The sequence below is a fragment of the Camelus dromedarius genome, chromosome 2 (assembly GCF_036321535.1).
Source record: "Camelus dromedarius isolate mCamDro1 chromosome 2, mCamDro1.pat, whole genome shotgun sequence".
Taxonomy (NCBI): Eukaryota; Metazoa; Chordata; class Mammalia; order Artiodactyla; family Camelidae; genus Camelus; species Camelus dromedarius.
The window spans coordinates 97,704,794-97,776,882 of record NC_087437.1 but is presented as its reverse complement, the minus strand read 5'-3'; the positions used below and the strand labels follow the sequence as shown (position 1 = coordinate 97,776,882).

The 72,089-nt window shown below is 33.6% G+C and overlaps 2 protein-coding genes across 2 annotated transcripts in view; one reads left to right on the top strand and one right to left on the bottom strand.

Moving 5' to 3' along the window:
* Window positions 1–4,979, bottom strand: part of RBM11 (RNA binding motif protein 11) — a 10,313-nt gene extending 5,334 nt beyond the window's left edge. Inside the window, exons 1-3 of the mRNA XM_010977413.3 lie at window positions 4,842–4,979; window positions 2,211–2,373; window positions 782–854 (exon numbers count right to left, since the gene is read on the bottom strand). Coding sequence (XP_010975715.1) covers window positions 782–854; window positions 2,211–2,373; window positions 4,842–4,937 — 332 coding nt within the window. The 5' untranslated portion in view covers window positions 4,938–4,979. The remainder of the gene's footprint in view (window positions 1–781; window positions 855–2,210; window positions 2,374–4,841) is intronic.
* Window positions 4,980–20,418: 15,439 nt separating this feature from the next.
* Window positions 20,419–56,109, top strand: LIPI (lipase I; the record flags this gene model as incomplete). Its single annotated transcript, XM_064477104.1, has 9 exons — window positions 20,419–20,817; window positions 23,049–23,157; window positions 24,669–24,770; window positions 31,293–31,382; window positions 32,430–32,492; window positions 34,148–34,252; window positions 35,658–35,769; window positions 41,350–41,526; window positions 55,971–56,109. Coding segments are annotated over 9 exons (1,296 nt in total), but the record flags the coding sequence as incomplete, so codon positions are not given.
* Window positions 56,110–72,089: the final 15,980 nt, after the last annotated feature.

Below are 72,089 nucleotides of genomic sequence, written 5' to 3'. Positions count from 1 at the left end.
GACCTCAACTCTAGTCCTTGTAACCACACTATCAGTGCAGAAGGTTGATGCAGCAGAGAAACAGGGCATATGAATATTAGCATAATCAGAACTTGCCTAGTATGGTCCTTCTGCCCACTTGTATTCTAACCTACATATGCAAACCTATCCAGTGACTTTCTTTTTGCTTTTCATTGTATCTTTTAAATTGGCTTAATAAATGGTGTGGTTTGAGCATCTTAATTTGGTTTGGGAGACTGTCTGTTCCATGACCTCTGGGATTGCTGAACTGGAGGCTACCTTTGCATTAAGAAATCAGATGACACAATATTTGAGAACATTCTGAAAATTACCATAGAGAAGTTATTAAAATAGTGAAATAAATAGTAGAGTGGTTAAATATCAAAAGGCTTAATTTTAAGCCTAGCAACTATCAGTTTGTCATCTTTGTGCCCTTGGAAATTAGTTAACTTTGCATCTCTATATTTATTCAAGTATAAAACATGGATAATAGTATCTCTATGATCCATCGCAATGAGACTTTGGATGCTTAAGTGATTTAACAGCTATGAAAAGTACATGGCAAACTATAAAGAATACTACAAAAATAAATCTCTCCCACCTATTGCTGAAAATATTGACTGCACTTTAAATGAAAGTATTTTCTGTCACTTTTCATGGTTTCAGAGAAAATATCCTATGTCTAAATAGTAGAGTTTTACAATAGTCCAAAATAAAGAAAAACCCTTCCTGGAATAAGACCATATTTATATGCTTTTCTTTATGAAAAAATTTTAATTACCTGTAATTGTGTGAATTTATCTTAACACAGCTTTCAAAACTTTGGTTAGCTGGTTCACAAGAGCGAGAACTCCCTTTAAAAAAAAACCAGAATAACAGATTGCTTCACGGTACATATTTTGAAGCTCTAACATTCAACCACTTAAAAAAACTCCATGTAAAATACATGAATATGTCTTTGATCTCTCAAGTAATATTTACAGGTTGTTTACATCAGTATAAATGACTGCATTACAACCAGGCTTTGTCCAAAGCAATGGCTGTAGAGAACTGTACTGACAGAGGGTTCCATATAAGATACACGATGCTGTTTAATTCTACACACTTATAAACTATGGCAAGTAATCACTGCTATTTGCCTCCTGTGTAGAGGCATGAGTTTGCTAAACTGCACTGACAAAAGTGAAGGCAACCTGACAGAGGAGGCTGAGCAGTTGGCTAGGGATGTGCCAGGACATGATATAGCCTGGCCTGTTTTGCCAGCCTGGAGGAGTTAACTGGCTAGTACTTGAGAGCATGATGCAGCCAATTACCTTTGCAAAGACAAAAGAAAGCAAAATAAAATGCAGAATTGCACTTTTCCTTTGCAACAAGACATTGCCTTCTTATTCATACACACACACACACACACACACACACACACACACACACACACACACACACACATATATACTTTTTCTTTTTGTACAGCAAGAGGGATAAAAATCAAACAAAGGCTACATCAATAAGCCTGAATCATTAGGGGAGGGAGGCAACATAAGCGTTGCAAGCATTGCAACATAAGCATAAGCAATGCTTCTGTCAGTCCCTTAAACTATGAAAGGGCTTGAGTAACAGTACAGTGTTCTCTGGGTATCTAATCAAAGATGATCAGCTTCTGGTATGTGTACAGGAGAAGGCGTTTGAGGCCATTCATGTCAGGAAGCTTTGCTCCATGGCTATTAGAGTCAGCCTTCGGCCAGCTGCTTTTGCAGGGGCTCAGATTCAGGGTGATATGTATAGCTCAAGGAGACAGACTAAGGCAACTGCCCTATCTTCCAAATAGTAGATATGTGATACCACACATTAGCATTGACAAGAAGATCAGCAGATAGCCTTGCTGTAAAAAAAGCTCGAGTTGTACATCCCAGTTCATTTAGATTTGTTTAATTTACAACAGCCAAGAGCAATTGTCATAGTTATTTGCTGGCTGATATTAAAGGAGAACATTTAAAATTTTAATGTAGAAAAGATGCTATAGAGTTGGCAGTGTAATTGATAATATTAATTAATTATATAACATTATGAATGTCTATGTGTGTTCTCAGAAAATTTAAGAGACCACAGGGGCATTTTTTTGGTCTTAGGCTAGATAGAAAACAAAATGTTTACACCTCTGGGAACACCACCACCAACAAAGCACACTTGGATTCATCACTGACAGGACTTACCAAATCGATACTGCACATTAATTGGTCTTCCATATAAACGAATTCCATTCAGCAAAGCTATGGCATAAGACACCGATTCTGGGTGCTTAAAGCAGACAAATCCAAAAGACTTTGGCTTTCCTTCTCTGTCCTTGCATATAGTTACTTTGGTTAATGGCCCAGCCTATAAGAAACTTAAAAATTATTTTCTTATAAATCTAAAGATTTTTTTATACTCAGAAAGTCAAGTATATTCAAACTTTAGACTAAAAAAAATCTGTTAGCAATAACAGCTTTATGTAGCTTCATTAATAATGTATTTTCCTAAAAATAAATATCACACCTCATAACACTTTCTTGGTATTTTCTGGCTCATCAATAAACATTCATGGTGTTAAGAATGGGAAATTTTAGGTAATAGTTCCAAATCTTAAAAGGAAAGATATGTTACTCTTATGTTAGGCTTAACAAAACAACTTAGAGAACATTTAAATCTAAGGTTAAAATACTACTTTGTCTCCATATTAACAGTGTATAACTCAAAAACAAATTGAAATTACAAACTCAATGCTGGTTGAGTTATCATAAAGAAACTGCTAACATTATATCAAAGACTATTTTTTTCTAATAAGATTAAACACTTTTACAAGAGAAACTAAATTTTTGATCTATACAGAAACTGTATTTTAATCTGGTAATCCCATTTGGTAAATATTCCCAAAGTAGAAAGTGTTTTAATATGTTTAAGACTTTTAAGTAAGTGCGTCATTTATAAGAATGAAAAATTAGGAAGGCCTAAATCCAACAACAAGAGAATATTATTCATGGTGTATTATTAAAATAGAATAAAATAAAATGAATTGAAAATATTCAGATTTTATTGATAGTAAAACCTACAATTAGCAATACAGAGTCAAATATTGTAAAAAATGTTAATTACAACTAAAAAAGTTACATTTCTACCATGATCATGATTAGAAGTACTCACCAAGACTTATAAATAGCTAAGATTTGATGGTGAATGGCTAATGCTTTTTCATTGTACTTTAATGATTGATTATTTTTCTCTGTTGTGTTGGATAAATATATTAAGAAATTGCTTTTAATCTAAATAAAACTGTTGATTATCATCTTTAAAATGATGCTGTATTTTAAGATTTAGTCTCTCTTTTTTCATTCTTTACTTTCCCAGGGAATAGCTCATGTTCTCTTCTGGCTTCAAGGATCACCTCTTCAATAAATTGCTTTCTCCCACCTATGGCTCTTTCATGGAGACAGTTTCCTAGAGAGTGTCATGTGATTGTACTTCAAACTGAATGTATTTGAAACTGAATTCACTATTTTCCCCCTTGAAATCTGTACTTCAGTATTTACTGGTTAAAATACAGACAGTAAACGTGATTTTCACTCTTCAAAGGATAATCAGGAATATGGAAGAAATTAGTAAAAGGATACTCAATAATAAAATAAACCAATTTTATACAGTACTTTTCTACTACTGATATTAAATATATGATATCACAAATGCACAGAATATGCTTACATGCTTTGAATTTCACAAATTCAAAGATATTCCTAAGCATTTTTAACGATATAGTTCAATAAGACTTGCTTGTAGCAACAATCACATCATTTTTCAATTGTCACACTACATCACATTGTAGATTTATTTTATTCAATCTTCACACCACATCATATTGTATATATTATTACTCTCATTGACATTTGAGGAAACTGAGGCACTGAGCTATTCATTTACTTGCCCAAAGTCACACTGCTGACATCAGAGTTCACACTCTAAACAACTTTGCTATACTCTGTGTCTCTCTCTTCTGCAGATTATCTAAAAATATGGTGTTTAATTTTAAATTTCGTCTTTTAGAAAGACCGAGGGCTGTCTCTTAAATTTGTATGCCCAGCACCCTTCTTAGTGTTTGCCATGTGATTCTGGATCATTAAACGGTTAAATGAATAGCTGAATGAGGATATTTCTTTAGCAAGTGAAACCTGTGTATACAGTAGGTGAGTGCTTACAGGAGACAGGTTTAATCCTGTAAGTATCAAGTCTAGAAAAGTTTCCAGAAGGTCTTCTTGGTGTGAAATAAAGGGAACTGGCCAGGGAGTCAATCGGTCACAGCCATGATTTGGCTGCTCAAATCATCTCAAATCTCATTTATCATTAAATCAGTAAAAACACCCGCCACATAAAAGGGTTGGGGGAATAAGTAATGTATATGCAAACATGGTAAAATCTACTCCTCCCATTTTGCAAGATGTGAGGGTGCTTATCACCTGAAGGAAGATAGTGACAGGGCTGTTTCTGTTTGGCTTGACCGCACCAAAGGCCCATGCAGCCTGCACGAAGCCCTTACTCAGGGCTGGGGGTTGGGGGAAGCCCAATCACTGCTTATCCCAGGACTCTGCAGTGCGGAGGGGAAGGGGATGGGAATGGGGCGCACATTATGTCACTTCACCTCCTAGATGCTCACCTGGAGGCAGGTGCGCCAAAGCGGAACGAAATTAAAACCCAAGCGTAGGATGGGGACGGAAGGGGGCCGGGCTCCGGACGGTTCAGGTGCGGCCCGCCCCTCCAGCTGGGCTTCCGGCTCAACGCGCCCTGCCCCTCCGCCACCCCTTCCCCGCCGACGGTACCTGAAGGAACAGCTCGTACAGAATCTCTTCCCGCACTCGGGCCTCTAAGTTTCCTACAAACACCGTCCTGTCTGCTTCCTCCTGAGCAGGGAACATCCCTCCGTCTCGGCCCGAGGTTGTCAGAGGCCCCGAGACCACGCCCCCTCTCCTCGCTTCACTGCGCGGCCCGGGAGAGGGGGCGGGGCCGGCGACGAGAGTCAGCGCGCCCGGCGGAGCCAGGCTGCGAGCCCCCGCCCCCAGCGCCCCGCGTAACCGCCCACCTCGCGTTCGCCACGCCCGGACCCGGCTTCGGCGAGTGAGTGAGAATAAGTAAGGTTGGCGTGCGAGATCTTGCTTGTGGAGTGTCCTTCATTCTCCAAGGCACGACCTTATTAATTGATTTTTAATTTTTCAGCCAACATTTTAAATAAAATGACTGTAAAGATGACTTAAGACATATTAACTGCGTCCCTAGGCTAAGAGGGGAAGACTTAATGTCTTTGTTTCCAAAGAGTAAATGAATAAATCATTAGGATTTACAATTTATATTCTTCATAATATACTTTTTGAAAGGATGAATACATGCATGCATGGATGTGGATACAGTAGAGTACTCGAATTAAGTTTATTTACCTAGAAAGTGCTGCCTAATGAATTCTGTGAAAATGTAGGCAGATTTTAGGTGGACTCCAGAAGGCATATGAACTTGAGAAAACAGTCTATACCAAGGAATACTAGAAAGACTATAGTACGTTTTGTTACTGAAGCCAGAATTCTTGAGGATAGCTGCTGGCTTCTTGTAATAGGATCCAATGTTTTTACTTTGTATCAGGGCCATACTTTGTATACTGTACCAAGGTGAAGAATTAATTCTTGCTGGAGGAAAATTTTTTTAAAAGATCCTAAAAACAACAAAGAAAATTAAAACAAAAGAGGAAGAAAACTTACTCAGAATTTCAATATTTTGATAAAATAACTGTCAACTGTTAATTTGGTTTCCTTTCTGATACCATATATCTACATAGGACCTTTAAATCATCCTGTAAATACCATTTAAGTAAAAGGACAATGTTTGGCCTTACTGTGTTTGGCCTTAAGTGTGATGATAATTCATTTTGAATTGAAAAGGTATGCTTTTACATGGTTACTGGACCAAAGAAATCATCTTTTTTAATGAAAAGGGACACATATTTGGAATCCTGATTTCTAACTGAACTCTGACATTACTTAATTTTATGACTTTAAATAAGTAATTCCACTTTTTGGAATTCAAGGTTTATTTGTTGAGTAATGGATTGGACTAATATAATTACTTCACTTAATAGATGTTTTCTGAGTGCTTACTATGTGCCAGGCACTGTTTCTAATCCTTGGGAGACAAAGGTAAGTATAAGAGTAAGATATGCCCTCTTGAACCTTACAGCATAATGGGAGAAACAGACTTTTTGAACATCTAAGTTCAAAATTATGTGTCAGTAACTTCTGTAGTCACCTTCAGTTGGTATATCATGAGTCTACAAGTCTTGTCTCCATTTATTCTTTCTTTCCTCTCTCATTAACATTGTTGTAATAGGTAGGAGGGGGTTGAGAAAATTTGCACATTGTAGGCATAAAACAAATATATCTTGATCAAATGTATAGGTCCTTGAAGGTTTGTATTATGTTTAGATCTATTTTAGAGTTCATTTTCCCCATAAATCTTCCCATAAATCTTATGCAAACCAAAATATTTTCTCTTTAACTTTCCCACAGATACTGCTTATCTGGGAGCTATAACTTCAGATTTCATTGTAAAATGTGCAGTGCACATATACGCCATGATAATATTTTCTTGTTGTTTTGAATTTTGCATCATTCTTTGTCTATAGTGTGTATGATTTTGGTATTCTTACCACATCCTCTTTTCTTTTGGCAGTATGTAAGTTTATGGTACATGTACTTCTAGAGTAATTATTTGATGTTATAAGCTCTGAAAGTCAGCTCATGCTGTTAGCTGTTTGTTCAGAATTTGACCTCAATCTGTATAGTTTTTCTGCTGTAAGCTTACTGTATTTCCTAATTCAAACTGAGTGAATGCATGGTGATAAACCTAGTGATCCCTTAAAAAGAATTCATTTTATTCTCAGCATTTCCTGGACCATTAATCACATATAAGATTAAATGGGTTAAATGCATGGAACACTATAAAGAATTAACTTTTCTTCACTCTTATCAGCAGGTTATACCTCGAACTGCATGAAGACATCAAATAGGAAAATGTTTACATCTCTCTCTCTCTCTCTCTATCTCTATATCTAGAGTTCCCTTCTCCCCTTCTCTGCTCAGGTGACATTCCCTTTCATAGTTCAGCCCAGACAGCATCTCCTGCAAGGCTTCCCTGAACTCTGCACTGTAGATTAGCTGGCTTCCCTATATGTGTGATTATACATTTTCCAAGATAGGCCTTTTCCAAGCCCTTCTCACTGTGAAATACTACAGGGTAAATAATATTTCAGTGTCTAGAGCAATCTCTGACACCTCTTTAGAGATATCATAAGTCGTTGTTGAAATAATACAGTTTAACTAAATGAATGTCTCTCATTTGTGTGTCCAGCAACTAAGTTATGTCTGGAAATCAGTAGATGCTTAATAAAAGTTGCATAAGTGAATGAATACATGATGAATGAATGGAGAAACTTGGGAAATAAACATTAAGGGAGTGTAGTGGATGCTATTTAAAAATTGACCTCACTTTTGTCTTCATTTTTTCTCTTACCCTAATTTTGTCTTTATTCTGATTTTCCTAACTATATTTGTCTTAAGTAAATAGAACTTTTTGTGTTGTTTTACTTATATTAGATATTTATTGGAAAGAAATATTTGTAATATTTAAAAAGACAACTAAGAAAGTGAAAATGATAAATGAGTCTACCAAGCAGAGATAACATTTTGGAGGAAAACCTTTCTAACTTTGATCTATGCTTAAACATAAAATATATTTTAGGAAAATAACCTTACTTACATATTGTTTTTTAGCTTGCCGTTTATTGCTTAAAGCCATGTAATGGAGGCTTTCTATACCAGGAAATATTGATTTATCTACATCATTAATTTTAATTCACAGTATATATATATAATTAGACTAATCCCCCACTATTATTTACAATGTTTCCATTTTTTGACTATTATAAAAATGCTGAGATGAACGTCCTTGCTCATATATCTTTGTGCACATGTGTTAGTATTTCTGTAGGAAAGTTTCTTGGATGTTTAAATGCAGAACCAAAGGGTAAGATCATTAAACATTTTAACACAGTTTGCTAAATCATATGAAAAGATTGTGCCAAAATACATTCTGACAAAAAATGACTCCCCCTTCTCAATAAACACTATTCAGCTACCTACTATAATTACCTGTAAAGTGCTTAGAAGCATGCTTGGTGCATAGGATCCCACCAATTTTATTTCATCATCATCGTCATCCTCATTTTCACTTTTATAGTATGATTTATACTGTGTGCATGACTGTAAGATTCTTAAAATCATTTTTTTATATCCAAGGAGACTAAATTATACATAAATATTGTCTTACTAAACTACAGGTACTCTCATAATATTTCATGATTCCTCAATATTTTCCCATTTAATAATGGATATTAACAATCCCAACTTTCTTACTATTGGCAGTAAGTAAAAAAAAAAAAAAAAAGAAAGAAAATGAAATATAATTTTATATTTTGAAACTCTGCCATGTATTGTACTATCTTAAATGCCAAGTTGGTATTTTCAATATGAGCTCTTTAGAATGGTTAAGATGAAAATAATATGCATGGTTCATATTACAGTGTCACATTAAAAACACAAAGCGAAAGGCAATTTACATTACATGGGAAAGGCTTACCTTTTAACTTGAGCATAAACTTGTTAAGAAGAATTTCTCTTAGCATATATGACAATTACATTCTCTTTCTTTCCACATTCTGAAATGATGTGCTTTCCTTGTACCTTTGTTAGAGAAGTACAGTTATTACAGCTAAATGATGAGGAAGGACCTTGGTTATTTGTTGGTCTCCAGTCAAATCAAAGTGGTGGTACCCCTTTAAAAATGAAGTCTCACATAAGTTCCCAGAGAGCAGACAGGTCCAAATGATGATGAGATTTCATCAGCATTTAAATTTTTCATGATTTTTAAATGAATATCTCATTTAGTTTGTGAATCCTCTGAAACACTTCCCCAGACCTCAGGATAGTTTCTACTGATTGATGCTGTAAATTAAACACCTCTGTTCTTAAAATATCTTTGGAAATCTACAAATACTTGAATTTCCAAAAGATAAATTTAATTTTTGAACTGTCAATGCACGTACATAGAGAAGAACAATTTCCTATTTTCCTTGCCTATTAAAGTCCATGGCTGGGAGGAAAATAAGGGAAAAAATAAGTAAGTGTGTGAAAAGAGAAACTGTAATAATTTTAAAATGGTATTTTAAAAACAAAAACATTTTTATTTTCAAATTGTAAATTTCAAGAGACAGGCTAGCATTTTGAATTTTAAAATAGCCACTGAGTTTGGGTTGCAAAATGACATAAATATAAAAAGGCCATATTTTATACTTGGCAGCTTTATGGATATGGATTTTATTATTGATTTTATGGTGTATAAAGACAACTCAGTTTGTAATCAAAATGAACATAAACCACAACTTTTCTGACTCTTTTCATTACTAGCATTTTCTAACATTGCATTTGCTTTAGGTTTTCAACAAACATATTCTTCCTGACCACTTCTGAAATCCTGAGGTTAAGAGGAATAAAGAAAGATATAATTAGACTTTTCTTTCCCTTAAATTCAGCTTGTATAGCTGAATGTTTGTGACTTATTACAGAGTCTGTAACTTAAAAATCCTTCTTATGACCACAAGCCAAATGGGAGAAGGCAAACTACCTCACCTTTTCAACAAACAGGGAGGAGCGAAAGGCCAGAAATATTCTACATTAAAACCTACCCGTCTGTGACAGTCCTGCCAAAGAGAAACTTTAATGAATTTCAGAATTTCTTTTTTTGGTTAATCTGAGTGCTTCTTTTACTTTTATCAGATTCCAAATGAGAGTATACATTTTTCTCTGTTTGATGTGCTGGGCAAGATCTGGTAAGAACTAATACTTTAAGTATTTATATTAAAAAATTGTATTTAATATAATCAATATGGTCTGTATTCTGAGATAAAGAATGCTATGACACTATGGTATAAAAAATTACTATGATTATGGGTACCTACTATATCAAACATTATTATGAAGAAAGTTTGTATGTGTGTTTAGTAAATTGTATGTCCTGTATTTTATTTTACTTTCCAGATAATTAGTATCTAGAAAATCTTCTACAAGGAGTTGTAAATAGAGAACAAATACAAATATTCAAGACTAAAAAGCCAGAATAATTCAGTAATAGAGAAATTAATTCAGTATTTGAAATCATGCCTTAATAAACACCTTATTTCAATTTCATTTGTTCAAATAACCCTGCTTTTGAGGAAAGTTTTTACATAGGTAAATTGTCAATTGCAAAACAAACAATGTAAGCATATACTGCAACTTTCTTTTTCTTTTGTCCCGTTACGGTAAAGCAAAACAAAAATTAAAACAAATTTGTGATAATAAAGCTGAACTTTATTGTCCTGGTTTACTACTTTATGGTAATAAAGTAAGACTATTTGTTCTACTTTATGGCAATAAGAAAAGCAGGAACTTTAAAGTTCACAAGGAATAGTTTCCTGTAGAGATTTTGCAAAAGCAGGTCATTTTCTTTGGTTTAAATTTCTTTTAAAAATTACTGAATGCATACATACTCGAACAATCTTAAAAAATCAGCTAGAAATTCAAATTATTTCTTTTCAATTGGATATGTGAGCTAACAATGAATCCTGGAAATGCTTGAGTTTTCATTCAAATACAGTTGAAATGGTACTAATATACAATTTATCATTTAGAACTTACTCAGTTGGAATTCTCTTGATAGGCATTTTATGTTTCTGTAATGTAGTGGTACCTTAATTTGAAAATCAAAGAAATCTGAAGTCTAGGCCCCTAAATTTTGTGTCATATCATAGTTGACATCATTGTACATCATTTTAGTATAGTTTAGATTATATATAAACTTGTGTGGTAGACTTTCCTAGATTATTGTTTTGATTAGTAGTTAGAAAGTTGCCTACATTTTCAATTGGGAAAACTCAGATATAATTACTAAGTATGCTTCTGACATACTTAATTGACAAAAATAAAATATCAGACCTTTTAGATATTAATAACAGTAAATAGAAAATAAGAAAATTAAAGATCTGATGAGTCTTAAAAATCATCCTTAACTATACAAATTCGTATGCTTTCTCTCATTTTGCATGAATTCCTACCTGCCTAGGATATTTTATTGAAATTTCAGTAATTTATTTCATATAAGTATCTTTTATTTAGATTTTACATACTCCTCCTTCCCCCACTAGAGGTTCTGAAATGTACCTTTTGGGGGGCATATCTCACACTCCTCAATATAAAAATCATTGTGATTACATCTGCCTTTGAAAAGGAAAAACACTCTGAAAAACTGGGATTAATCAGATGGTTTCAAAATTTTTAAGTAGAATCAAATGGAAGTACAGAGATAGCTGAACAAACTACCGTATATAAAAGTATGTATCTATATGCATATATATTCAAATTATATGCATATGTGTTCTTAGTACACTTTCTGATTCATAGTAACAGCTTAAATGGTTGTTGTGGTTGTTACTATTATTATTTTAGCAAGTGTCCGCAAATATTTTTGTAAAGGGCCAGATATGAGATGGACGCACTACCTCCTGAGCTAATGAGGCACCTTGTAAAGGGCCAGATACTACATATCTTAGGCTTTGAGGGCCGTACAGTCTCTGTTGCATCCATTCAACTCTGTTACCATATAGCATGAAAACAGCCACAGACAATTAATACACCAATGAGTGTATCTGTGTTCTAATTAAAATTTATTAATGGGCACTAAAATTTGAATTTGTTGTAATTTTTAGATGTCACAAAATACTATTATTCTTTTCATCCATTTGAAATGTAAAAACCATTTTTAGCTTGCTGGTCAGATTTAGCCCACAAGCCAGTTTGCCAACGCCTGTGCTCCCTCGAGTGGCCTATAGAAGAGATGTTAAGATAGATTAATTCATCTTTCTCATTTCGCAAGTGAAGAAAGTGAAATTCAGAAAAATGGAGTCATTTTTCTAAGATGATAGAACTTACAATATGTGATACAGGACACCTGGGAATGGTGTTTAAAAATGCAGATTCTTTTCCATAGGTTGGAGGTGAAACCCAAGATTCTAAAATTCTAATAACCCCCCAGGTGATGCCTATGGGTATATGTACCACACTTCGAGTAGTAAGAGTACAGAAATTTGTAGAACCTTACTTAGTAGGCTGTTTTTAGGGTAATGATCTTTCCCAAACCCATGGAATCGTGAGCCTTACTGCTTCAATAAATTCATCATTATTTTTTCCCTAAATTGTTTAAAAATCTTTCTGATCTAACTAGTAATTTATTTCTACTTATTTACTAACATCATATGCCCACAAGCAACTTTATAATTCATTGTACCAAAGTTATTTTAAAATAAGTGTAACATGAAAGAACATGGGATTTGCTATTGAAAGACCCAGAGTCTAGTCCTGGTGCCTTGTTATCCCACGCCAAGTCACTTAACCTCCCTGAACATCAGTTTCCTGAGTTTTAGATGGAAGTAAAAATTTTAATACCTTCTAACTGCATCGTGAAGCTCAAAGAAGATAGCGTAAATGAGCAATTTGGGCAATTATAAAGCAATACAATTTAGGTTATAATAATCCATTGTGTTTTCTTCCATATGCACTTTCTCTGTAATTCTCTCTGATGGATTTCCAAGTGGAGGGCCGTATCTACCTGTGTACACTTATGGTAGACCTGTTCAGGACTACTTATATTGGAATCCTCTGGGTTATGCATTTAAAAATGCAGTTGTACAAACTAAAACAGGATCTCTGGGGATGGCTCGAGAAACTACTTTTTGAGCAAACTTTCCCAGTCATTTTTGACACCTATATTTAAAGCCATGCTTGGAAATTTCTGGTCTAAAGACTTATCAGTCACCTACTTTAGTTTGGTTGTGTAGTCAGCTTCATTTTCAGCAGCTTTCCAAACATTTTTACAGTTGAAAAGTTACTGATTGAGCATCTTGATTTCTTATGAAATGTTAAATAAATGTCTATTTTCTAAATGTGCTTTGATTGCTTCAGAATCAGAAAATTAAAGATACGGTATTGCTTTCTACCACCAGCCTTCAGGGATTTTAAAGTTTTGCCTACACTTTTGTGTCTCAGCTGGCTCTATGGCCATGCAAACTTCTGTCTTCAATTTAGTCCATCGTTTTGTATCTGGAATTCTGCTGGCCCCAGGTTTTCATTCTTCTTATTACATGTAATAAATAATTGAGCTGGGGAACTTCTGATAGAGTCTCATTTATGTTGCTCAACTGTTTACATAATAACTTGTGCCATAAAGAATCTCATACTTTTAAGATCTCACCCAGAAATATTCTGTTGCTTCTAGTTGTGTGACCTTTGATAGATCATTTAATCTCTTCATACATAAAATGAAAGGAAAGATAGCAAATGCAGAACACTATAGTGCCTGCATGGAGTGACTGGTAAATAACCATAAATCATCATTCCTCAACCTGGGATCATGTACATATTAACTATATTCCTCTTCTAGTTCATATAATTATACTTTTACATGGAACGTTTTTTAAATATAACTAGAATCAAATAATTATCATAATCATTATTTAAAAATCTGTTACTTTTGACTACTCTGAACTGCCTTAGGTATCATGGATAATAGAGTATATTTCTGGGTGTTCCCATTCTGTCTCATTAATCTGTCTATCACTTCTTGACTCAGTTCACAGGCCTCTTTTTACTCAACTTATAAATATAATTTAAATCATGCCCCCTTATTATCTTTAAAATTTCATTCATTATTCTTGTGCACTTTTCACCTTCCCCAAGACATCTCATCAATCAAGATACAAGACAGTTCTTGCATCAAAAAATTTAGATTATAGCAATTAGTACCCCCCCCCCCCCCACTTCTGGCTCCATACAACTCTGATCTGCTTTCTGACACTCTAGATTAGATACCCCTTTTCTAGAATTTCATATACATGGAATTCAACAATATATACTTTTTTTTTGTTTCTGGAGTCTTTTACTCAGTATGATGTTTTGAGATTCATCAAAGTTGTTGCGTGTGTAATCAGCTTATTCCCTTTTACATTTTCTTGATGACTAATGATGCTGAACATCTTTTTGAGCCTCGTGATCATTAGACCATCTCTTGTGAAGTGTCTTCCAATTCTGTGAATTTTTAAATTGACTTTTCTTATTTTACATATATATGTAGTTAGACACACACGTACAACACACACACACACACACACACATATATGCTGGATACAGGTACTTTTTCAGATGTACGTTTTGTAAGACTGCATATTCACATTCTTAACCATGTCCTTTTAGGAGCAAACATCCTTCATTATGACAGTTTCCAATGTATCACTTTTATGTTTTATGCTTACTGTGTATTATCCAAAAAAATCTTTGCTCACTCAAGATTGCAAATATTTCCTCTCAATATTTCACACACATAGCCTGTAGCCTGCAAGAGAATGAAGCCAAATCAAAGCAAGCAGAGTTGAGAGAATGAAAGGGAGAAAGAATGGGTCTAAATTCTTTTACTCTAGAACTAGTGTAACCGCATTACAACCAAGTCTAACTCTTCTAGGATCTCTACAAAATGTCCCTGATGTTCATTAAGGTTTTTCTACACTGGCTAGTCAGAACTTCAGTGTCTCCTAACCAGCTGTGACCTTTGGAATTGTTGCATTTACAACTCTTTGTAGAGTTTCACCCTAGGCTGGCATAGGTTTGTCTCCAGCAACAGATTCCAGGGGACCTCTCTGCAGAATTTGGGGCTCTGCCTCTGCATAGCTCCTTCCTTTATGACACTCTGTGATACAAATTCTAGTTGCTTCTGCTTCCTCCAACTCCAGTCTTTCTCCCCAACTCAGCAAAATCACCATTCTTTGTTGTACTCAACCTTCCTGCACTGAAGTCTGGAAACTGCCTCCAGACAGAAAGATATTAGGTGTAGGGTTCAAATCATGTGTTTCCCTTCCTCAGATATCATAGTCCTGTGCTTCTTGTTGTCCAATGTCTAAACTTTTTTTTTTCATATATTTTATCCAGTGTTCTCATTGTTTACAGAAGTAGAGCAAGTCTGGAATCAGATCTCCATAATAAAAGGAATTGGATTCTGTAAGGTTTTTGTTTGTTTTGTTTTAATTGTGGTAAAACGTATATTAAAAATTTCCATTTTAAACATTTTTAAGTGTACAGTTCAGTGGCATTAAGTACATTCATACTGTTGTGCAATCATCACCACCATCCATCTCCAGAACATTTTCATCTTTGCAAACTGAACGTCTAAACCCCTTAAATTCCCCGTTTTCTACTTCTTCCCAGAACTTGGCAACCACTGTTCAACTTTATGTCTCTATACATTTGACTTGTTTAGGTACCTCATATAAGTGGAATAATATAGCATTTGTATTTTTGTGACTGGTTTATTCCACTTAATATAGTGTTTTCAAAGTTCTTTCATATTGTAGCATGTGTAAGAATTTCCTTCCTTTTAAAGGCTGAATAATATTCCACCATATGTATATACCAGATTTTGTTCATCCATTCATCTTTTGATGGATATTTGGGTTCCTTCCACTTTTTGAGTAATTTAAAGGCTTTGAACATGTGTGTATAAGAATCTCTTTTTGTCTCTACTTTAATTTTTTGGGGGGTATATACTCAGAAGTGGGATTTCTGGAATATATGGTAATTCTACTTATAATTTTTTGAGGCCTCACCATACGATTTTTCATAGCAGTTGCACCATTTTACATCCCTATCAGCAATGCACAAGAGTCCCAATTTCTCCACATTCTTGCCAACAGTTGCCTTTTTTTTTTAATGGTAGCCATCCTAATGGATTTGAAGCATCTCATTTCTTCCTTTGTTTTCAGTTGATTTTTTTGTAATGACACATTTTGATTTCCTACTCTTTGTCTTTTGTGCATATCCTATAGATTATTTTGTTTGTGGTTATGATGGTAATTACATGTAACATCTAAAGTTATGACAATTTATCTTAAATTGATACTTCACTTCAATAAAGATAATAAAGGCTTCAATAAAAACTTAACTTTCATATGAAATACTCTACTCCTTTAAGCTCTGTTTCTCCCAATTTATGTTATTGATGACACAGTTATATCTTTATGTACTATATACTCACTAACACAGATTTATAATTTTATGCATTTGTCTTTTAAATCCTGTGGAAAATAAAATTAGAATTACAAATCAAAATTTCAATAATACTGGTTTTTATATTTGTTCATAATTCACCTTTACCAGAGAACTTTATATTTTCATAGGACTTCAAGTTATTGTCTAATGTCCTTTCATTTCAACTGGAAGGGTTCCCATTATTGTTTCATATAAAGCTGTCATAGTGTTAATGAAGTCCCTCAGCTTTTGTTTGTCTGGGGATGTTTTAATTTCTTTCATTTTTGAAGAACTGTTCTGCTAGATATAGGATTCTAGGTGGAGCATTTTCCTCTTTAACAATACTAAAATATATCATCTTTCTGTCTTCTGGCCTGCAAAATTTCTGCTGAGAAAAGCACTGATAATCTTATTGAGGATGCTTATAAGTTTTTGATGCATAGGATTTTATTTCTCTTTCTACTCCTAAAATCTACGAGAGTTGATTCAGTGTGATATTCTGTAAGAGCTTTACAATATACTAGTGTAACTTTTTGGTACCATTTAGAAAGGTTTGTTTGTTTTCTTAATGTGATATTAATATAACCAGTGAAGTTGATTATATGATATCAGAATAAAGCTAAACAAAATAAAATAAAAACCCACACCCCCAGTGGCATTTGATGTAATGCGGTTATGACTCACCTGTGTGGAGTCAGGTGGGAATTCCTTAGGCGCTGCTCTTCTTTGTTGGCTTCACTGGCATGTTTGGCTGTTGACTGGCTATCGATCAGCTGGGGAGACTAACACAACTTAGCTCTTTTACACCTGTTTTTCCTTTTCTAGCAGGCCAGACCTGGGATATTCTCATGGTGACAGCAGAAGTATGAGAGGCCCAGCCCTAAAGGGCAAGCCCAGTTCAGCATCTGATTGCACTACCTCTACCAAGGTCCTATTTTCCAGGGCAAGCTGTAATATTTGTACCCACATCAAGCAAGTCACCCCACTTATGATGGGAGAATATCTCAAAGTTGCAAAGCAAATGGCATGGACTCAGGAAAGATGAATTGGAGCCATCACTGCAATCTAGTATATCAACCTAGTTTCCTTTCATTTTATTTATGTAGGATACACCTACCTTTCCAATTATTTAAAATTTCGCATGCACTTCTTTTAAGTATTTTATACCTAATTTTCTAATTTTTTTCTTATGAAATCTGACTTTTTTTGCTTTGTAATAGGCAGGACTTATACAGTTACGTAGCTGTTTATAGATCACAAATTTTTTTTCTCGTGTGTAATTTTATCATTTTGTTTTATACTTTCTACTTTCTATTTTTAGTTTTCAAATTTCTTTGTATCTTTTGGATATACATACACTGTTTGTTATACTTTTATATTTTTAGTGTGTAGAAAGTTATATGTATTGTTTTATATAGTAATGGTTAACAGTTAAGGTTTCAATATCTTTTAAAACCCATACTTATCTATTTATTAAAAAATGTTAGATTAACATCTTTTGAGTACCCCAATTAAGGAATTTTTGTACCACAGATTGCATTCATGTTTTACTCAGTTTTATAATATTTACACGTAAATTGGTGTCTAACTTGTTTCTATGATCACTTTCAATCTTTTTATGCTGTGAGTTTCTATGGCTCTTGTCTTCAGTAAATCTATCATTTATTTAACAGGGATGATTTCAGGACCTGTACTTAGTCAGTTATGAGTGGTGTACTTTAGGAAGAATTTGAAATTATTAGGTCACAAACTTTTGCACTTATAATCTTCATTTATTACACTTTTATCTGTCTGATGCATTGTTTTGTAAATCTGGTCATCATAACTTCACTCTTTTATTTGTAACTTGAATTTTCTGCCTTGATATTTTTAGAATATTTTCTCTTTCATTGAAACCCAAGCTAGGTTCTAGGAGTTCTCTTGGTGAGCCTGATTAAATGATTTTCTCTACATTGTGTTGAGCCTTTTTCAGTTGGTACACCCTGGTAGGCAGTTATTTCCTTAATTGTTTTAGCTGCTACCCTCTCTCTCTCTCCAATTCCTCCCCCACCTGCCAGGGGAATATTGATGATTTTTAATTTGAATCATTATTCCCTGTCTCAAATCTATGTTTACCTTTATAATTTAAATATCTTTCTTCCTTCTTTTCTTACTATAAGGTGAGATTTCCATGTTTTAGCATCTATAATGTGAATGTTTACTCGACATTTGCATTTTTACTTTTCCTGAATTAGAGTATCTTGTTATTCCCTTGTTAACCTAACCTATTTTTTTTTTTGCCTCAATAAATTTTCTCACAATGGTTTCCTGTTTTTGAGATGTGATTTTTCTTGCATTCTATTGAAGGTGACAAAGAGCTTTCTGCAATTACTTCTACATCTGGTAATGGACAATAGATGTTTCTTTTCATGGTTTTAGGTGATTTATTTTCCTTATTTTATCACAGGGAGGCTATTGTTTATTCCTCATTCCTCATTCCAGGGCCAGGTACAGTCTACCTTGGTTTAGAGTGGACTAGCAATTTGGATATATCCATTGCATTTGGACTTCTCAGAGTTTCAGCTGGTAGGAAGGTTGACAAGCACAATTTCCTACACAATTTGTACGATATAGTCAGCACTGATATTGCACTGAAGTTTAATTTATACCTCCTCTCCACTTCCTCATTTCTTAGTACTTAGAGCAAATTAAGTATCAAAGTTTTTCACTTGTCCAAATATCTCCTGGCTGTTAACATGGGAACTGAATGCAGGTCTTGCTGCTTTTTCACTGCCTTCTTTATCTTCTAAATAATTGTGACAATATCACATATATACTCTCCAAACAAGAATAATTGTAACTAATGCATATTACTATAGATTTCCCCAATATATATGTCATTTAAAATACATATTTACATATGTTAAAATATTTATTTAAATTTATCAAATATGCACATATGAAATTTACTCAAGTGCGCCATTATTTCTGGGCATTGCAATTGCTTCTGTTTCTCCAGTATAAAATAATGTATATTAGTTCTTTTAAATGTATTTTTGGACTATTTTCTTGGGACAGATTCTTAGAAGTGTAATTACTGGCATAAACTTTACTAATTCTTTTATGAATTTTTGATATATATTGACAAATTGTTTTTCCAAATCTTCTTACCAAGTTAAATTTCCAGAAGCAGTACGATCTTATGCTCTCATTAAAAAAAATATTTTTAGGCTATATACTTATTTTGCAAAAAAATTAACAATTCTTAAAACTATGAAAAGAAAAAAAAAAAAAACAGCCATGTTTCCCTGCCTAGTAGTGACTATTGCCATTGATTTGGCCTAGTTGTTTCATTTTCTGCCCTACTTCCTTCCAGAATGTATGGATGGATAGATAGATATGTAGGTAGATGGATAGACAAATAGGATGCACACATTGATAAAATTCTGTATGATGATAATTAAAGTATTTTAAATTTTTGTGTGATTATGCATAACCCTATAATTAATGTCTTTACATTTAATACAAATTGTTTACTTCATTAATGTAAATCCTAGAAAGAAATCAAGACGAGTGAACATTTTTAAGATTATGTGTGTGTAGTATACACATACACATGTATAAAATTTCAAAAGGATGTATCAACTTATGCTCTCAGCATCCATGTTATATGAACCTTTGCATTTACCCTTATAGATATTATGTATTAAAAGGATTTTTCCACTTTGCTTAATTTGATATGAAGAAATGATACATTTTTTGTTTTGATTTGTATTTATTTGATCACTAGTCAGGTAAAATATATTTTTTTCTAATACTTATCCATATCTAAACATTCTTCTGCAAAATTTCTATTAAAGTTCATCATCAATTTATGGACTTCTATTGATTGGTGTGTATAACAATTTCCTTATTAATAATATTAATTACATTAGTCATATGATTGCTATTTTGTACAAAAAATTAATTTTTACTTTTTAACCAACCACATTTATTTCTGTATTTCACTGTAAAATTTGAATATGTCTAGTTCAAAAGTCTGTTTAAGTAATCAGTGAATTACTTTAAACATTGTAGTTGCTCAGTAAATTATGTTAAAGCGCTAATAAAATGAAATCCTCCTCACCCTCCAAGCTCAATTTTTTCCTTGTAACAGCAACAGGAATTGAATCAAATACTATCCCAATACTCAGCTTGACTGATATATATATATTTTTTAATTTCAGAGAATAAAGGACCATGCCTTGAATTCTCTCAGCTAAGTGTAAAGGATTCCTTCAAAGATCTGTTTATTCCCAAAATGGAGGTAATTCTGATATTGTATACAAGGAACAACCCAAATTGTGCAGAGCCACTGTTTCAGCAGGACAACTCACTTAATGTTCATTTCAACACAAGCAAGAAAACAGTCTGGCTTATTCATGGATACAGACCAATGGGCTCCACTCCATCGTGGCTTCAGAAATTTGTAAGGATTTTGTTGAACCAAGACAATGTGAATATAATTATAGTAGACTGGAACCGAGGCGCTACAACTTTTCTTTACAATAGAGCAGTTAAAAATACCAGAAAAGTTGCTGTGAGTTTGAGTAGGTACATTCATAATCTTTTGGTAAGTTTGGAATTTTATGTATTAAATATGTTATACAATATACAGCATGTTATGTAATACTACAAAGTGGTAATAAGATAAAACTGTTTTCCCATAAACATTAAGAATTACTGCATTGATAAGCTAACATATGCAGCCATCATTTCTTTGTGTAAATGGATAATTGTATACCTAGACATGACCTGTCTTATTTTTTTTAATTATCTTAAAGATTCAGTTATTTTTTTCTTAAAATATTTTAAGATTTTTTTTTAACTACCTATGCTGACTTCACAATAAGGTGGTAATTCTATGTGGATAGGGGAGATAAACTATATAAGCATTGGATTTTTAAGACATCTTTTCTAAGGCATGTCTAATATGCTTATAGTAAAGTGTACATTGGTAAAATTGAGGGAAAAACAACTGGAAAATAGCACACTTTTGCCAACCTTCAAGGCAGATCTATTTAGATTTGTCCAGCCTTTGGGTCTAGGGTTTGGAAGGGTCAAATAAATTCAGTACAGGTCTAGGTTATCTGTTGGTTTAATGATCTCTGTTTTCCTAAATCAATCCACATGGAGATCCATGTCTATTCTAGAGAGAGCTAGTGGTAATGGGCACTTGAGAGAAAGAAGGATGGATATCTGATTTGGGGGCATTCTTTAGTCTTGATACCTGCCTTTGAGTTGGGTTGTGCTGAACTTCCAAGTCTCTGCCGAAATTGAGCAAGCATCACAGATCCAGGAAGCAGTTGCATGCTGTGGTTAGGAGTCAGAATGGAAGGGTTCAAAGACCAAATCTATCCCTTATCTGTGTGACTTGGAGCAATTGCTTAACCTTTCTGCCTCATTTCCTTGTCTTTCCTTTTGTTATCCTATGCGATAACAAAACTTTATATCGATATCTTAGCTAAGTATTAAATGAAATTAATTCTTCATCAGTATTTGGCATATAATAACCATTGAATATAATCAGGTATCATTATTTTTACATCTCCAAATTTGGACAAACCCCAAGCATCCCTCTGGAGAGACAGGAAGTATTTGATTCACCTGTTCTGATAGTCTTTAAATTACATAATTGATTTTTCCTTTTAGTAGTGGTCTTTTCTCTAACTCATAAATATGTAACTCAAAGTGTGGAAAATGTGAATGTTAAATAGAGAGATTTAGGAAAATTTGTAGTATGAGATAAATTTCTAACTTTGATTTTGCTTGCAAAGGCTTCATATTAGGGAGAAGGGATAAAAAGACCAGTAGTATTAAAGTTGAGAGCAATACTCCCTCAGGCTTCTGGGCGTTGGTCTTAGAAATTTGAAGAAAATTATCACTCTGTGCCTGGAAAACCAGGATCTAGTTTCTCATTAGAGTAAATGCTCCACATTTTACCATAAGCCATCAGAAATTTCACTGTGTAGGCTGGAGCTGCTTCCTGAAAGTGTGGTAGAACAGATTCTCCTTCATTTAAGCTCCTGATGCCCCCCACCCCCTAACCCTGGGCTGAGACTCTAAGAGGTGTTCAAAAGTTGGGCTTGGAAGATCAGGTTCCATGACTCTCCAGTTTATGATCTGGGGAAATCACTTAAAATTCCCGAGTCTTATATTATCATCTCTGAAGTGAGGCTGACTATTCACACTGTTCAGTCTCCCTAAAGTCTTTGACACAGTCTACAGATAAAACAGAGAGGTAGATTAATATATACTTTGAAGTTAAATAGACCTGGACTTTAAGTCCATCTTTTCCCCTTATAGTAATAAGTATATGGGGCTTTCGAAACTCATTATCAAACCATATTTATTCAGCATTTAATGGGTATCAGAGAAAGTTTTTGGCAATAGGATAACAATAAATAACTCATAGGACTATTAAGAATATTACATATGAGATTTATAAAGCACTTATCAATGTAGCTAGCACAAAGTACCCCAAAATGTTTAATTATTGTTATTATTATAAAATGCTTTATTAATTGTGTTATTTTGCATATGCTATTCTAGATAAAAATGAAGTTTTTTTAAATGATTTTTAAATAAAAATTTAATACTATTAAAATGTGTAGAGAAAAAACAGATATTTTATGGAAAATGTTGAATAAAGATATAGTTGTTTTAAAATTATAAAATTCCATTCCTTGTCTCTCAGGAGTGGATTAAAACAGAAAAAATAATGAATTTTAGAATATTGATGCAACAAGGCATAATTTGTGATTTTCTGAAATGAAAATTGTAACACTGCATTTTGAATTACAGAAGCATGGAGCTACTCTTGATAGTTTTCACTTCATAGGTGTGAGCTTAGGGGCTCATATTAGTGGATTTGTTGGAAAGACATTTCAAGGTCAAATTGGAAGAATAACAGGTAAAATATTTTTGACACATTAATATTTTAAGCATCAGAAGTTATTTTATTTAAAATTTAACAGGAATAATATTTTAGGAATGGAAATGATGCACAAATTTTTTTTCTATATTAAATTCAAATGCTGGTCTTTGTTTTAGTCAGACTCTAAAGTCTTATTTAGTTCTTAACTGAACTTATATATATACATATATATATATATATTCCATTTCAAACTCTTTTTCATATAGTTTATTACAAGCTATTGAATATAGTTCCCTGTGAATATAGTGTACAGTAGGACCTTGTTGTTTATCTATTTTATATGTAGTAGTTAGTGTCTGCAAATCCCGAACTCCCAATGTATCCCCTCCCACCCCCTTCTCTGGCTTTTTAAACCCTGATGACTGCTTGGCATGTGGACATACTCACACTAGAGTAATATGGAGTAAGTACACCTTAAAATAAGGTAGGATTACCAGGAGTTCCAACTGAACTAGTTATGGTTGTTGAAAGAGAATGGGCTTGGATGCTGGAGACCTTGTATAAATCCTGGCTTAGGTGTTACTACTGGCTGTTATTGTCATATATTATACAAATAGCTGAATCACTTTGCTGTGCTGTACACCAGAAACTAACACAACATTGTAAATTGAATATACTTCAATTAAAAAAAATAAAATAAAAGGCTAGCAAATGTGGTGGTTCCACATCAGAGCAATTTATAGAGAAAAGAGAAGTTTCTGCCTCAGTCAGTCAAGTGGGCCAAATAAAGTAGGGATAACAGAAGGGCCTGACATGAGCAATATTATATTTTACTTTTTAAAATATCTTTTAAGATGATTGTTTTCCTATTGCATAGATGTTCTCAAGGCATTGCATTTTATCTCCTCACCTTTTTGACACTCTCCAATAGGTCATGAATCTAGAATTTGTATTTAGAATTTCAAATACAGTAGAAATACTATCTGTATTCTGTGAAACTTTTAACATATTTTTCCTTTCTGATGTGTGTGTGTGGAAAATTTTTGTGAGAAATAAATAAGATAATAATAACTATGTTTTGTCCCACAGCGCAAATTGCATTTGACACTTAAAATCATTTTAGACCTGTAGGTAGATTCAGGATAAGCTAGTACTTCATAAGGTTCAAGACAGAACCAGGATGGTATTTATTATTTTTCCCACTCAGGAGTAGTAGTTGTTATTTTTTATTAAATATAAAGTTACTATCAATATATTCCTAATTACTTTTAAAATAAAAATGTAAAAAAAACTCCATAATATTTTGTTGTGGTATCTAACACTATACTGTTAATAAACTCTGAAGATTGGTTAAAAATATTCAAATAAAGAAGGCACTTGCTATTCATCTAATTTCATTTATCTTTAGATTTGTTTTTCGAAGGCTTTACGCTAAAACTGTCTAGGCTTGTTACGTTTATAATGTGATGATAATGCAGGCATATGATCTCATGAACATTGCAGTATGACTTGATCAATAGATTAATAGTTTCTTTCTTGAATTTCAGGTCTTGACCCAGCTGGGCCACAATTCTCTGGAAAACCATCAAATGGCAGATTAGATTACACTGATGCAAATTTTGTGGATGTCATCCATACTGATACCAATGGTAACAATGCAGGATTTATTGCTTAACTATTTGAAAATGGAAAAGGAGATGTAGATGCTTGGGAAGAGGAGAATGCAAGAGAAAAGAGTAGCGGATGAAGTGATGATAAGCCTGTAAATTATATGGTTGTCTTTCCCACAAGCAACATTTCTTGGAGTTAGTGCTCTTTTTCTGAAATCTAAATTCACCTACACCTTATAGAGAGTCGATGCCTAAAATTTCATAGTTCTGATATGACCTCAAACTTTCAAGTCTTCTTTATGTCTAGACATTTATATCAGCTTAACATTCCCACACGCAGCACACCTACTGCCCAATTACTCTGCAGTTCTTTGAACTCTTTTTTCTGAAATTCTGCCATAGACTTTTGAATTAGCTCTTCACACTTTTTATTATTTTTGTTTGCATTTTTGACTTTTCCTAATAAACTGTTTTGGATTGTCTTATACTCTTAATATCTTTTGATGACTCAGTCTATTAGATCTAACTTGCTACTAGATGCCACATGGTTGGCACCTTTATATCTAGTGACATGCCTTCAAATTACATAAAGCAAAATTAACATTATCGTATTACAGAAAAAGTAGGAACTGCACAATCATAGTAGCAGATTTGAATTAGCAAAATTGATCTAATAGACATTTATAAAACATTATACCCCAAAACTGGAGAATTTACATTCTTCTAAAGCACACATGGATATTTTAGAGAACTTAATTAGATAACTAATAAGGAAAGAATAAATAATAATGAAAATATAAAATATTTTAAGTTCAACAGTATTAAAGTTACTACATATTAAAATTTGTTGGAGTCAGCAAAACCCATGACGAGAAGTAAATGTCCTGTTTTTAATACAGATGTTTAAAAGGCTGAAAATCAGTAATCTAAGCATGTTATCTTGAGATATTAAGAATTAAAGGTAAAATACACCCATAGCTATTGAGAAAGAAGCTATTAATAATCATACAAAAATAATGGAATAAAATATGAATTAGAAGTGATTAAAAAAGAGAAATATTTGCACTTTAAAAACACCTTAATTAATCATTTAAAATGTATATGTCATTTACCTTCCTTTGAAAAAAGTGAAAGGAACATGGAATGATTGAACGTTGTATTTCACCATCCAGATTAATAAACCCTTGGAGAGGAAATACAGAAAGAACAAGGAGAGAAAACGTAACTAATACCAATAATAATAAAGGAGATAGTGTTACAGATAATACAGGTATTAAAATAATCATAAAACAATATAATGAACAACATTATGAAAGTATGAAAACATATAGTATATGAAATAGAAAAATTCTAGTGAAAAAGCAAAAGTATTTACAAAACTGACAAATGAAAAGAGAAAATTTGAATAGTTTTGTAATTATTGATGAAATAGAAACTGTACTTTAAAGCCTTCCACAAAGTAAATTCTTGTTCTCTACCAAATAATTAAGTGATAAGACAATTCTCACATGAACACTTTCAGAGAATTAAAAAAAACAAGCAAAAGGAAATTGTTTACAACTTTTTTAGAAAGCCATCATAAACTTAATGTCAAAAGTTGAGAAAGACATTGCAGAAAAGACAGTTTGCTAGACATTCTCTGTTATAATCATGGAAGCAAAAATTCTGCATGAAATGTCGTATTAGTAAAACCAATTCAACATAAAATGGACAATGAAACACCCAATTTGGAATTATTATTAAAATGTATATTTAATTTAACATTCAAAATCAGTTTCTTAATTCATTTTAGCAAAAAAATAAGGAAGACAATTCACTTAATTTCAATCAAATGCAGAAAAAGCTTTTGGGAAAATGTATATATGGCAAAAACTTTGGTACATTGGAAACAGAAAGAAAATTCCACAATCTGATAAAATATTTCTATTCAAAAATCAATAGAAAATGTTACTTCAGTGATGGAATTTGGAAGACTTTCTTTCTGACATTGGGAACTGGATAAGAATGTTTATCCTTGTCATTCTAAGGCAACATTTTACTGAATGTCTTAATGCAGTAAGGGAAGAAAAGTATTAAAGGGTAGAAGCATATAAAATATCATTTTCAGGTGATATGTTTGCATACATTGATAACCCCAAAGAATTTCCAGATAATTGACTAGAATTCACAGGAAATTTCAGGAAGATTGCTGGATATGTTGCATATGCAAAATTCAATTCTTTCTAAAAACCTGCAGTAAGAGCAAATAAAATTCTAGAATTATACCATTTTAATAACATAAAGTATAATATACCTAGAAATAACTCTTAGCAAAATTGTGCAAGAGCTTTATGCAGAAAATCACAAAAAACTGCAGGATATAATTAGAGCAGACCAAAATAAAATGGAAATAAACCATATATGTGAATCCAAGTACTGTACAGGTCAGTTCTTTCCAAGTTGACTTACTGATTCAATGCAATCTTTGTCAAAAGCCAATCTTTTTAAAAGAAGCTCACAAACTAATTATAAAATTAATATGGACATGCAAAGGGCCAAGTATTGTCAAAGTATTCTTGAAGAAGAAAAAAGTGCAAAGACATGTTCTTCCAGATATCAAGCCTATTAAAAGAGTAGTAATGAAGACAGTGTCACATTAGTGTAAGGGTAGACAAAAAAAGCCAGTGAAACAAAATACAGAGTCATGAAATGTACTAGAATTATGATGATTTTGGAATTGTTGGACAGTGTGAAAATGATTCTAATTTTTTTCTGGGTTTCTTATTTTCTATTGAATAACAATTGATTTACAATATTGTATTAGTTTCAAGTGTACTGCATAGTGTTTCAGTTTTCCTTTTTTTTTTACAAATTTACATCATATGTTATTGTCAGATATTGGGTATAATTCCCTGTGCTATACAGTAAACTTTTGTTGCTTATCTATATTATGTATAGTAGTTTGTATCTATTATTTCCATACCCCTTATTTGTTCCTCTCTCCATCTCCTCCCCTTTGGTTACCATAAGTTTGTTTTCTATGTCTGTGAGTCTGTTTCTGTTTTGTATATACATTCAATTACATTACTTTTTTTAGATTCCACATATAAGTGATATCATGTAGTATTTGTTTTTCTCTGACTTATTTTCCTAAGCATAATATTCTCTAGGTCCATCCATGTTGCTGCAAATAGCAATATTTCATATATATTACTGTGTGTGTGTGTGTATATATATATATATAGAGAGAGAGTGTGTGTGTATCTATCTATCTATCTATCTATCTATCTATCTATCTATCTATCTATCTATCTGTATCTATTGGCACTTGGGTTGCTTCAGTGTCATGGCTACTGTACATAGCGCTGCTGTGAATATTGGGGTGCACGTATCTTTTCAAATTAGTGTTTTCATTTTTTCCAGATATATACTCAGGAGTGGAATTGCTGGATCATATGGTAATTCTATTTTTAGTTTTTTAAGGAACCTCTTTACTGTTTTCCATAGTGGCTGCACAAATTTACATTCCCACCAACAGTGTTACAGGGGTTCCCTTTTCTTCACATCCTCTCCAACATTTGTTATTTGTAGAATTTTTGATAAATAGTTCTATGTTAGTCAGTTGAAAACTCAAATTGAAATAAAAAAGGTCTTAACCCCCATAAAACACAAAAATTCTTTTCTTATGGTGTGTATAAATGTGAAAGGAGAAACAATAAATATGTTATGAGCTTTTATTTTTAAAGTCTTTATAACATAATATTTTTCTGTAGTGTGCATGAAAATCCCTAACCCAAATTGAAAGATTAAAATATCTGATTATATTAAAAATGAAAACTTCATTAAAGAACATTTTAAGGAAGCTAACAGAAGCCAAAATAGGAGAAGAGATAAGAAACCACTATACATCAATAGTAAAGGGAAATGTCTATTTAATTAAAAAAAGTCAAGACTTGAACAGACATTTTACAAAAAGGAAATTCCACACAGGCAATGAAAAGTTCTCAAAAGCTTCTGCAAGCAGAAACATGTCAATTAAAACTCCAGTGAAATACCTCATGCCTCCCAGAATGACTAAAATTAGAAAGCCTCGTGAGACTATTTATTGGAGACGATGGAGAATAACAGAAATACTCATGTCATTGGTAGGGGTGTAGATTGGTACAACCTCTTTGGCAAGTTATTCAGCATTATTTATTAAAATTGAAAATACTAATATTCTACAACACAGCAATTCCACTCCTAGGTGTGTGTTTTAAGAATGTTCACAGTATTAATATATATTAACCCCAAATTTGAAACAACATATGTCCACCAACAGGAGAATCGATAAGTAAGTTGTGGTACCTTCATTCAATGAAGTACCATATAACAATGAATGATTACATGAATGACTACATTTACACTTGACCATGTTGTTTAATATCACAAATATCCTAATAATCAAAAGAAGTCAGATACAAAGGTATGCATGAAATATGAGTCAATTTCTATATATTTCCAAAATGGGCTAATCTAAAATATATTGTTTTGGGAGGCATCCTTAGAATGTAAAGACAAACAATAGCAAAAAAACAAAACAAAACAAAAAATTAAAAGATAGTTCTTATTTTTATAGGGAAGAAGGAAGCTGGTGGTTGGGTTAGGCACAGCAGGAGTTTCCAGGTGCTATTTCTTGACATGGGTGTGGTAGCTAAGTGGCTATTTGCTTTAGAATTATTAATTAATCTTTAGTTTTATGTTCTTTCTGCATGTATGTGTTATATTTTACAATAAAAAGAAAATTAAAAAGCTGTATCTGCTCTCCCCACCCTTTCTGAAACCAAGAGAATGAATGACCTAAGCAGATCAAGCTGCCCTGCCCCTTCCATCTGATAAAAGGGAAATGACATGCCTGAATCAAGGGCTGCTTGTAAGTTAATAAATATCTTTTGCGTTTTCCTAATTCCTGAGCAGTCTTCTTGGTTTGATTATACTTCAGAGGTAAATGGAAGAAAATGATGGCCCCAAACCTTAAACCTCCTAGGCTTCGAACTCCATGTTGAGTTCAGCTATGAGGAAATTTAAAGATCTCCAAAATTATTGGACTTTAAAAAATTATATTTAGGAGACTGTCCTTCCTTCCTAAAATTCTACAAGCTAAATTGATGATGGAATGTGAAGAGGAATTGGTTAGCATACCCTCACCACTGTCACAACTAAGTCATATATTTGCCACACTGGATTCCAGAAAGTTCTAATGAAGTCATCTAAGTTGTCCTGTCTTTCCGTATATGATGAATCCCCTCCCCTCTAATGCACATGCCCAGAGTTCTCATGCCCTGCTAACACCTCACTAGCTGTTGTCTTGCTCTTATATATACTAGGAATAAATCGAGTCGCTGCATTGTAACCCATACTGTCAGATGCAAGTATTTATCTTTGTTGTGTAAATCAATTGCTGATGTCTCTCAAGAGTTCATTATGTTGTAGGCAATTTTTTGTACCCCAAGCCAAAGGGCTGCAATTTTACTTGGCAGCAAGATTTTATATCTAATCACAGTCCTGAGTATTCTAATCCTGCTATCCTTTTATTCCTATGGCTTCCCTGGGTTATAGACCTCATAGTGATAATGCACTCAGAATTTGCCCCTTCCCCAGGGTCTCAAGGCTCTGCAGAAACAGTCGGCCCTCTGTATCTGTGGCTGCGGAACTCATGGGTACAGTGGGATGACTATGCTGTACCATTTTATATAAGGGACTTGAGTATCCTCGGATTTTGGTGTCCATGTCATGGTAGGGGGAGTGTTGGGGGGGTGACCTGGAACCAATACCAGGGGATACCAATGGATGAATGTATATAGAACCTCTTAAATCAGCTACATGTTTCATGTCACTCTGGTCCAACTTGTTTCAGCTGAAGCATCATCTTTCAATTTTTCTAATCTAGCACCAAGTCCTACACATTTTTATCCAGGATAAGAGCAAATCAACACATTTACTTAAAGGGTTCTAAACGACTTGCCTTCATTTTCTCCAATGCTCCTTCTCACACATTACACTCCAGCTAACCTTCCGCTTGGCTCACTGCCTCACTCACATCCCTCCTGTCTTCACCCAATTCTCCCCTCCTCAGTGGGCAATTCCCCAGCCAAACTATTTAAAAGTGCAACCTAGAGCCCTTCCTAGGCATTCACTGTCCCTTATTCTACTTAATTTTTCTCTACAGCACTTACTATCTGACATATTATATTTTTACTTGTTTATTATGTCTTTCTTCCTCTAGAATGTAATTTCCACTACAATAAGGGCTTTTGCTCTATTTTTCTTCTTTTTCACTTACATAGTCACAGCACAAAGAACTGTCCTGGGCCCATAATACACTGGTCACAGGTAAAGGTGTAAAATTAATAAAACATGATTTGCATAAGGAGTTAATTTGAGGAATCAATACCAGAAGAACTCATATTTTCAAAAAAGCATTTATTTTCAATTCAAATTTTAAGAGTCACTTCAATTGATTTTATAGGAGACTTTGTTTTATGTAAGTGATGCTTACCTGATTATATTTACTTTGTGATTCTTGGGTGCTTTTCTTTTCAGGTTTAGGCATTAAAGAACCCTTGGGACATATAGATTTTTTTCCAAATGGAGGAAAAAGGCAACCTGGCTGTCCTAAATCCATTTTTTCAGGTATAACAATAGCATTTTAGAATAAATTGCATATGATTCAAAATAATGAAAGCAAATCAATTTATTTTTCCCCTCTTAACCTGTGGAGAAGATTTTGATCATCATTGCCCATGATTCAAGAGAGCTATTGGTGTAAAATGGTTTAATTTGATCTTTCTTAGTTCATAAAGGTTACTGGTAGATATCCCATTTGGTTATGGGTGAAACTTATTACATTATAGCTTCAACAGTTTTAGTTTGTTTTAAACATTAGGAGAAGTTATAAGTCAATATAGCATATACCATACAGCACAAGTTTGGTTTCAGGATTTAATCTTTACCATTACCATAGTATTGTACAAACACAGATTTATGAACTCTTTCACTTGGTTACTTTGTACATAAACAGCTGTGCAACTGCCCCAGGCGTGGAATTTGGCTCCCTTTCCCATAGCGAGAAATGTTCTGAGGTCTACAGTCAACCAGTCAAATAATACATCATTAAAGGCCACTGCAACTAGAGGTTTGGTCCAAGGGACAAGTATATGAGAAATTCTGAAAGGAAAGAGACACAATAAAGTTTTAATATCACCTGGTTTCATAGTCATCTCTGACACTGAGTAGAAATGTTAGGGGTGGGGGTTAGAAGGGAGAGATGTGTACAGTAGTTATTAACTATGGTAGCACTGTGTGTGTCAAATTTGTTGGAATATTGAAATTAAACATTTTTGCTGCGTTAATGATTACTTTAGAAAAATTTCTTATACATCTCACGTAAAAGGCATAGTATATTTAAGTTTTCAGTGGTACCATTTGTTTAGTTGCCTGAGATAAAACCGCATTATAGTCAACACTTTGATATTCATAAAGTGCACAGCTTTAGGTAAAATTTAATCTTTTATTTTTTTCTAATTTACTTGAAGTTGGCCTAATACATCTATTGCTTGATTTTTAACACTTAAGGACTTGAATTTATTAAATGTGACCACCAGAGAGCAGTTTACTTGTTCATGGCAGCTTTGGAAACAGGCTGCAATTTTATTTCATTTCCTTGTTATTCATACAAACATTACAAGACTGGTTTGTGCGTGGATTGTGACAACTTTAAGGAAAAATCATGTCCTAAACTAGGTAAGAGAGATTGTTATAATTACTAAATTCTTTATGGAAAATGAATAAAATAAGTGTGTTAGTATTTTCTGCTGGGAGCTTTCATATTTTCTTGTGAATATATTAATATTTTATGGAATTTTTTCTATGGAACAGAGAAAATCATTTCCTACTAAATATTTTTCAGATACTTAGTGAGAGTAACTTGATCAGCTGCCTTTCTGTGTTCAGCGTGCTGGGCACATTTGGTGGTCTCATGATGATCCTTGCTCTGGAAATAAAAAAAGGATCTCACTATTTGTCATCCATCTATATTTCCGCTAAAGAAAGAGACTTGTGCATTCTTAGTGGTACTGAGGTTTTTTTTGTTTTATAGGAGGTTTTAGGAGCAAGTGAAGAGGTGTAGACCATGGTTAGTTTTTCATTTGCTATTAGTAAGTAGACATGAATCATAGGTGGTTCACACCTTCTAAATCAATAAACTTGGTAAGAGCAGTTAAGTATTGCAACTTTTGACAACTAAAGCCTGCCGGTGGGAAATTATAGAGAAAAAAGAACCCACATAAAACTAGAATGTTAGAGTTGGAATGAATTTCAGAGGCTGTTTATTCAGGGTTTGCCAGAGACAATACCAGACCCCAAGCATGTCATGAGCATGTAAACATCTGATCAGCATCATGACAGGCTCTGCCAGAAATGTTTCCAAAACCAAAGAGCCTCCATGAAATGGGTAGCAATTACAAAGTCTGTGTTAAATAGCCTCCCGCAGTTTTCTTTCACAGGAGGTTTATAGGAACATACATAGAGAATTGCAAGGAGAGGTAGGCAGTATGCAGGCTTTGCCAGACTTATTTCCTCATAGACCCCTTCTGTCCACAAAATACCTAATGGGGATTAGTTTTCTTCAGACCTCATGCTGGGGATTTTTTTTTTTGGTCCTGTTGCTTTTTTATAAAAGAGAAAATTGTGACCCAGTGTGAACATATGGATTGCTTAAGGGCACAAGTGAGAACTTCTGAATTTCCAATGCAGTATTCTTTCTCTACATTCAGTTCTCGAATTTGGAGGTAGCAATGTGGAAATAGACACACATATGAAGTAGGAAGCATCTTAAAAATAACTGTTTGTATAATACAAATTCTATATGTACAAATAATGTTTGTATCTGAAATATATATATATTATACACACACTATATAATGTATATGGATGCTATCTCTACTATTATATTGTATCTATAATATACACATATACATATTGTATCTGTATGAATGTATATATAGGAGAATTGGGTGTTGTGCTCATGGAGCTAAATTTTATGCTCAAATTTTATCCAATCAATTTATTCTCCTGCATTTATCAAAAAATAATCTCAAGTAAAATTCTGAATTTATAATATAATAGTAAAACCTTCTACAAATGGACTTTAACAATATGGAGTATGCTAAGTAAGTTCTGATAAGATTTCCATGGAATAGATTTATTTGTAAATCTTGACTTTACAAGTTGTAATTAAAATACATCAAATTTGAAATTATTTGAAAATGATTTTTCAGTTAAAAAATCCACAAATTAAAATTATTATAATACACTGATCCTTTAGTTCTTTTAGTGATTTTATATTTCTGTATGCTATTTGAAGTCCAACTACTAATGTTCTATTTCTCAAATCTTAGGTTATCAAACTGAGCTATGGAAAGATGATTTAAAAGAAAGAATAGAAAACAGATCTCTCAGGACGACTGTGTTTTTGGATACTACTGACACAAATCCTTTCTGTAGTAAGTTAACATTTTGAACAAATAACCAATGATTAGTTTTATATACTAATTTATATTTTTATCCAAAATCCAAATTTCATCTTGCACTTTCAAGGAACTTTAAAGTTTGTTACAGCCAGTTGTATAAATTCAAATAAGAACTTGATTTTTAAATAAAATAAGCGTATGCTTTGGGTAATATTTTTCCAAAAACACAAACAAGGTCTTTGGTCCCCCGCCCAATTTGCATGATTATCTTTCCCACATTTAGAGTTGTGTCAGCATGAAAGGATACAGAGTTTAAGACATCTATCTATATTATTACTATGCTTTCAGAGCTGAAACTAAATTGTATAAATACAAAAATGTGCAAGTATATAATATTCCTAATGTATTTAGACAAGAGGAGAAAATTTGAAGAACAGGAGAGAATATCTTAGAAATGTTTTAATAGATTTATGAGGAGCTATTAAAAAAGTAAAATTATTCTGTTTAGAGATGGAAACCTTGAAGAGGTTTATAAATAAAAGTAAATCCTATAAATGAGGAATATTGTGAAATAAGTTTCCAGTCACTGCCATTGATCTTAGTTACTGGGGAATAAATATTTAAAATAGATTCTTATATTTTAAAATATTTTAGGTCATTTATTGTTAATGTTTTACAATCAGAGTTGCTTCAGTTTTGAGATATTTTTTAAACATTTTTTAAATTGAAGTATAATCAGTTACAATGTGTCAATTTCTGGTGTACAGCACAATGTCCCTGTCATGTATATACATGTATATGCATATATACTTATATATGCATATAAATGTCCTGTCATTTAGAAATGGACCCATCCATTTTTAAAATTAAATTTTTTATTGAATTAAATTTATTGTGATGCTTTACTGAGGTTTTAATTTTTGTTGACCTAACGGCTTATGATATTGCATTGCTTTTCTGTATATCCTCTCTGGTGAAATGGGTGTTTGTGTCTTTTACTCATTTTCCAATTGGATTTTTTAAACTGTTGACTTTTGAGGGTTTTTCATATGCTTTTGTAGTAGTCCTTGTTTCCTTGCTGAAGATTTGGTTTATCATATTTACCTTAGATGTGCTATTGATAAGGAAAAAATGTTTAATTGACCTAAATTCTGATATTTTTTTGGCTTGTAGACCAGCTGGTATTTACTATTTATTTGACCAGCACTTCACCATACACATGACTGTATGGGAGGCTTTTTCATTCCTCATTTTCAAGGCTAGGTAAAAATTAACAAGAGGTAAAATATATTACTTATGTGCTAAATGAGTGCCTGTCAATATTATTTGCAGATATAATGTGTGCCTATATTATATAAATATAAATTTACATGCATATCTGCAGCAAAACAAAAGTTTAAAAATAACATGAATTGCAGCCTATATTTTTGTTTTGTAGCCTATTACTTTGTCCTCAGTATAATTGTTCTGGATAAAACTATGAAGGATGGCTATGTTACATTTAAATTATTAAATCAGCTTGGAATGGTCGAAGAGCCAAGGCTCTATGAGTAAGTATAATTTAGTATGTTTTCTTGAGCATTCACTTTGGAAGATAATACAAATAGTGTAAATTTTCAATGCAGTGAGGCTTAAATCATTAAATATTAAAGGGATGTCTGGTGTCATCTTCTAATTCATTAATTCTATGGAGGAAGACTCTGAATATGAAAGAATACATAACTTGTTTATGTTATACATCTAGCTACTACAAGAGTTAGAAGAGAAGAAACTTTCTATTTCTTCTTTTAACTCTTATTCCAGTGTTCTTCCCCTTAAACCACCTTGTCTTTTAATTTTCTCTAGTTTTCAGGCAATGTCATGTTTACAGTGATGTGAATAAATGTCTAGTGACTTCTGTCAATAGCATGGTCTAATTTCAGTATTTCAATTCCAGCCACAAATCTCTCAAATAATAGGAGAGGGTTTTGTTTTTTCCTTAATAATCTATTTAACTTTTTATTTATACATCTGTAGGTACATATACATGTTTTTAAAGCTTTCTAATCATCTAAAGGAATGTTCTCAGTTTGAGTCTGTTGAATGTACATTTGTGTGCTTAGTAAATTCTCAAACTAGGGTATTCATTTTCTCTTAAAGAAAACTATGATATAAAGGTGCATATTAATATTAAAATTGTGCTTTCCAATCTGCTGTACTAAACTTCTAGAAATGCATTAAATAATGTGACTGTTTTCAAAAGACTCTCAGGTACCACACACGTTAAGTGATGAAACATAAACTTTGTTTTACTGTGATTGGACTTAAAACAATTTGATTCTGATTTTGGTTACTGATGACATCACTAGAATTTCAGGAGGAACAGTTGGTATATTGAACATTTACTGTTGTCAAAGTTTAGGTAGTTACAGTACCTGAACTGACTAAATCAAATGTGTGCTATACCTTGGACTTGAGTATATTGTGCCATTCAGATTTATTCAATCATTGACAGTGAACCACTGGCACATTACTATCACAGACAATGACATGATGTATTTAATTTTACAGTATTATTATAAACCTTTAATTAAAATCTAAAATAACATTAAAATCTAAAAAATATTTATAGCTCATAATACATGAAGTCTGTTTTGTAGTTAAATCTTTAAAACCTTGGAATCCACAAAGAAAATAATAAAAAAAACTATATGTATATGGGGTTATGTAGCCCAGTGGTAGAGCATGTGCTTAGCATCCACAAGGTCTAGAGTTCAATCCCCAATGCCTCCATTAATAAATGAATGAATGAATGAATGAATGAACAAATAAATAAATAAATAAATAAATAAATAACAAAAGTATCTGGTGTCACCTTGTTTAAAAAAAGTATGTGATGGCAAACTATTGAGAACCTCTGTACTGAAGTAACATAAAAACTATTTTATTGTGGAGTATCATGGTCATCCTGGGAAGTAATATTCTGGGTTATAAGTCAGGCAACATTTATATAAACATATTTCTAATACTAGATTCTATAGATTTAATTTTCTTAAAAATAACAAAGGCATTGCAGATAATTTAATAATGGATAGAGCTGGTAATGAGTGAGCAGAAATTATTCTTATTTTTTTCACCTTTGTCAACTTCCCTTCAGTCAAAGAAGATAAAATAAATCAAACCAGGATTTAAATCCAAAATCTTCACTTATATCAAGGCTTATCTTATATTGAGAGAAGGCTTTAAGTTCTTTCCACCTAATTTTAAGCACTGATAGCATATTATAATAATTAATAATATCATTCCATAATAGTTTATTGCCTAAAATTTATATATATTATATATGCCAATGCACAAATATATGTGTGATTCATTATTTATTCTTACCAGACATATGCTTTGTTAGCTTCTGAATCCACTTATTCAACAAATGTTATTTAGCACCAGCCAAAAGTATTCAGCATTTCATTAAATAATGGGGATCAAAACTGAAATAGCAATGCTACTGTTCTCAAGGAGGTCACAGAACACTGGAGGAGACTAATGCATAATTAACAGCACTGAGTAATAAATTTCATAGTAGCAGAACACTTATTTGCAGTAGGAGTACAATGGAAGAAGCAAGGAAGCATTTGAAAGGGAGATATTGCAGTCAGGAAACAGGGAGGGTGCTTTAAGAGGCATGGAGAGAGGAAAGTGCCCAAGTTCTGTAATAGTGCACAGACTGCAAACCTGGAGTAGTTGTTTCAAACTTGTTCAGAAGGCAGAAAGTTGAGTCTTGATTTCCTTTACAAAACATCATGTTCTATGCAGAACACTATGAAATACTGATGCATTTTATTCAAACACTTGATTAGTGCATTTCTTATGAAGACATATAAAATATGAAACCCACACACATGGTAAATCAGTCCATTGATTTACCCATGGTAAATCTGAGTCTGGCCAATGGCTTTATTGTTTTTCTATTCAAGGTTTGCAGATACTAACTATTATATATAAAATAAACAATAAGTTTATACTGTATAGCACAGGGAACTACATTCAGTAATATATAGTAACATATAATGAAAAATAATATGAAAACTAATATATGTATGTATATGTATGACTGAATTATTATGCTGTACACCAGAAACTGACACAACATTGTAAGCTGGCTATACTTCAATAAAAAAAAGGAAAAAAATAATTATTTGCTAATAAATTTAGTCATGCTTTGGGATTTTAACTATTTTAGATGCTAGGGAAGTCAAGAGACTTTCAAATGATCTTCATTTTCCTTTTCAAAATGAAAATATGAATATTTGCTTGCGGTAGAAAATGTATTGTATTATATAGTGGAAAATGAGAACCATCTATAATTACATCATCGAGGGATATTCACATTTATCATTTGATTTTTAGCCATTCCTCTTCCTCCTCCTCCTTCCCTTCCACCTCTATCTCCTCCTTTTCATCCTCTTTCTTCTTCTTGTACATGCTCCTATGCATGCACACATCATTTTCTGTTTATCAAAAGTGGTGTATTTTGGCAAATGTTCTGCATTCTGATTTTTATACTGAATGCTATAGTGTTATCATTTTCTATGTCACTAAAAACCACTTACATATCCTAATATGATGCCAAATATATTGATATGCCAATATAGGATTTTAAACAGAAGGTGTCAGTATTGTATATTCAGGTTAGAATGACTCCCCACATGGATGAGTAATGAGGAGATTAGTGTGGAACAAGTCCAGAAAGGTGGCCTTTGTAATAATTTACATGAAAGTTAACAGGGGCCTGGATCAAGTGGAAGTGGGTTTTTGGAATTTAGAATAGATTTGTTTTTATGATAATTAAACACGTGAAAGTGAAGAGGAAAAAAACAATTTGGAGTGACTTTGAGTTTGGTGACTATTTAAATTATGATGCCATTCACTGAGCTAGGAGATATGGAGAGGAGTCACTTTGATCATTCAATAAAATTTCTTGAACTGTACTAGAAAGTAAGGACAACATTTAAGACATATTAGACTTCTGTCCTTACATAATTTTAGTCTAGTGAGCAGAAAAGCTTTACAAATACATAATACAAATAAACTGATGACGTTCATCATTCCTGCACTCAAACAATTTTTAATGAGTATCTACATTGAGCTAGGCACTGTGGTAAGTGCTTAATATACTGTAATGAGAAAAACGGACATGGTCCTACCCTCATTAATCTGACAGTCTCATGAAGGATATAAAAGTAATCAAACAATTATAAAAACAAATAAATAAAATATGTCTGTGAAAAATGTCTTGAGGTAAATTATGGTATGTATGGGAACATAAAATAGGGGATGAGATATGGTTAGTGGGGTCACTAAAACTTTCTCTAAGGGCTTTTTAGATTACCTGAGACCAGAATGAGGTGCAGGAATTAGTCTGCTCTGCTGCATTCCAGGCAGAGGAGCTAACAAAGGCACAACTCTAGAAGCAGGAGGTAACATAGCCCATTTCAGGAACTGAAGGAAGTTTATTATGTCAAGGATAGAGGCAGGGAAAGAAAGAGAATGAGAGAGGTAGAGAGCACCTAGATTTTGTAGGAATTAGAACTTGTAGGACATGTTCCAGGATTTTTATTTTATTCACTGGGCAAATAAAAACCAATAAAATGTTTTACTTGGGGCAGTCTGGTTGGGGCCAGGTTTGGATTTTTATTTTGGAAAGGCCATTTGACCACAGTGGATGGGAGAGGGAAAAGACAGGATGCTATTACAAGAATAAAGGCAAGGAACGATGGTACCCTGAGATAAAGCGTGTGCAGTGGAGATAAATGAGGATGATTTCAAAGAAGATTCAGAATATTTCATGGATAAAGTTAGTAGGCATATAGCCTAGATTAGCTGTAGGGGTTAAAAGAGAAGATGATTTCAAGAGTGAAGCCTAGTTGTGTGGCTTGGTCAGTAAGTGGTGGTGCATTTTAAATGAAAAGGAAATTCTAAGCTTTAAGTTTTTTTGGTGAGAGGTGGGTATTGGGAAAGATGTCATTAAGTTTGAGCATACTGAGCTTTAGGCATTCTTGAAATACCCAAGTAGACATGGTGAATATCAGTGTATATATGTGTCTGGATTTCAGCAGACTGGGCTCAGCTGGAGGCAGAGACTTGATGGTCAGAAGCAAAACAGTTGGTATTTGGAACCAATGGATTAGATGTGAATTTGTAGGGGAAGACCACACTTTTCCTTCTGAATATGTTGACTCTGAAGTGTCTCTGAGAAATCTAGATAAGATCTTGTATAGAAATTAGAGATATGACCAATGACATGATATTCTGTGAGAGAGGAGGTAGTGATTCTGCCAGGAGGGAGCAGGGGTGGGTTTTGAGGGGGGTGATAACAATCTTTTTTGGGCCTAGCTGCTGTCAAGAATCAAAAGGAGAAGAGAACAGGGACAAATATAAGATGGCACAAGTGCTGGGTGTCTCCCTGGTTGCTTTTCAGCTATTCTATGTGTGACTGTTACCTTTGTGCAATAAGTCATTGTTACCTCAAAGGACAAAATTATTTCAGCAGATTTTTTAAAAATTTCCTTTCCTCTTCCTTTCCTTTCCCTTCCTTCCATTCTCTTTTCTCTTCTGTCCTTCCTTCTTGTCCCCCACTTTCCCTCCCATCCTTCCTCCTTCCCTTTCTTTTCTCCTCCTTTTCCTTATCATCTTTCTTCACCTACTTATTTTCCTTTGTTGTTTCCTTTGGAGTCAAGCAGACCCATGATGTGATGAAGTGCACAGAACAACAAAAGGTTATTAGTTGAGGACCCAGTCTATTCAAAGAATGGTGATAGTTGTTCAGGGGTCTAAAAAAAGAGGCAAAATATGACTTCACTAATCTTACACAAATATACAGTCTACACACCTAGTTGGAAAGACAAGATGTCCCACTTTTTTCCAAAAAAGTTTTCCCAAAATATTTGAGTGTGGATATACATATATTATCACTATTATTTTGTTTTAAACTACTGTTTAAATTATTTTAATAAATACTTTAACAAATACTTTATTGTTGGCCTTTTTTCTATAATCTTGGTCTATCTTGCATTGATAAGATTATATTGATTTTAAAGTTGTATTATACTTCAAATTACAAATAAGCTTAGTATATCAAATTTTCTGTTTAGGAAGAACAAGTCATTTTATAAACTTCAGGAATTCAAGATTCTTGCTCAATTTTTAAATGATGTTGTAAATATTTCAAGCATTGGTTTGACTTATTTTCAAAGCTCAAATCAGCAATGTTCCACATGCAAATACACTATTCAGCGTCTCATGTTAACATCACTGACACATCCAGAAAGGTAAGAAAACTAAATTTTTATTTTGATGTTATCTTCTAAACTTGAAAATATTGCTTTGCTAAGGAATGTTTTAAAAGTTCATATACTTAAATATCTGTTCATGGTGTATTTTAGATTATATTTTACATAAATACTAGAATATCTAAAAGGTATAAATTTTCTTTTGGCTTAGATGAAATTTATTTTGGAATCACATTACCCAAGCAAAGAAAAAAAGTGTACAATCATTTCCTGATGCACAATAAAAATGAAAAAAGATAAATGTCTGCCTTAGAACCTTATCAATCATTTCAATGCGTTTGTGGATTGCTCGAAATCTCTCTTTGATTGACTGCAACACTTCCTCTTTACTTCTCTTGATATTCCTGTATTTATATATTTGATTTCCCAATTACTTTTCTGTGAATGTTGAACATATGTAAATGAGAATTTTTGGAGAATAAAAATAATAAAAATAGTAAATGATAAGAATATGCATTTAGATAAGGTCTACATCACCAGAGGAGAGCTGGGAAGATTCTTTGAAGTAAAAGGTATTTGCTAAATTTTTGATATGAATATATTTAGTCATTTAAAAGTCAATGAGTAAATTGTCATTATAATGGGAAAAATAAACAGGCAATTTTACTATCTCTTGCCTTTGACTGTAACACTTACAAAAATGACAAAATACATGGACATTTTCAGTTAGGAATACCAGCAACACCCTTTCCTGCCAAAGTATATCAGACAGAGGAAGAGAAAGGTTGGGGAGGGGTCATGTTTGAAGGATTAGAACTGCAGGATTATTATTAATCTACAACTTATTTCTGTATCTATTATCTGAATAATGCAAAATCTTAACTATAAGAATGGAAACTATATTTGCAGTCCCCCAAAGCTAGATTTTAAAGAGGTCAAGATTGTTGCACCATCAGATTTCTCTAGTCTCCTCCATTAATACCTCTCTGAGCATCAGGATGGTAGATATGAATAAAGACATCTAGTTGTAGTTTTATATCCTGTTTCTGGCATTTAAATGTAAAGGATTTATACTGTCCTGAAATAAAGGCTTCTTCCTATCTATCATATGGAAAGAGAAAGAAAAGAGTTTCCTCCTCAGTCTAGAAGAAACGTATGTTGTAAGTCTTGGCCAGACACCAGATACTTACCAGACTCTTTGTGCATAAAACAGTACATAAGCTCACTATGAGAAAGAGAAATTTAGTTCCATACATATGGACAGTAAAAGGAACCAAGGATGATGTCTATATGGGCAAATGCCAGAGCTAGATATTCATGTCTCATTGTTCAAGCAGAGGTGAACAGGAAAACAACAACAACAAAATGGTGCCTAATTTAGCATCAGCAACATAAGAAAAAAGGCTCCAACAATCAATTAGATTTAGAAATAAGGCTGGCTTTTAAAAAGATTTATTACAGGAAATAGAAGGAAATCACACAAAGCTTTGGTTGGTTTTCTCAATAATATGTAAGAAAGAAGTTATCCATGAAGGAATACATGAAGAGCAAGGTGATGAAACAAGTAACTGTGGTTAAATTTAAGGGAAACTGACAGAGTTAAGAAACTAAAGTCAACATGAAATTTAAACCAACATTATAAAAAAAAAGAAAGAGTAGAATTGATCAATAATGTAGAAAATTCACTTTTAATAACCTACAGAATAAGGTAGTATAAATAATAGAGGAGATTGGGGAATTCTGGGGAAATGATCAAAATACAAAAAATGTAATTTCTTAGTGTTGCTGAAGAGGTGACACAACAGAATTACAGATATGATGAAAGAAAACTCTCCTCAACTGAAGAAAATTAGATACAGATTTCATATTGATAGAATGAACTAGAACCAGCAAACTAAAAGAGACCAAAATTTAGACCCACTTATATATATTATTTTTAAAATTCAGTGATAAGGATGGAATTCTGCAATTATTGAAATAAATCTTCATGGAATGGAAGATTTACTGTTGTAGCAATGGCAATTCTTATTAAACACACTTACAAGTTTAACATGATTCCAATCAAAATCTAAATAAGAGATGAATAGCTCTTCCTAATTAACTTAGAATAACAAATTATTGATGTGAGCCAAGAAAATTTGAATAATGAGAGTAATATTTATAACTTTAACTGTGAAACAGTAAAGCAAATTCCAAAGCAGCAATAATTTTAATAGTATAATATTGGAAGAAGAATATAGATATATTTAAGGGAGTAAAAAGAAAACTCTAAAACATAATTCTGTAGATGATGTGAGTAACCTTTCAAATAATGACACAAGAATAAATGATTGACAACTGAAACAGAGTTTGATACCTTAATTATGACATATACAAAATTAGTTATAGATATTATAATATATTAAATGTAAAATGGTAAACAGAAAACACAGGCAATTATTTATGTTTGCAAAATAATGAAAGGCAAGATGAAAAACAAATGGAAAATGTTAATCAATTTGCCTCTATGCAAATTAAAAAAATAAAATCCGTGTGTCAAAAACATTATTAACAAAAACAAAATAAGAAAACTTTTGATATATATGAGATATAGAATGGCTTTAAATTTATTATATATTAATATTTCTTACAAAATATAAAGATAAAATCTAGCTGAAACATGGAGAAACATCTTTGTACTTGCTTAAGCCAGAAGACCTGGGTTCATCATAGACTAGTCTTTTTCTCACACACTCCCCATCCAATCATAGGAACTTTTGCCCTACCTTCTAAACATACATGGAATTTAACTACAGTCTTAATAAAAGCCAAAGTCTTCATAATGGTTCATGCAATCCCACTTGACTTGGGATGGGATCAAATTAATCCAACGTTTATAGATTGAGAGTGGGGTAAAGAACGATGAGGGTAATATTATCCGAAAGGGGATAGATGCTTGGTGGCAAACATAACAGGCCATTACAAAGAGACTAAAAATATTTTGAAAAGTCAGGCAAAACATTAATTAGACATAGATTGTCTGGATTGTAATATATTCTACCGAAGTTAAATATTTATTTAACTAAAAAAATATTCAATATAACTCTAACCTGCTGATGCAATTAATGGTGAATGACAGCAATAAATGAATGTCTAAGCTGGAACACTCAAATTCAGATCTTTCAAGATCTGGATACTTAAAATTATTTGCAAGTAAGTTAGGTTTTTTTTTAATAGTTGTGTTTGTTGTTCTACGGCTGTAATGTAATATTTTGTCTGATAAGACAATATGAGGTGGAACATAAAGGTAACTTCTTAAATAATTTACTCCAATATCATGGACACATTGTGCATAAATTTAGACATTTGTCCTTTTTCAAATAAACTTTAAATCTATTTTGTAGCTTTGGCCTCTATGCCTTACTTACTTCATATTAAAAAATTGCATTTAGTATTGCATTTCATTAAATAATTTCAAGATTTTTTTGAAAATATTATACATGAAACTTAGATTTAATGAGGGTAAGTATTTGCTTAAGAATAGCCGAAGAATCATCTTCAGTTTAGAAAGCTACCTCAGAAAACCAATTTACAGTATACTATTTGTGCCGAAGTCTTTAACATTTCACTTTTCTCTTTTAAACTGCCTGGTTAAAAGTCCAAGGGTGGTTTGCTCAAGCAACAGACTGACCAAGCCAATAATTATATGAGACTCACTGGTCTGTTTTGCTCAAATGATCAGTAAAATGCTTTATTCCCAATAATTCTGTGAAACTATGTCTCATTCTCCAACCGTATAAACACTCCCACCTTATTGTAAAAATTTCATTCCTTAATACTTTATAAACTTCTTATCCAACTCTTTACTCACTTCTACTATACTTCTCACTAAAATGCAGTGATGGAATCCTCACCTGTCAGAGTTGTTGGGGATATTGAAAGACTCTGAACAGAGTTAAGAACTTTAGAAAAAGAAACCTGCATTGATTGCAAATTTATCTCATTAAGTGGAATTTATCTTCTGAGTTATTTGCCCTAAACTCAATTTAACCTTCTTTAGGGAACCAGCATGTAAGAAAGGGGAATTTTAGTTTTTTTCCAAGGTGCATGTTTTGGATGATATACATGATTTAAAGGGAATTTAATTATCTACCAAGGATTAATGACTGAAGATTTAGGTAATAAAGGGATATTCCAGATAAATTTGTTTTTGTTTTTGTTTTTGTCTTAATATTAGTGAACTACTTACAAGATTAATAATAATGGTTAAATTTATTTAGCATGTACTACATCCCAAATACTATTTTTACAATCGTTGCAATAACTCTATGAGTTAAGTATTTTCTTTGTTTTAATAATAAGGGAACAGAAACTCAGATTTCTCATCTGAGAAGTGTCTTTGCAATGACTTGAAGCCAAACTTTTGTTTTTTAAAATTTTGTTGTCATTTTCTTCTGTTTTTAGTTGCTGTTATTTTTACAGGAATAAACATTTTTATAAATTAATATAGTCATTTATTCCCACTGTGGGACACTTGAAAAATTTTATATGCAATCCTACAACTAAAAGATAACACTGTTAATATTTTCTCATATTTACTCATAATCACACATGCTACTGTTGAATCATGAATTTAATTATTTACATTAAATTATAAACAAGCTTTTTGTGTAGAATCATGCAGCTTATTCACCACAGTAAAAGGTTCAAGAGACACTGTTCACATGGACAATAATGTGAACACACTGGACTTGGAGCCATGCAACATCATGGACCTGGTTATAAGCAATTTTTTTCAAAGTTAATGGCTGCCAATATATTCCATCTTTTGTAGAATATTCAACTTAGTATTTCCTTTATTGTTGAGCACTTTGTTTTTCCCCAGTGTTGCTTGTCATAAACACTATCTATGCATAGACAACTATCTGCACTTTAAACAAATTCCTTGTTTTATTCATTGAACAAACATTTTCAAATCATCTGCCTCACCACATGATGTTTACACCTTGACAAGGAATGTTGGTGAGCCTACAGACAGTCATAGTTTTCTCTATTTATTTCTCCTTTTCAAGTCACTTATTATAAGGAGAAAGGAAAGATTAAAAACAGACATGTGCCCACTATTATATTTGACTCACTGTCTTCTTAATCATGCTTTACATGGACAGATGTTGTATACAACTATTCATTGGCTAATTGGAAATAGGTTAAAGTCATTGGGATATGCTACAGAGCAAAACGTAAGCATGCATGTAATTTTAATTTTCATGTAAGATCTACACAATGGTTGGACTATGAAAGTTTACTAAATTTACAAAATTTAGATGCAGTTATTTCTACTCAGGGTGAAAAACTAAAATACATTTTGTGGGTGGTTAGCAAGACTCTTAACATTTCCTGCTGGCTGGGGATGCTAACAGATGCTTGGTTGAAATATATGCTTTAAGTTTAATTACCTAGATAATTGCTGTAACTATTTAGTTGCTTTTCCTATTTAGATCTGTCCATACAGATAATGTGCAATTAATGAGAATTAGCCCTGCCAAATTATTGGGAATGTGAGTTATAAAAATGTGATGCCTTATGGTACAGATTAAACTGTGTAGCTACGCAATCAGTAATTATCTGTCTATAACAAACTGTGATGGAGTCTACACAAACAATATAGTTCTGAACATTTCCAGTGGCCTTCAAACTTAGGGCCAAGAGGAATATTCATGGTAGAGGTACCTGGATGACTTCCTGGGAAAATCTGGACTAAAAACTACTTTTTACTTCTTTACTTAACAGTAAAATGTACTTTTTATATTTTATAAAAAGTATACAGTTCTATGAGTTTTAATAAATACATCAAGTCATGTAACCACCACCATAATTAAGATATGGAACATTTCCATCAATCACAAAAACTACCATGTGCTGCCACTTTATTTTCAACCCAGGTCCCCACTCCCACTCCTGGCAACCTCTACACCTACCTTTGCCTTTTCCAGAACATTATATAAATGGAATCATATAGCATGTTGCCTTTTAAGCATGGCTTCTTTCACTTAGCTTCATACATTTAAAATTCATCCATGTTTTTACTTATATCAATGGAATGTTATTGATGAATGGTATTTCATTGTATGGATGTACCACAGTTCCTTTATTCATTCACCAGTTGGAGGAAATGTAATTTGTTCATAGTTTTTGACATCTGTCCATGACTAAAGCCAACCTAAATATTTGCCTGCAGGCTTTTATGTGAACATGCATTTTCATTTCTCTTGGATAAATACCTAGAAGAGAGAATGCTGGGTCATATTGTATGTTTAACTTTATAAGAAACTGCCAAACTGTTTTCCAAAGTGACTGTATATTTTGCATTCCCACTAGTACTTACAGTGTTCCATTGCTCTCCTGCACCAAAAACTGCAACTTCACCAGTTTTATTGTTGTTTTTTAATTTTGCTATTCTAATAGTTGTGGAGAGGTAGTTCACTGTGCTTTTAATTTGCATTTCTCAAATGACAAATGATGTTGATGACCTCTGACATTTAACTGACAGTATTTAAATCTTTAAATTTAATGTAATTATAGATATGGTTGGGTTTCAATCTGTCATCTTTCTATTTCATTTTCTATTTGCCCTGTCTGTACTTTGTTCATATTTTTCTCATTGCCTTCTTTTTTTTAGGTGTTAGAGTAATCTTTTAATTTTAGTTTTTAATTGAATGAAAGATTCTTTAAATTCTATAGTGCTTTATAATTTTCAAAAATGTCATACACATGATTTATATAATCCCATAATAACCCTTTTCTTCCCTTACTCCTACATTGTCCCTTCCCCTTCCCTTCTCGCTACTGGTAACCACTAGTTTGTTTTCTGTATCTGTGAGTCTGCTTCTTTTTTTTTATTCACTAGTTTGTAGTTTGTTTGTTTTTTTAAGATTCTGCATATAAGTAATATCATACAGGATTGGTCTTTCTCTGCCTGACTTATTTCACTCAGCATAATTCCCTCCAAGTCCATCCATATTGCTGTAAATGGCTAATTTTCATCCTTTTTTTGGCTGAGTAGTATTCCATTCAATATATATATCTCTATATATCTCACCTCTTCTTTATCCATTAATCTATTGATGGACACTTAGGTTGCCTCCATACCTTGGCAACTGTAAATAATGCTGCTATGAACATTAGAGTGCATGTATCTTTTCCAATTAATGTTTTTTTTTTCCCAGATATATACCCAGGATTGGAATTGCTCAGTCATTTGGTAGTTCTATTTTTAGTTGTATGCCTTATTTTGAATAAATTGATGAGTCTTATGATTCCATTTGATCTCTTTTGTGGGTTTATTATTTATAACTATTTGATTATTTTAGTGGTTCCTTTGGGGTTTATATTATAATCTTTATTTTATTATAGTCTACGTTCGAGTGAATTTTACCACTTCATATGTAACATGAGAACCTTAACAGTCGTATAATCCCATTTCTCTTTTGTGCTTTTGTTGGCATACATTTTACTTGTACATATGCTAAAAACTCTATAATAGTGTGTAATTTTAATTTAAAGAGATACAAGTCTATTAAAGACATAAATAATTAGGAAAAGTCTTATGTTTATCAACATAATTACCATTTCCAGTGTACTTTCTAACCCTTATGTAGATGTGTATTTTCATCTATAATTGTAATGGTATAATAGTATAATTTACCTTATGACTAAAGGAGTTCCTTTAAGATTTTTCTGTAGTGTGGGTATGATGGTTGTGAATTCTTTCAACTTTTGTGTGTGTCTGAAAATGTCTTTATGATGTCTTTATTTTGAAAGATAATTTTTCTGGGTAAAAAACTTCTAGTTTGACTTTTGTTTTCTTACTTTCAGTACTTTAAAGATGTTGCTGTACTGTCTTATATCATGCACTGATCTTAATAATAAATCTATTACTATTCTACCTTTGTTCCTATGAAGGAAATAAGCCTCTTTTCTCTGGTTTTAAGATTTTCTCCTTATCACTGATTTTAAGCAGTTTGATTATGATGTGACTTGAAAATTTTTTCATACTTCTTGTGTTTAGTGTCTGTTGGCCTTCTTGAACTTATGGGTTTATAGATTTTATCAAATTTTATCTAAATTTTTAACTTTTTTTGAAATATTTTTTTCTGTGTCCCTTCTCTCTCCTTTCCCTTTGAGGACTCTAATTTCAAGTTAATTAGGCTGCTTGAAGTAGTCACACAGTTCACTGATGCTCTGTGATTTTAAATTTCATTTTCTCCCTGAATTTTGTTCTGAATGTTTTCTGTTGCTATGTCTTCAAGTTCACTATTCTTTTCTTCTGTAATGTCTAAGCTGATATTTACCCTATCCATGGTATTTTTCATCTCAGATACTGTAGTTTTTACCTCTGGAAGTTTGATTTGAATCGTTTAATATCTCTCATTGATTTACCCTCATAAGGATCTATTTCCCTGCTTCTTTGCAATCTTGGAAATTCTTGATTAGATGACAGACGTGTACTTTATCACACTGGGAACCCATACTTCTGTATTTTTATAAATATTCTTCAGGTTTATTCTCAAGATTCTATTAAGTTACTTATAAACAGGTTGATTCTTTCAGCTCTAGCTTTCAAGGTTTTTTAGGCAGGTCTGGAGTAGTGCTAGGATTAGAGTTAATTACTCCCATTACTGAGGCAAGACCATTCCATGAGTTTTACCCAATGACCTGTGAATTATTGGTTTTTCGAATCTGGTAGACGGGATAGGCACCTTTGTCAGTGGTGGGAACCTTATTCTAAGTAACTTTTTAAAGAATACTAGATGCATAGATGTGGTGATATGTTGTACAAAAGACCTAAGGAGCTTTTTCAAATAAAGAAGGATATATATATATATCTTGTAATTTTGTAAGATGTATACGAATTAAAATTAAAAACTAATTGTATCTGAATTTTAGAGTGCTTTTTAATCCTTGGATTTCTTTTATTATTTTTATTAAAGTTTGTACTTCATCAGTGTTCTGTGTTCATGTCTGCTAATTTGAGGTAAACAAAGAATTAGAAATATAATATTCAGTGTTCTTTTTTAAAATTAAAAAAATATTCTTTTTCTATGATAGTTCAACATATATCACACATTTTTCTAAATTGTAGAGTTTAACTTTATCTTGGGGAGAAGGAACTATTAATAAAATAGAATAATTGATCTCAAACTTAGAGTCCTGGTAATAGAATTAGATAGGCTTTTCACACTGTAAAAACAAAGAAAATAAACTTTTCTCATAGTTTTGATAAAATTTAACTTTGTTAGGTGTAATGAACCCGCCTAAACTGTTTTGTAATGACTGCAGAAGCTTTGTAAAATGTGGAATATTTATAAAAAATATGCATTTACTATTTTGAACGTATTTCAATAGTAACAGGGTTGTGAGCTTTTATTTTATTGTGGAAAAGAAATAAAAACACACTTGCCTTAATAATGTGTTATAAATGTGTGAACAGGACTGTTACTTAATGACTGAAGTAATATATGAATAAGCCTAATGACACCCTTGTCCTACCATGACAAGTTAAAAGTGTGGTGGATCAGGGAGATCCGGCATTGAAGGCATATTCAGTGGATAAGGGCTGCAGCAGGCTAGATAAAAAGTGGACAGAAGTATATACACATTTCTTAGGGGAAGTGGTAAAATCATCCTTCCACTTGTTTCTTAATAATGGAGAAAGAATTATGTCTGATTTTTTAATTACATTCTAATCTCTGATGATTTAACAAAAAGCTACTTTTGCTAATATCTAAAAATCTTACAAGACTAAGGTAATGTCATTTCACATTTATTTTTATAGTATTAAACTTAAAATTCTAAGATGCCTGTATTATTTCAAATGGAAAATACTGTAGTCTCCTGTATCAGCTTTTATAATTAAAGATGAAAATGTCTATATTTTTACTTTCCAACCCATTAGCAGACATAGGAAATTGATTTATTTAAAAATGGAATAGTTTAACCTAACAATACTGTTGAATACTTTAAAAACGTGTTCCAAGATGTCTTAATCATGCTAGAAGGAGATGGGGAGCAATGCATCTCGTGATCTAGAGCAGGGCATGTGTAAGACAAGGGTGATCTAACAGCACCTGTGCAGTTGAATTACCCTTCTTCCTTGACTAAGCTAGTATGACTGATACCAGGAAATTTCCATTTATTACTACCATTTTTTTCTTTAGCGCCATTCCTGAACTTTGACCAATCTTTGCTTTTTCTATTTGATTACTTTTTTGAAGACTTTCAAGACATTAACAGGAAGATAAATTATTAGACAAGATATCTGATTCACCACAGTGACTTGACTTCTCAGAAATCTTTAAATACTAAATATACCATCTCTCCAAGATGTAGAATACTTTAAACATTATTATTTCCATTTTTAGCGGTGGCAAAGGATAAATTAAATAATTTCACAAAGTTTGTCTGTGTAGTTCAGCCTAACTCTTTCTTGGTGGATATCACCTTAGAAGAAGTAGGTTGGCCACTAAGAGCTGAATTTAGTTTTCAGTTATTTCAGCATCCCAAAATATTTCCCATTCAACATAAGTATTCCAGGGTAGCAGCAAGGAGAAAGGATTTTGAAATGCAGAGAATTTTTTCTTTTTCAAATATTGTGTCTATTCATTCCTATGTAGCTAGATGAGATGAAGTAGAAATGATCCTATAGGTTTGTTTCAACTCCTTGCATTTGGAGAACTAGTTAGTTATAGGCATAGTATATTCCAATATTTATGAGAAGTAAATAAACTTTGCTGTTTTATTAATAGTTATTTTTTCTCTTTCTTTTATTCTCTTTCACAGACGACCACTTTGCACCTATAATTTTGTACTTAAAGAAAGTGAAGAAATATTTCTCAGCCCAATCATATGCACACCAAATGAAATATAAAATACCTTCTTCCATCAAACGTAACAACTTGTTTGTAAATTAAAGAACTTGTAAATGGGAACAATGCAATCAGTATTTTTTTTAGAATGCATTGTTCAATCTGGAATTCAGATATTTCTACTCAAATAAATTTTTAAGAATCAAAAATATAAAATATTTAAAAATGCATATGGTAAAGCAATCTGAATATATTTTAAATAATGTTTATTTCTATTTACCTTAATTAAATGTTTCTCATTGAATGTTTCCATTAATTACTTATTATTAATAGATAATATGTCTTTAGAACAAAAGAGAAACTTATCTCTCCAAAATACTGTTTAAACAACACCATTTCCACTCAGACTACAGTAATAAAATAAATTAATATTTTTTCTAATTTGTAAATTTGTCATTTGTAGAAGTCACTTGGATTAATATAAATGTTGTAAACATAGATACACCTGTTTAGTGATCTGTTTGGCATTTTGTAATGCTTTGTAAATAAAGGCTTTATTTCTGTGGAGCACAATATCTATGGGTCTATAATCTTTAATGTCAGATCCTGGGTCTACCACTTAACTAATGATCACCTTGAGTAATTAAATTTACCTCACCATGTTTCAGTCATCTAAGCATTATTGTGAAGACTGATTCAACACTTTGACTCGTGTCTGCCCATAATGATGATAATTATAAAAATAATGGCAACTAACACTTAACATACATCATTGTATTCCTGCCACAGTTTAATACTTTATCAATTCATTTAATCCCCACAAAACCCCTGTGAGATTGGCCTTGTTATAGCCATTGATGGAGAAACTGAGACATAGAAATGTTAACTAACTTACCAAGAATCATGTACAAAATGAGAATTGAAACTTAAGAAGTCTGTCTCTTGAGTCTGTGGTTTTAACCCCTATGTTATGTGCTTCTTCAAAGTTCAAAACATGTTAATAGCTATATTTATAAATTACATATATTACATTCAAAATACAGTCATCCTTAGGTATCCTTGGGAGATTGGTTCCAGGAACCACCAAGGATACCGAAATCCACAGATGCTCACGTCCCATAGTTAGCTCTCCAGATCCATGGTTCCACATCCACGGATTCAAACAACCACAGACCACATAGTACTATAGTATTTATTTTAAAAAAATCCACATATAAGTGGACCCATGCAGTTCAAAACTCTGTTTCTCAGGGGTCAACTGTAATAATCTAAATGTCCTTGGCATTCTCCCATTTATCCTTCAGTCCAGGAATTCCTGGGCCTCAGTTTTCTCTCACTTTTGTCTAAATGCTCCCAAGGCTTGCTTTATGTGTGTTCCTAAACCAATCTGTCAACTATAGTCACAGTGTCTACATTTTGATTTCCTGCTGTATTATTTTTCTGGGGATGCCATATAAATATCACTGACAGGGTGGCTTAAACAACATAGATTTATTTTCTCACAGTCCAGGGGGCTAGAAGTCTAAGATCAAAGTGTTGGCAGGTTTGGTTTCTTCTCTCTCCTTGACTTGCAGATGGACACCTGCTTGCTGTGTCCTCACAGGGTCTTTCCTCTGTGCATGGTGTCTCTGTTGTACGTCTGCATTTCCTCTTCTTACAGGGACATCAGTCAGACTGGATTATGGCCCACCCTAATGGACTCATTTTCATTTAATCACCTCTTCAAAGACCCTATTTCTAAATACGGTCACATTCTGAGGTACTGGGAGTTAGGGCTTTAGCATACGAATTTTGGGAGGAAACAGTTCATCTCATAATACCTTCTATCACTAGCTCCACAATGATGACTTTTGCCTAATTTAATAAGACATGTGAAGGTGAATCATGGCCATCGTTGCTGCCTACCTGGAAAATACCGATGTGTGAAGACCTTGATGTATTTGATGTGTGCTCCAGGCAGAAATGTGTAGAAGGCTCTTCACATCTTGCTTAGGGGTTAAGTACTGCTTCCTGTACTTCTACTCTCTGACAGTCCTTCTTGAAAACAGTGCCTTCAGTTTCTGCTGCAGCCTTTCACTCCATAGGCCTCTGACTCCAGTCAATAGAGACACCGTCTCTCTCCTGTCATTGGGGCATTTGCTCACACTTCCCACATTCTTAAACAAAACTGCAAACCCTTATGTAATTTCACTTTTCCAATCCCCCTCAGTTAGTTTGCCAGATAACCCCAGAAAGTTTTGAATCTCAGTTTATGACGTTAATGACATTTTAAATTAAATAAAATGCATTAGAGATGTGTTACTAGGGGCAGAAATCCTGCTCCAGTATTCCTGATTGCTTAGGGCCTCTGGGTAACAGAGAAACAGTAACCAGTTTGTCCCATAGCATATTAAAGGATCCCGTGACCCTCCTAGCAAAGCCTCCTTTCCACAGGTGATAGACTCTTTCAAGGATAACTCAAATACATAACTAAAAAATGCTTATAGATTTTCATATTGCAATATCTTCTCCAGTATCCAAATTCCCTAGACTTTTTTTTTTTCAAGATAAAACAATGAAAGGAAGCCTTTGGAGCTTGTCTTGGGGGTGAGGGAAGTAAACTCCTCTGACCCACAAGTTCAGTCTTCAAGGAATATTTTTAATCATATTTGTTTTTTCCCCAAGTTTGTAGAAATCATAGATCAAAAATAGCAGTAAGAAAAAATATGTGCACTTTTCAGGGGACCATAAAGAACCACAGATATTTTATAGCAATTATCGAGGACAATAGAAGGAACAAATAGCCATTATGCACAAAATGCATTACACCAGGCTGCTTTGAAGACAGGATATTCTGGATCAGATGCAGAAAGCTACAGAGAGATGAAGTGTTTAACTTCTTCATCCTTCAGGGTGCCTACTTGGCCCTGGTCATAGACTTGGACTCAACACTGTCATTCAAAGTCCTCTCAGCAACAGTTTGATTATTTTTAGGTTAATTTTAGGATTTATCTAATTAAATGACATATTCCCTATTTTATGGTTGTGCCTTCTTTGTGTTTACACTGAATAATAAACATCAAGTTTAAAAACGTAAATCACCAACAGAGCAACAAATCATACTTTGTTACACACAATGGTTGACTGAAATGATGAGTGGACATAATCAAAGGGCAACAAGATTTTGTTTTAATAAACTACAGTTTAAAAAATTGTATCATTCAGGAATGTTGTAATACCAATCTAATTTACTGGATAATCGTCTAATTGTGTATGTGGCCAATATAGAAGAGGCACAATTATGTAAAAATACTTGGAATCAGTTATATTCATAAAAGCATTGTTTTGGGTCATAATATTTATGGTTTACGCATTAATCCTTTTTTTCACATAATAATAATAATATTGATACCAAATAGATAATGAGTACTTACTATGTGCCAGTCCATGTTTTAAGTCTTTGACTTGTAGTATTTCATTTAGTCCTTACAAGTGCTTGATAAGGTATACAGTTTTATCACCTTCAGTGACTGAGGGGAGAAAAAGAAAAAAAAATCCTTCAGATAATTGACAATACTTGAAAGATATGCTTACTGTGTTTTGAAGGTTGCCTACTGAGTACATATTAGGCATTACGTAAATGTTTGTGAATGAATAAAGGATGAATGCCGGAACAGGAAGTCAAATCATCTGGATAAAAAGCACGGGACAAAGTGGGAGCCTGGCTCTGAGAAACTGTGCCTCCAAGAAGATGTGGCCGGTGAGGGCTGCCAATAGCTGTGGAGCTTGCTGCATGTGAACATCCCAGCAAATCACCAGACACGTGCTGGTTTTCTGGCCTGTGCTTTTAGGATCTTAGTATGAGACACCGCTAAAAGTTAACAAATACCTAAATTCTTCCCCAAGGCAATACAACCTGCTTCTCCAGGTAACAGAAACAACACTGTCAGAGAACATTAGGGGATGACACTGGGGTTAGGAAATGCAGGAATTCAATGCACAAAGATTTTCATTCTTAATTTCTTTCTTTCCTATGCCTGTGTGGTACATGAAAAAAAAGAAGGAAATATAGGAGGTGAACAGCTGGTTATGCAGATGGTGTTGATGAGTTGAATTTGGATTTCTATACCATGGCTTAAGTTTCTGGAATGCTAGGCTCTTGGCTAGAGGTAGAATTATGTATCTAGCAGGGACATGGAAGAATGTTTTGGATGTGGGCTCACAGTCATGATTAAAGTACTTTAAGTGGAACATAACATTGCAGAGTGTGTGAAGATTCAAAGCAACAAATAATTCACCCAGATTCACGAGGACCCTATTGAGTACTCTTCCAGTTTTCCTGTTGATTCCCAACAGCACCTTCCAGTTCTTAACTCAGGATTGCCCTCACCCTTTCCTTCCCAGTTGGACCATTTCTTGGCCTTTTCCATGGTTCACTTGCTACCTCTCCCAAACTGATACCTTCTTTTGCTTTGGCCTCCTCCTCTGTTTCCCAAAAGATGCTATTCCATGTCTCTGTTACAGCATGGAGTAGCAGAACACTTTGCTTACTTGCTCATATACATCACTAGAATTTAATCTTCTTGAGAGTAAGGAATTTTGTATTATATTTACATCTTTGTACTCTCAAGGTCTAGATGAATGCCCGGCCTGTTTCAGGGACTCCATAAGCATTTGTTGAATGATAAATGCAAATTAAACAAGTGAGGCAGTAAGTTTCTTTTTTTGGCTTAGTTGGGGAAGAGTGGGCAGATACCAGTAATTGCTGGCTGTTTAGAAGAACAAAATGTTTCATGTGGTTCTGGTTAGAGATCAGAGAGCTCTCACTGTAGAGCAAATGTAAGATTATCTGTGTCTTAAATTATTTTCGAAGAATGTAGTAAAACCAGATTTGATTTTAACATTAGATGATGTTAATCAAGACAAAGTATTTAATAATAATTTGCATTTATAATTGAATTTTTAAATTTATTTTACATATATTGTTGAAGTATTAAAATGTTAACATTACAAACACATAGATGAATTATAAATTTCAGGTCTTTCCTTAATAACTCTCTGGCAAAAGAAACAATTTGAAGGTAAAAAGAAATAAGGTTTACTGCAGGTATAGACTGAAATCATTGGAACTTTTGTTAGTTGAATGTGTCAAAGTTTTCAAAGGATTTTTTACTCTAATATTTGTTAATGTTGTGTTTGTCTTTAACACTTGGTAGGTGAGAAGTTTAATTAGGAAAATGTTTATGGAAAAAGTTTTCAAGATGAGGGTTGTCAAAATGAAGAATAAAGAATTAGTAAGTGGTTTACTCTTAGCAGAATATTCTTTAAGTGGGGGAATATGGGATGAGAGAGATTAATAAAGAGAGAGAATCAGAATTTATCAATAACTTTATTTTAATGCTCAAAGTAAATGTATTCTCAGAACCATGTGACCTAAGACACTGTCCACAAGAAACTTTCATTCTAAAAGATACAGTTTCTGTTAAATAATGAGTTACTGAACATAGGGAGTATCTTATTGCAACCTGATTCTCCCACAGCCTGTACCAAAAATAACACTTGCTCAATGTTTATAGATTTGAATATAGGCACTGTTTTCAATATACGGTAAAGAAAAATTATTTGAAAGACACCCCAGGGATAGGATGGTGGCAACCAACAGAGCTGGATTCTTCCCTACCTCCCCCTTCCCACTGAACAAGTCAAGGAAACACACAGAATCTAGGTTTGAAAATTTCTGCAGTCAAGGAAAATTAATCACCATCTTCCAAACTTCAGGAGGAGATTATAATAATCAAACACAAGTGGGACATTGAGACAGATAATTGAACTGAGAATAAAGAGGAAGAAGTGATTTCAACTTTCCAACCAGAGGTATATGGTCATTTATCTACTGGGAAGTAACTACTTTCTGAAAGTGAGCAGTCTTCCACTCTCTACCACATGCTGCCCCATTATTTCACTTTCCAGTGAGAACCCACAAATCCAGGAGATCAGGCTACTGGAAACAAATATGACAAACAATGATAGTTTGCCTCCTGTGGCAAATCGTTTTAGGAATGGCCCCCAATCTGTCCGAATTTGCCTGTAATCATTCCCATAGGTAACTCCCTCAAACCCTGACTCTGGGCTTGAACATGCGTCTTACGTTGGACACTGGAACAAAAACAGATGTGACACAAACTGAGATCTGAACAGTACCTGATGGCCTTGGATGCTGGATCACGTTAAAACGCCCAAGCTAGGCTCCTGGAAGGGTAAGGCACCGATTGGAGGAGAACTCAAATGCGCCAGCCAACAGCTGCCATCAGGCAGACTGATCCCAGACCCAGGGATTGGCAGAGCCAGCCCAGGTTGTGAAGAAACACACAACCAACCCATAAAACCATGGACTCAATGAGGTGGTTGTTATTTTAGGCCCTATTTTGGGATGGTTTGTTATGCAGCAAAATTAAGCAACATATCTTTCTGAAACTTGAAATAGGTAGAACATATGTGACAGCAAGAAAAGCTGTGTATTTTATATATATGATTGAGGGACAACAAAGAAAATAGATGTTTTATATAAAGTCTGTTATATAAGATACTTAACGGGGAAAACAAAAGAAGCCAGAGAAAAAACAGATTATACTTTGTGGGGGAGGATAGCTCAGTTGTAGAGTGCATGCTTAGCATGCACAAGGTCCTGAGTTCAATCTCCAGTACCTCCATTAAAATAAATAAATAAACCTAATTACCCCCAAAAAAACCCAAAGAAACAAAAATATATATGTATATATGTATGTATGTGTGTGTGTGTATGTGTGTGTGTGTGTGTATATATATATATATATATATAAAACTCTCTCTGTATATGTGTAAACTCTATATATATAAACTCTGTGCCACGCTGCACGGACAATACATGTCAGGGAAAAATTGTGCTCTGAAGTCATTGGAAGTTGGTCATTTGGCTTGATTTTAAGCCAGATGGTCTCAATTTCAATACTGCCTGAAATATTTTATTAAGATTTTTTTTAAAGAGCACTTCAAGCTTCGCAGCAAAATTGAAAGGAAGGTACAGGGATTTTTCCATATACTCCTTGCTAACACACTTGCAGAACTTCCTCCATTATCAACATCCCCCACCAGCATTGTACATTTGCTACGGTTGATGGACCTCTATTGATATGTCCTAATCACCCAGAGCCCGTAGCTTGCATTATAGTTCACTCTTGATGTTGTACCTTCTGTGGGTTTGGACAAATCCCATAGTTTTACTGTTTCCAGAATGCCATATAATTAGAATCATACAGCCAAAAGATTGGCTTTTTCACTTAGTATTATGCATTTAAGGTTCCTCCATGTCGTTTCATGGCTTGGTAGCTCATTTTAAAAAAATATTCCAACATCTAGGTATTCCATGATTCCATGGTTTATTTATTCATTCACCTACAGAAGGATATCTTGGTTGCTTCCAAGTTTTGGCAATTATGAATAAAGCTTTTACAAACATCCAAGTGTAGGTTTTTGTGTAGACGTAAGTTTTCAGATCCTCAAAAGTAAATATCAAGGAACACAATTGCTGGATCATATGGTAAGAGTATGTTTAGTTTTGTAAGAAACCATCCAGCTGTCTTGCGAAGTGGCTATACCAATTCGCCTTGTTACAAGCAATGAATGAGAGTTCCTGTTGCTACACATCCTCACCAGCATTTGGTGCTGTCAGTGTTCTGGATTTGAGCCATTCTAATAGATGTGCAGTGGAATCTCACAGTTGTTTTAATTTACATTTCTCTGATGACATGACATTGAGCATTTTTCTTGTTTGACTTTCTTATATATTCTTTAGTGAGGTATCTGTTATTGTCTTTTGCCATTTTTCAGTCAGTTTGTTTATTTTCTTATTGTTGAGTTTTCAAAGTTCTTTTTATATTTTGGGTAAGTCCTTGAACAGATGTGTCTTTTGCAAGTACTTTCTTCCAGTCTGTGGCTTATTTTCTCAATCTCTTGGCATTGTCTTTAGAAGAGCAGAAGTTTTAATTTTAATAAAATCCATCATCTTATCAATTATCACTTTCATAGATCATGTCTTTGGGGTTATATCTTAAAAAGTAATGACCATTACAAAGGTCATCTAGGTTTTCTCGTATGTTATCTTCTAGGAGTTTAATAGCTTGCACTTTACATTTAGGTCTATGAACCATTTTGAATTAATATTTGGGTGAAATCTTTGTCTAGATTGTTTTGTATGTTGATGTCATATTGTTCCAGCACCATTGTTGAAAAGACAATTTTTTCTCCATTGTCTTGCCTTTGCTCCTTTGTCAAAGATCAAGTGATTATATTTATGTGGATCTATTTCTGGGCTATTTTGTTTCATTGATCTATTTGTCTGTTCTTCCACCACGCTGTCTTGATTATTGTAGCTTTATAGTAAGTCTTAAAGTTGGGTGGTGTCAGTTCTCCAACTTTGTCATCTCATTCAATAGTATTCTGGTTATTCCTTGATATATTTTTTAGAGAGTGCATCTCTGAAGAGTTGCTTTTGCAGCTTTAAAATATTTTGCAAACACTCACTTGTTCTTCATGCATCTCCTTGAAAGGAGTAGGGTTACTGTGTACTTAATCATTTCAATCAATCTCTTCAACAAGCCTTCCTCAAGTATGACAGGTATTTGGGATACAAAAAAGAAAAATTTTGGGTTCCTAGATTCAAGGAAGTTATATCCTACTAGGAAAGCAACCTGGTTAAACATATGTTGCCATATCCTGTGATCATAGCAGAAATAATGATTATTTTGAGGTCTGGTGTGGAGCAGAGGCTGAGTATCCACTGCAGTGGAGGTCAGGGAGGGCTTGACTTATCATAGAGATGATTAAACTGGTTCCTGATAGATGTTTATGAATTAGCTCATGCTAAGAGAGGGGCATGGAAGAGAATGTGGCTTAGTACAGTTGGGAGTATGAGGCAAGATGGGAGCACAGATGTGATACAAGTAGGTCAGATTATATGAGGTTTGTGCGTCATAGAAAAAGGAGCTATTCTAGTCAGGACCTATTTAAGATTATCAGGTAAGAACAGAGCATGAGCATACTTGTGTTTTTTAAAAAAAGATATCTCTTGTATGCCTTACTGGAGAGGTTGTTACCAACCCCTCTGCATGGACCCCGAACACACGGAGGTAGGATAATAAAAGATGTTAGCTACAAAAGGAGAATAAAAGGTGAAGGGATTCAGCATAGTGATACACTGGAGTTTTGCCACAGCAGCCTGAAAGAGCAAAAGAAACATGCATGGCTGTGTAGACGTGGCATTAATGCAGCATATTTTTCTTCATCCCTTCTCTAATACGTGTTGAGATCCCCTCATGAGGGCCAGCAAGAGGAAAGTGGAAGTTATGTTAAGTGTCCTCAAATGGAGTGAGTGGCAACACAAGAGAAACAATTAAGGATTGCTATATCCCATCCATCTGAAAACTGCATGGGTTTTCATCTTAAAAGAACATATAACAGCCTTTCTTTCTGGCAGTAGCAGGGACGTGAGGAACACGGCAGACTGAGCTGACCTACATAATAGAGAGAAAATCTGGATAGTATCTGCTATTTGAAGGGACACCAGTAGTGATGATTTGAAAATCCATGCTTGGCAAATATATAGATCCTAAATGAGTGAGATCAGTATTCTAGGCTCAAATTGCATCACATCTCTGCAATTCCTCCTCCAAATAAGTGTATTTTTTGTTCACTCAGTTTTTTTTTAAAGAAAGAGATCATGATAAGGGTCTTAAATGTTATTTTTATTTTCTCTTTCTTTCTAGGAAATAAATCACTGACTAATAATTTATATATTTACTTATGTCCCTGGGTTGGGGCAAGGGAAGGTGTTAAAGATCTCCCAAATTTTCCCATTGAGATGATTTTTCATGTGAGCAAAGCTGAAAATATAAATTGAATATAGAATTTGTGCTGTGGATAAAAGTCAAATGTCTACTTATAACATTTGTTAATCATACACATTATATAAGACGATATAATTTAGAGATTCTCATGGTTGATGAAACAATTTACTCAAACTCTTCACATGCATTTTTAAATACCGAAGTCTTTTTCTTTTAATCAGTTAAGCCCTCTCTAAAGGTATCTAACAGGGTCTTCTAGGCCATAGTGTTCCTGTCTAAGTTGTCTCAGTTATAGAACTTTTGGAATTTGTATTGTTACAGCAAAATTCCTTTTGCTTGTTTGACAGTTTCTCTCACTATGATGCAGAACAAAAATGCACTAAAAGGACTAAAATCCATAGTTCCCTGCTCTAGAAACAAAATTATTACCAATTTCTTAGTATATCCCATTAAAGTTAAACTGTTTATTTAAAGTAACCATTAAGTAAAATGATTAACTGCAATTTTGATGTTACACTTTTAGGAATAATTATTAAGTTTTTGAAATATTTATATTCCTTCTGACTCTGATGGGTCTATAAGTCTCCCAAATCTGGGTAAAGTAGCCACACCTGTTACACCCACATGGCCAGTCTTTGGATACAGGCTGTCCATGGGAAGAGGCTGTGAACGTGGATGAGAAGATTTTATTCAGCTGTGAGCGTTGCTGCAAGGAACCAGCGGTCAGTCCTCCCAGGAGCTGGATGGATGATGCTTTAGTGCTGAAGACGGCACTGGGGAGGCAGAGTAACTCCTTCGTCAGCAGAGCTGGAGCGTGGGGGATGCACAGTGGTTAGGACAGTGGTTAGGCGTTTAGTGCTTGGCCAACTGTCCACACAGTCTGCTGCTGGCCTCCTCTTCATCCATTCCCAAACGGGCCATTTAGGCCTAGAAGCTGACCGTTGCTGCTTTACCACACTTGGAGTGCCAAAATCCTGCGTGAGTCTCCCCATGACCCCTTCTGCCTGCACAGCCTTGTTGCTATTTTTTTCTGGGACCTTTCTGTCTCCAGGGATATTTCTAGAAAACTGCTCTTAGGTCCCCACTGCTCATCAAGGGGCCCCTCTGTTTCCCCTCATCTCAACCATGCCGAGAGAATGAGAGGTATGGAGACTGGATTTTTTTCCTAATCTGGGGACAGCCTTTCCCCTTTCACACATATACAGGTCTTTCTCACTCAGCAAAATGCTTCTTTCCACCAGTTCCATGATCCTTCTAAATTCTAAGGCTTAGGCTTCTAGAAGTTAAAAGACTGAAGGAGTTGCAGGTTTCTATTCCTTTCCGTGAAATTCTTCCTTTCTGTTTCTCTAAATCATGGAAGCCAGAATAGCCTTGCTCCTAGAACAGGGATGGAAGGCCTAAGAAAATACTGAAAATAAAAAAGAACTCCCCCAAACTGACATTACGGAAACATTACAGTCACTGTATTTGAACTATATGATGGTGATGAAATGAAAAGGGGGAAGTTTCAAAAGATACAAAGGAGAGAAAAATCCACAAAACGTTACAATCCTTAACATACTGCATTCAAATTGGTTACAGTATGATTCTCCATTACACTTTAGTTTCTTAAAAGTAGGGAATATTTTCATCATTATCTAGGAGGTACTTAGCATATAATAAAATTCTACATGTTATTTAAATTTTGAAAGTGTCTCCAACATTAGCTTATCCAAGTCAATTTCTCTGGTTCTATAAAGCTAAGCTAAGCATATTCTCTTCCATGCTTCCAGGTATAGTATATAACCTGTGCTATAGCATTTGCAATTTTTCTTTGCAATTGTTAATTTAATCATCATTAGACCAAGAACTCTTCAAAGCCAGAAGATATGTACCATTCATCTTTCCATATGTGATGGTTACTGATAACTGATTCTTCAGTCTGGAGGTGACATTCATAGTTATAGTAACATAGATAGATGACAACTTAAGTCTGTGATGTTTGGCACTGACACCCCAATCTATAGTGAAATTTAATAAAAAAAAAAAACACCCAGAAAAGTGGGTTGTATATGTTAGAAATACATCTATTAAGTTAGCTAAATAATTGAGAGAAGTTCACACCATTAGCTCCCTGGAACATCTGTTTCATCAGAACTTTCCATTATCCAAAACTACCATATCAGCAAAATATTTTTTGAATATCCCAACTACATTCAGGTTTTATTTCTTTTTAATACTACTCTGAGTTGAATTCTAAAGGGTATAAGGTCCAGTTTTACCAGTGAAACATACAACACATTGTCACAAGAGGGCAGCCTTTTAACATAAATTGTTCCTCAACCTGTAGTCATTCCTTGAAATTTTAAGAAACTTTAATTCACGTAGCTAAATGATAAAACAATGCAAAACGGTTTCAAGCAGATACTTTGCACTATGCATGTTTTTTCATATGACTTCTAATGAAAACTATTTAAAATCCATAAGGAAAACAAGAGCTGAATTGTTTCACATAGAAAGATGGGTTTATATAGGTTGCATCTTTTAAACATCAACAGTAGGTCGGTGGCTGAGTTGAGTGCACCTAAATTTCATGTGATCAAATGTGAAGTTCCCCTCTGAGCTATCCAAAATTCTGACCAAACAAGGGCAAGCTGGAAGCATCTAGACTGATATATTACCCAAACGCAAATGAATGTCATTGGATGTATGTTTCTAATTTTTAACCTATTAAAGTGTCTAAAGACAGTGCTATTTGGCTATATTGATAAAGAGTAAATGGTAGGATGGTTTGGTGTATGGCTGGGCTTATCTGTAAGACATACAGATAACACCCTCATCTCTCAGCAGAGTCAGCATCTCTCCCTGCATGTCTCCCTCTCTCCTCAGCTGAAAAGTCACCTCTCCCGAAGTCAATGTTCTTTCCAGGAGTAGCCCATGGTGCTATAAATGCCTGGCCCCAAACTGCCCCATTTTGCTCCAATTTGGGTTTCTTTACCTACAGAACTGGACACTCTCCCAGCCAGCTGTGTTTTCACAAGCCCTCCAGGTGATTCTGTTTGAGAACTACTGGCAGCTACTGGCAGCTACTGGCAGAGAATAAGGGCCAAATTCCCTTTGTGGTTTAAAGACTGCAGTTAGTTTTCAGCCTTAATACCTCTCTCCTATCCACGGCCTGGTCCTCAGCTGCTAACACACACTTATCTGTAGGCTAAACCTCACTCCCTGTCTCTAGGACCAACCTGACCTACAGCAGAAAGGATTGGAAAGGCTCACATTGAGACTGACATTTCTGCATCACCTCTGACAGTTGTGGAGTCTTCTAACTATGATCTTAGGCTACCCCATTTGTTTCTAGTCCCAAGGTCTTCCTCTCTACCACTGTCTACCTCATAATTACCTCAATAATCTGGTAAATAAGTTTCTGACCCCAAAGAATCCATATTCCTGAGTTTGTCTTTTCGTAATTGGCATAATTGTTACTCTCACTGCCTGGAAGTCCCAGCAGACAGACTCCTGCCTTGGCTTTTAAATTTTTTAATTATAAACCTCATTTTATTCTAAAACTGGATCTCTGCTTTTTTTTTTTTTTTCTCCCGTTGGTAATTTCACTCAAACTAAAGGTCCAATCTCTTTCTGAATTTCAAGTATTGACAATTCTAGATGCCCTTTTGTGTGTGATAAACTCTTTCATCTTAGACACCATTTCCAATCCATTTATCTTGAATGTAATTTAAATAGGTTAATATGTATTACTTCCCAGTAGCAAAGACTTTCTTTACCAGACCCTGAAGGGGGCGGTCAGTCTAACAGCATGTGCCCCACTCCTTCTGTGGACTTCATGTCAGAGCTACTAGGCCTTTTCCTTTTTACTAATTACCCATCTTGGTTATCGGTAACTGGAGCCGCTCCACGAAGTTCCAAACTCATGCTCATGAATCAGTGCAATTTCTGAGGTTGACACAAGCTGTGAAATGAACCTGTCTTAAATGTGGAATTACCCTGTATAGGGGCAAAAAAGAACAGTTTTTTCTTTTCTGATAGCTCTTTACTTGTTCAACAATATTCACTGGTCACTGGTTTGTGAGTTTTGAAAGTTTTTTTTTTTTAAATTAGTGAAGAACTACTCTTCCCTTTATTTGCCTTTTGGTTGCAAGTGGAAATTGCAGACGGTCTATTTAGACTTTGATACCAACTAAGCACTCTTGAAAGAGTTTGAGAATTGCTCTAGGACTCCAGATAAAACTTTTCTTCCTTGGGAGAAAACTAAATTATATTACTGTGTCTTTGAAAATTTGTTAACTATATATTTAAAGCATGTATCATAGGCATAGGCATGACCTTTTCTCAAAATAAGATGGAGTACATTACAAAGACCAATTGTTGGGTGACGTGACATGATTATAAATTCGTATGTTTTTTATCTGGATATGGATGACATTGCATAGGGCAAAAAAACAAACAAACAAACAAAAAACCTTTTGTCAGGCTCTTCAGTTTTGAAACCTCGGTTAGGACACAAACATTTTGAGACTAACTCTAGAGAATCCTTCTCTTGATTCCCTAGGTTAGGCAGTAGGTGGGGGTGAGAAAAGACAGGATAAATAGCTTAGGAAGAAATTTCTAACATAGCTTAGAAGTTGATGGAAAAAAATCTCTCCTCACTTCAGACTGAGTCTCATATTGGAGACTTGATTGTTGAAAATGGATTTGGAGAATCCAAGAAGAGTGGTAAAAAGCAAAATCCTCAAGTCTCCTGTAGGAACAGGAGAAATATCTGCAACACGGTGGCATCAGACTGGCCTGGGAGCCCTTCTGTGACCTCATCCTGGACACTTGCTCTCAAGAGAAAGTGAGGTGCTTAATCAAATTAGTGCATTTTATGTAGTAGGTGGGGAGACAAGGGAGCTTCATCATGATCCTGTGGACTTGATATTAGAAATATGTGTTACAGACCTGGCAGATCTGAATAGGTCTTGTGGTTGGGCTTGGAACAAAGTGGACAATTGATCTTCATGCACAAAAGACTGAAGATCCAATAAGAATAAGTCTATTTCAATGGTTAAGTTTTGGTACTACTTCCAACCTACTGCAAAATCTCAACAATTTAATAAACCCCTACCTGGTGCTTAGAATCTAGATCCAAATCTGGGGAGAGAATGAGGGGAATGTAAGTGGCAATTAATTTTGCCTTCTAGTGGCTGAGTACACGGCACGTCCGTGCACCAGCCACTGTCATCCTTTTGGTGGTAGTTTATAGCAATTCTCAGTCTTGTAAATAGGAGAAAATAACTTGCTAATTATAAAGTGACCCTTGCCTTTATACATTTATAAAATGATGGGAAACATAACACATCTGTCAAGCCAGATATGAACATGGAACACACTATGTTCCTTATCCCTAAAGACTGATACCATACACACAGCTAATCTTTGTGTGAGATAAGAGTGGAATTTATTTAAACTAGTAAGATTTAAAAATCTACATTTTACCTCCTGATGATAAAAATCACAGTAACTCATCAATATTCAATCTGAAATATAAATATTTCAATGCATTTTGAGCTTCATTAAACTTGTATCAGGAGAGAAACTCATTAAATTCTTTGGAAGAACTAAAAGCAAAATTTTAAAATATAAATTATGAGGGAACTTGGATAGTATATCAGTGAAAAATTATGTAAAGTTGCACTGAAAATTTTTCATCTGTACATAATAAAGCATTAAATCTAATCACTACAGTCCATTTTTGTCTCAAACTAGAAAAAATCTGATTACAGGTAAAGAGAATTACTAATGATAATAATTTTAAAATAAAATTTATGTTAGGAACTTGGCTAGCTTTTTGCAGCATTAAAATTTATCTCTATAATTCAAAGCCTTGTGCCCCATTAATCAGCATTTTATGAACTGAATGGAATTAGGTAAACTTATTTATCAATTTATGACTGAAGGACTTTTAGACAAACTCAAAAGAAGTACCTATAAATTTAATATTTTTAAAAGTAAACTTAAAAGCTTTTGCACAGCAAAGGAAACCATAAGCAAAACAAAATGACAACCTGCAGAATGGGAGAAAATATCTGCAAAAGATGAAACTGACAACGGCTTAATTTCCAGAATATATAAACAGCTCATACAACCTAATAAGAAAAAAAAACAAACAACCCAATCCAAAAATGGGCAGAAGACTTAAATAAGCAATTCTCCTACGAAGACATACAAATGGCCAATAGACACATGAAAAAATGCTCAATATCACTAATTATCAGAGAAATACAAATCAAAACTACAATGAGGTATCAGCTTACACCAGTCAGAATGGCCATCATGAAAAAGTCCACAAATAATAAATGCTGTAAAGGGTGTGGGGAAAAGGGAACACACCTACACTGCTGGTGGGAATATAGTTTGGTGCAGCCATTAAGGAAAACTGTATGGAGATTCCTCAAAAGACCAAAGATAGTCTTACTATATATGATCCAGCAGCCCTACTCCTGGGCATATATTCAGAAGGAACTTTAATTCTAAAAGATACATGCACCCCAATGTTCACAGCAACACTATACACAATAGTCAAGACTTGGAAACAACCTAAATGTCCAGCAACAGATGACTGGATAAAGAAGTTGTGGTATATTTATACAATGGAATACTACTCAGCCATAAAAAATAATAAAATAATGCCATTTGCAGCAACATAGATGGACTTGTAGATTGTCATTCTAAGTGAAGTCAACCAGAAAGAGAAAGAAAAATACCGTATGATATCACTTACATATGGAATCTAAAACAGAGACAAATAAACTTATTCACAAAACAGAAACAGACTCATAGACATAGAAAACAAACTTACGGTTACCAGGAAGGGAAGGGAGTAAAATGGAAGTTCAAGATTTGTAAATACTAGCTATTCTATATAAAATATATAAACAACAAGGTTATATTGTGTAACACAGGGAACTATATTCAATATCTTATAGTAACCTATAATAAAAAAGAATATGAAAACAAATGTATACATGCATGACTGAACTATTATGCTGTACACCAGAAAATGACACATTGTAAAGTGACTATACTTCAATTAAAAAAAATGGAAAAAAAGTCATTGATAGTAAGTTTTTAGCACTTGAAGATTATCAACCCAAAAATTAAACCATTCTATGTGACATAGTATAGTCATTTCTTGTGTAGTAGCAGGATTTGAGCCTAAATGATAAAAGGACTTGGGTATTTCATGGAATAATGTAGCTTTATTGTTGGCACTTTACCTTTCTTTTAAATTCTAGACTGAGTGTGCTTCTCTTTTGGTCTTTAAACAAACAGCAAAATTACCTGGATAATTTTCAACTAGCATGGGTCTGGCATGTAACTGAAAATACAGTCAGTTATCAACAAATATTGGTTGAATAAATGGATGTACTGTACTTGCAAAGTAACTAAGTGGTCAAGTTTATGGTCAAAACTGGCTTTCACATAGAAAAGAAAATTGAGTTTGGAGAATATTAATGAGATGCATGTGGTTGAATAAGGCAAAGCCAGACTGCACAGTGGAATCATCAGGGAACTGACAGTAACAACAAAAAATTTAGAAATTTGGGTGTTATCCCTTAAGATACTAATTCAGTTCCTATATATATTTTAAAATTTTCAAGGAAATCTACTGTGTTTTGAAAATCTCTGGATTAAGGGATAAAGAAGGCAAGTAATGTAACAATATGTGTATCAATCAATTTAGAGAAATTAAATTCCATTGTTTAGAAAATGTAGATTTTATCAGTATTTTTTCCTTTGTATTCTTTATATCGGAAAACTTGACTTTTCAAGTTGATGGTATTTTCTTCTGCCATCTTTAGTAAGCCCATAAAGTAAATTTTTCATATCAGATATTGTACTTTCAGTTCTAGAATGTCTATTTCCTTATCTCTATATAGTTTTTATTTCTTACTTGAAATTCCCCATATATTCATATGTATGACCACCCATTCTTTTAATCTTGAACATACTTATAAGAGTTAAAGTCTTTGTCTTCTAATTCCAAAATATAGGACATCTCAATGTCTCTGTCCATTGTCTGCTTTTTAAATGTCATCTTTTCCTCTTTTTATGCCTACTTATTTTTAATAATGTACTAGATTTTGTGGCTGATACATTGTAGAGACTTTGGGTTCTGTTATTTTCCTTTAAAGAGTGATTGCCTTCTAATATAATGCATCTATCTATACTCAAAAATCAAACTTTCATTCCTTTGTGGTGAGTAGTAATTGAAGATTCTGCTCTAATCCCCCAGCTATTGTTTTCTGCTGCGATTTAATGGAGTTTCATCTATGCATGTGCAATTTGGGGGTCACCCATAATCTGAATGGAGTTTATATACATATTTCAGACCTTAACTATCTGTGACATTCTCCTCTGTGACTCATTTGTATGGGATTCTCTCCCACCTCACTCAATTTCCCACTCCTCCATTCTTTTAGCCTGAAACTCTGCACTCTTATTCATTAAGCTACAAAAAATTTACTGCTGCAATTAACAGCCATCCAATTCTTCACAGCCTGCAGAGTGTCAGCAGATAAAGCTGTGTTAATGCAAACTTAACCAATGCAGTTACCTTTTTTCAATGGTCAAATGTTCTGTCAGTGGTTGAAGACTCTGATTTCTGCATGTTTTCTTTTTTCTATGACAATCACATGTTTTTTATTAATGTTTTGATTAGAGTTTATAATTTTTCCTTTGCATTTGGGTCAGATATGAGCTACTACCACATCACTGTAATTTTAACTTTTATACATCATGTTTTGAGAAATCTCTCTATATTTAAATGATTTTTGAAGGTATAAATCCCTCTGTAAACAGAATCAAGTCTCGAATTCCCAATTTCCCTTGTAGGTTTATGTGCATATGAAACTCAGGCTCAGCTAATTATATACATTCATACATTTGAAAGTAATAACAATGATAAAAGGTATTATTTGTAGATATTTTAGTTGATACAAGGAAGGCTAACAATAACCAACCTTCACCAAAGAATTCTGCCTTCAGTGATTGTTTTCCTGTGGATAAGTGGTTAACTTCATGCTACAGAAGTGGAACTGTGTTGTGGTGATGATGGATTCTGATAATCTGGTTTTGTCTTTTTTTTTTTTTTCACTTAAATACTATCTCACCTTTGTTTCTGGTCCTGCTACTTATTATATAATTAATACCTAATATACAATTTGATTGTAGCCTTTTGTTTACAATCTTAAACTGGATTTTATGGGCAAAATTCTCACTTTTGAATGAAAGGAATAGTTTTGGGTGACATTAGATCAAAGTAACAAAGCGAAATAAGGAATAGCACATCTTATAACATTGCATTAATGAAACATTGAAAACTCAATTGTCTTTTCTAAAAAATAGGAAGTTTCTATTGTTTCTCGTTACTTTAAAATCCATATCATTAAGTTAAATTTCTACTTCATGAACAGTTTCCAGAACTGTGCAACAGCATCCAGATCATTGCAGCAAGGGGGAAGGTGAACAGGAGACTGAAAGAGGTAGCACCGTGCAGTCATCTAGAGGGGACACAGGTGTGGACTGGGGCCTAAATACATTCTATCATGGCGTTTAGAAAACAAAAGCTATGTTGATGTGAACTTGCTAATTAATATGACTTTTAGAGACATTTCATTAACCTAAACAGTTTAGGTTTCCTGTAGACAGTCTGCATATATTCTCATCTTTAACCTTTCTGTAATGTCCCCTAATGACAGATATCACTGATTCTTAATAGCAAGGTAACAGTGGTAGTTTATAAAATTATGTTCTTAATTGTTTTTTACTAACATGTGAAGGGCTTTTTGTCTTTTAGTTCACCTCTAGAGCTAATTATGCATTCTAGGTTAACAAAAATTCCTGATCATGCTATCACTGA